This window comes from Rhodamnia argentea, chromosome 3, assembly GCF_020921035.1.
Source record: "Rhodamnia argentea isolate NSW1041297 chromosome 3, ASM2092103v1, whole genome shotgun sequence".
Classification (NCBI taxonomy): domain Eukaryota; kingdom Viridiplantae; phylum Streptophyta; class Magnoliopsida; order Myrtales; family Myrtaceae; genus Rhodamnia; species Rhodamnia argentea.
The window spans coordinates 33058531-33118462 of NC_063152.1; the positions used below are offsets into that span (position 1 = coordinate 33058531).

Below are 59932 nucleotides of genomic sequence, written 5' to 3' on the forward strand. Positions count from 1 at the left end.
AAAAGAGTTTTGCTCGAAGGGCCTGCACTCCGTTGACTTTTCCGAGTTCCTATTTCCCGTACTCTGAGATGCACGAAAGCTCGAAGTCAATGATGAATAAACCCTCCGCTCGTCCGTCAATCAAACGGCCGAGAAAAGTTTTTGTCTTGTCATATCTACGAAACCAGCATTTCGGAGACATCAATGATTGTTTAGAACAACCCTCCGCTTGGATTTGAATTTTGAATCCATGCATTCCAACTCGACAACGGCTCTCTCCTGGTTGGAGGATGAAGAAAGTGCAGTCCTCCTCACCATAATCACTCCAAGGACTTCAATTTTTAAATATTTAATTTTTTTTACTTCTCCTTTTTCTTTCAGCGTCAAACCCACAGATTCTTGATCACTTGTGCCGTTGGGCTTAAGGGACGCATGCATTTGACTGAGCAGCAAATAGCGTGCCAATCCTCATTGCAAAATACGAAGTGATTAGCACATTAAAGATATTAATTATTCAAAGGAGATCGATTTAATCCTAAATTTTTTTAATTGTGCCGGTGTAGCCTTAAACCTTTTGAAGATTAACTTTTCGATTGTGCCAATTTAGACCTGTTCCTTTTGATGATTTGCAATTTTTTTTTATTATCAAAAGAAAGATTCCATTCGTTAATCAAGATAATACTCAAAAGGCACATAGAATGCTTTCGAGCATAACAACTCTCAAATAATTGCAGGAAAAAAAAATCAATCCCTAGAAAGCGAAAAAAAAATAAAGGATATTTATTGTTAGAAGCACACTCTAATACTTCAAGAATAGATCCGCCACAGTAAAAATTCGGCGGTCGATCACTAGATTTGGTGATGAGCATACATCGAAAACTCTCACATTATTTACAAAGGCCTGCGGTGCGTGTCTAAATTCGATGTCCTAATCACTATCGTCGAGCATTAACATCAACATTAGTACGTTGAAAGAACATATATCAAATAGCTTTTATACTATGACCATAAGAAATCGTATCCATCTTTATCCCACCTTCCCATGAGATAATTTTATCCAGGCTATGTCTCCCTTATACCCACTTTATCTAGTCCTGGACAGTAGCAAAACACAGGATAGGATAAATTTTATCATGTCCTAATTTTTATCCCGACCATCAAACGCAACCATAAGGAACTCTTAGATCTATATTTAGATCTAGTTTAGGAGAGTAATAGCCATAAATCTAGACTTAAATCTAAATCGGGAGAAGCAAGGAGCCTAATCTTACAGAGTTTATGGAATCACGTCACAAACTTCCTTATCGGTGGCCGTCGATTGGACCAATAGCCGAATTGGTCTTCACATTCATCCAAAATCAGCTGTAGAAAATTATTCACATTCACAAACGTCTAAAACTAAGTGGGAGAGAAAATGAAAGACAATCAAAGTCAAGAAAAAAGTCTTGAACTCCCTCGGAAGTTCTCTAAATTTTTAACGCTTGAAGTCGCTCGAAATCAAGTAAAAATCTTGAAGATGAGAGACATAGAGGTAAAGAGATCGAAAGGGAGGGGGAGAGGGAGAGAAGGGGGGGGTGGGGGTTGTCGCGACATACAAAAAATAAACGAGTTTATTTTCGGGCTAATGGATTATCGGGTTAATTATTTAACTAACCTAACTCGGACTCTCCCAAGTCCATACCAAATCGCAACTTAAGGTTCAAATAATTAACATGCAATGTGATTTCAATTTGGAGTCGCCACTAATCATTCTCGGTAGGTTGATTAGAAACCTAAATAAAATAGCAGGAGAAAACTATCTTATTTCCGCGAACCGTAGATTTTGAATTCGGGGATTTGGTTACGTCAGATTTCTCTAACGCCCTTTCGGTACCATTTTCATGAAAAATATTTGATTTGGCAATTTTGATGGATTTTACTTGAAATTCAAAGATGCAATTTTTTTGGTTTTTTCTTCTTTTTTATGGGGATGTAAAACATTGAACTTTGTACGATATACACCATGGGTGATTTAGAAAGAAAGAAAACGCAGCCAATCACGAGTATTTACAGAAATAAATTAACATGTAATAATGCTAAAATTTGGAACACGTGGCATGTCTAAAATAAACAAACGAATGTTCACACCAAACGATTACATTTTTGTAGATCGAGATGGAAAGGATTACCTTCTATTACACAAAATCTTACTCACATACACGTTATAGTTCCCTTCAAGATCTCGGAGTTTGGAAGAACGCGGCTGTCGTCGAAAATGGCAAGCAATGGCGTTGTTGGGTTGCGAGGGGCGAAATATGTGTCGGGACTCGTCGAAGATGATGCTCGACTAAAACACTTTTCTTCACTCTCGAATTTTCTCTTCCGATTTTTCTCAAGAACTCTCTTTTTCCTCTCTAAAAATTCCTCTCAAAAACTCTCTCAAAACTCTCTCAATTCTCTTCCACTCTTCCTAAAAAACTCTCTCAATTCTTTTCTACTCTCTCTCTCAATTCTCTTCCACTTCCCCCTCTTCTCCAAACTCTTCTCAAGAGCTCTCTCTTTTATAGGCAAAGTTCTTCATCCTTCATTCTTCACCTTCATTTCTTCACCTTCCATCTTCATCTTCTCTTCTTCATCTTCATTTCTTCACCTTCCATTTTCATCTTCCCTTCTTCATCTTCATTTCTTCACCTTCCATTTTCATCTTCCCTTCATTATCTTCCCTTCATCATCTTCCCTTCTTCATCTTCTTTTCATTATCTTCCCTTCATCATCTTCCCTTCTTCATCTTCTTTTGGTATTTGCAATACAGTCCCTGAAGTTCCAAGTATTTGCAATACGGTCCTTGAAGTTTCAAATCTTCTCGGTGTATTTTTCCATCCCGTGCCTAGTCTAGACGCATGCTAAATTAAGTGTTCTGCTTGCCCGATTATATGCCAATGCAATGTACGCTAAAAATAAATATGTGAGATGATTTTTTATTTAGAACTAAAATTAGTTCTAATTTTTATGCAAAAAATAGATTAGTCAAAATTTAGGCGTCAACATTTGCCCCTCTTTGAGTGGAGGCTCGTAGAGGTTCCGCTCAAAGACAAAATTGAATCCTAAATTTTGACAGTGCAAATTATGGATGAACTTTTTGGCGGGAGTTTTAATCCCATTTTTCATGTAATGAAGTGATGCATGATATGCAAGATCGTAAATAACATGTGTCATAATTTCCCTTTTTCATGTTAGAGAAATCGCACATGGATCGCATACAAGAATACCTGTTTTACCAAATTTCTCGTAAGCTAATGGTTCTCTTAATTTCCAAGCTTCTTTTTGCGGATGCAAGGATTTTAAGGTATTTGGCCTATCTCGTTATCGGAGACTTCTCCCTAATGCAAGACAGGCGCAAGATATGTGTGTCGTTTGAGATCACAAGAGCTACGTCGTTGTGAGTCGAAAGAAGTGGGATCAAGTTCACAAGAGCTACGTCGTTGTGAGTTGATTAAATGTCGAAATCGCCGGTGCATATGTCTTCACGATTCGATAAAGGGGAACCAAAATCATAAGAGCTACGTCGTTATGATTTGGTTTGGATAAAAAATATGGGTGCTTATGTCTTCATGATTTGATAAAGGAGCCGAAAATCATAAGAGCTATGTCATTATGAGCCGACTAAAGGTCAAGATCACCGGTGCATACGTCTTCGTGATTCGATACTGAAATCATAAGAGCTACGTCGTTATGATTTGAAGAGATGTCAAGATCGCCGGTGCATATGTCTTCACGTCCCGAGATTGAAACCATAAGAGCTACGTCGTTATGATTTGATAAGATGTCAAGATCGCCGGTGCATATGTCTTCACGTCCCGAGATTGAAACCATAAGAGCTACGTCGTTATGATTTGATAAGATGTCAAGATCGCCGGTGCATATGTCTACACGACTTGACGTAAGAGGCATATTGCCCGAATTGAACAATATTTGATAGGAGCACCATCGAATGGAATCGATAAGTACAAAAGGGGCATATTGCCTGAATTGAATCATAACAACTATCATGAGAAGAGTTGTTAATTTGAAAAGGGGTTCGAAAACTTACCCGGGTTCTCCAAACGATTAATCAAGGAACGAAGCGATTGTCAGTATCGCACTGGTAGGCATTTGCCAGACAAAACTTGCTCATTCAATAATCCTTGGAAGAATTTCGAGACCTTGGGAGGGAACTCGAACATCGGGAATGTATTACCTATCATAGAATGTCGAGGTAACACACACAAACATATTCAACAATGAGTATAATGCAATCACTCATACTATGGTTCATGCATAACCATTCTGTCAAGTTTGCATTACCAATTTTGTCTAGGGAGGTTCTCACATTACGAATACCTCGAATGTGAGCTGAATGGGGGGACTTCGGTCCGAAAGGGCTTTCTCTCACTCTCGAGAAAAGCTATTTATCCTGTCTGCGGGATTCAAGAGAAATCACTCAATCTTTCCATCATCGCATTCGATAAGGATCCAAGTAATCTCGCAATTGATACGACCGAGTCGATCCGGAGGTCTTGATTAGGACCATAATGAGAGCTAGGTCAAAGGTTTACAAAGGGGACTCCAGTTGAGTCAAGGTCTTGAAATGAATTTCTTCATCATTTGCTCCGGATTTACAAGTCAAGAATCCTGCAAAAATGATAGAGAAATAATCTTGCTCGAACTTCTTCGAGTGATGCTTAAAATCATTTAACTCTACGTTAACTCAAGTGCCCTAATCGAAGAGACTTTGGAGGGTTATAACGTAGGCTAGGATTGGGGACCGAGGAACGAAAAGGCTCGTTTTGGCTCGGAAATTAAATGAGAAGGGGCTTGACGTTGGTGATCATCGCCGACTAGTCACCGATCTTGGTCTTCCGGAAATGTCTTCTAAAGAATACCATCATTGAATGAGGGATGGTAGTTTTCTACTGAAAATTGCACTTTACAAACCGATTTCTTGGGGAGTCTTCTTCACAACAAGTGTCTGTCAAGGATTTGCAAGAGACACAATGCAAACATGTACATGGAATTTACAACTTAACATGCAAAAATGTACATTCAAAATTCAGAAGTACTTTACAAATGAATGTGCATTGGCCTTACTTTTGGTAGGCACTTTGCTTTTCCTATGCTTGAAATTTTCATATGAGATCGGCCTTTGCTTTTCTTACTCCCGACTCTCATTTTTCTTTTTTCTTCTTTTTTTTTCGAGAAAAGATTTCTTTTCCTTTTTCTTTGAGAGCCCTTCGACATCTCTTTATTTTGCTTTTTTTTTTTTTTTTTTTTTTTTTTTTTAGAGCGGGCCCTTCTCCTTTAACTCCGAGTTTGCCTCTCCTTTTTTTTTTTACAATCCCATGACTTTGAACCAGGAATTATAACAAGCATAATGATCATTCGGGAATTCTCTCGTTGACTCGACCATCTCCAATTCTAATCCTTGGGAAAATGCTATCTTTGTCTTTGGAATGAGCAAATGATCACCAACGGGGTTTAAGAAATGAATTTGCGAGGCTCAAGTGGGCTATGCAAAGAATGAAGTGTATAGGATAGAGAAGTGAATGCTCTTCATCATCCTAAGGCACTTGAATTAAAATTCGAGTATAAATGCAAAGAAACACCCGCATGATTAATGTTAGTCCGAGCAAGAAAATTTCTAACCATTTACCTCGTGTTCTTTGTTAGAATTAACTCGTCCTGGACCCCCGATGTAGGGTGGTTCTTGACGGGGTAAAGAAATGAAACCACCGCTCAAAAGGGGTAATCAATGGATAACCCGTAGTGTTTAGGATAGAGAAATGAACGCCTCCGTCACTTCAGGTTATCGTACCTTTTGCGAGAAAACCTTTTACCTTGTGAAATGCGGAACTTAGCCACCGTTCAACTCTCCCGAAAAAATGGGACGTGTTTGGAAAAAGATTGCCTTTCATCATCCTGTCCCGCCCCATTCCATACATTCGATGTATCTTATGTAGTTCATGTTCCTTATTCAGAGTTGGTAAATTAAACATGAGAAATGGTCATGCGCAAACTATGCAATATATGAGTGTTTTTGAGCATATAAAATGCAGCAACTTTTTATCTTGGTGGACAGAATTCGCAAGCACATAAGAAATTTCTTAGGGGCGTGGATCGGGAGTTGCCCTTGCTCATGCAAATGAGTTGCAAAACTTCATTATCTGGTTCGAGACATGAGATTGTCAAAGGCTCCAAGAATTTTTCATTTCATTAATTTTAGGGAGAATGGATACTTCCCTATTTGGAAAGGCAGTGATCCCTGTAAAAATCAAAAGGGAAAGCATCAATGTACGTTCTCATGTCCTAAACGAGTTGAAACGATACCGCTTTACCCTTATATGCATTTCTTGCGAACTTTGAATTGAAAAGATCGGCTCATCTGGATCGAATTGTATATCCGGGATGTTATCCCTCCAGGTTTGTAACCATCCGGGCTGAGCTTCAATTGGCATTGAACCGGAGAAACCGTCCATGAATGAGAACAATTCAAACCCCGCAGCATCGAATACGCCCATCCTTCTTCATGATCGGGACTATATTGGCAACCAATCGGAATATTCTGTGGTCTCAAGGAATCCGACGTCAAGCGGTTTCATGACTTCCTCTTTGATCTTTTGGACCAATTCTAGTCCGGCCCTCCTTGACTTTTGCACCACCGGCTTAGCCGAAAGATCCGTCAAGGGCTTGATCTCCTCATGTCGTTCGAAATCCCGATGAATTTCCTCATAATCTGGATTGGACTCATCTAGGTCGTATACTTCTAAATCCATTAGGTTTTCCTCCTCATGTATCCCCCTCTTTTGCTGGCCATTCCAATGATCGACTAATTTTGTCTTGGATCATACACCAACGATCGTTGTTTGAGGATCCATAATCACTTGCTTCGGATCACAACTCGGGAGGTCCTTCGACTCCGAACCGGCCGATCAAGGTGGTGAGCTCATCATCAAAGTAATCTTCTGATTGATACTCGAATTGGGTAGTGTTACTTGCTAACACTAGCGACGGATTTTCCACTTTGTTTTCACCGTGAGCGATCTGACTCCTTGAGCTTGAGCTTCCGCCGTTGCTCGGAAACTTGTATGGATGATCAACCTGTCCGCCGCTAGAACCACCAGCTGAAGGTTGGTATGGCCTGTATTCTTGATTGGGAAGTGGCCGGGTACCTTTTGCTCGGTAGGTTTTCCCGGTATTGATCTTCCAGTCAACTTTGGTCCGGTCGCCTTAAGTGCAAATGGCAACCTCTCATGCCAATTGCGATAATTTTCAGCCGTCTTCGCTAAGATTTTCTTGATGTTCTTATTGGCGGCTTCTCTTGCTCCATTCATCTGATGACGATATAGGGAAGAGTTCGGATGCTTGATCTTGAATTCCTTAAACAATTCGTCCATTAGCTTGTTGTTTAAGTTCGAGCCATTGTCGGTGATTATGGCTTCGGGTGAACCGTATCGAGCAATGATATCCCGGCGGATAAATTTCACGATATTTCGTGCAGTAACCGCTAAATAGGATGCGGCTTCGATCCATTTGGAGAAATAGTCAATCGCCACCAAGATGAATCGATGGCCATTGGATGCTTTAGGGTTGATAGGGCCGATAACATCAATGCCCCACATAGAAAACGGCCATGGTTCGGATAATCGATGCAACTCGTTCGGAGGGACATTAATCTTGTCACCATGAATCTGACATTTGTGACAACTCCGGACATGCTGAACGGGGTTGGAAGTCCCATCATACTTCTCGAAGTCGGGCATCTTGAACTTCTTCGGCACCGTGACCTTTTAGATAGGTCAATCTGGGGTATGTTGTGAGTCCCCTCAACCTTTCGGATCCTCTGTTCCATTTGGGCCAACAGCTTGTCCGCATCACCATTCAATCCCGGGGTCACGGGATCGGCTTGAGGGATTGGGACTACGGGCGGCGTGCCCGAGCTCACACCCGTGAAGATCACATCTTCTAGCGACATTGTCTGATAGGGAGCGGTTTCTAGGGCTTTACCGGAGTTGTCCATAGGAGGAATTAGAGCGGGAATGGTTAGCGGCGGGCTGGCGGTGGATGATTGAAGTTTGGCGGTGAAGGCGGCCATCATTTCTTCCATCTTTCGGGACATCATCCCTTCAAAGCGCTCAGTCAAGGAGCCAAGTTTCTCGTCTAGGGCAGCATTAACGGCGGCGTTAATGTCGGTCATCCTCTTTGCGACCGATCAAGTAATATGTGGAGGATCCGTGATAAATTACCTGTACACGATAACAAATCCAAAATTAGTACAGGGAGCAAGAATAGCGAGCCGGCCCATGGCATCCCTCTAGACTCAAATGAACAAAGTGATTATGACCAAAGGTTTGAAACATGTAATTTTCAGTTTGTCCGCTTTTACGAAAAAATTCGTATTAATTCGTACGTTGATCAAAACATGTCCAAATTTTACGAGCTTGTAGTTGAGAAGATGATGAACAACTTTTATGTTGGCCAATCGGACTAGAAATGCGCGGATCAAATCAGTTTAATGTGTCTTTCCAAAAAAATAGCATTCAGAAAACTGTTATAACCGCAGGTAGTTGAAAAAACGAAGGACCATCTTAAATTATGAATTTAATTCTGAAATTTTGCAAGATATTAGTTGAAACATAGGTCTACAACTTTTGTGTTTGGCACTTACTCAAAGCTTGATTGTAGAATTTAGTAAAAATCGCACAACAGGAATAAGCCAAATCAGAATTGAAAACAACCGATGAAATTGTAAAAGCTGCGGAAGCAAAGTGCGAAATTGGAAATAAGACAATGAAACTTCTAAACAACCAACCTAAACCATGGACCGGCCCAAAATAAAAATGAGATAACAGGATACAAGAGACAAGAAATTACCTCTCATACGAAGAAAATGCCAATCACAAAGACATGCGCATGAATTGTGAGTTTAAATCTTATTCTATCTATCCAAAATGCTTTTGCAAAGTGAAATGATGAACGAAACGACATGTCGCAGCCTCGCGAACAATCATCATGACTAGTCGCAACCTCGCGTACAATAGTCATGACTAGTCGGGTCCAATCACTTCGGCTTGGTTCGGTCGACAAGGGCAATTCTCATGCATCGTAGACTCACGTGTATGAGAACGACCCTTGAGCCATTTTTTGGAAAAATTTTCGAGATCCGGATGGGATAACCTTTAGCGAAACCTTACCGCCAAGGTTAAAGAACCATCTAAATACCATCTTAAAACTATTAGTGTGACCCAGGTCCGGTCACGGGTTGTGTGCGATATAGTGCAAATGCGATAAATCATGCACAACAATTAAAGACAAACACCGCTTCAATGATTCAAAAGTTAAATCACAATTCCAATTTACCAAGCTCGCAAAACAAAGGGTTAGCCGATCACTCCTCCCCTTATAACTCCCAATCTGCAAAAACATTTAACACCTAAGAATGAGAATTCAACCAAAGTTTGCCAAATCAAGTGATTCCTTTTTCATGAAATTATCCGGCCTAAGTCCTCTTTGAATCCCCAGATGAGTCGCCAAGTTGTCGCGACCTAAAAAAAATAAACGAGTTTATTTTCGGGCTAATGGATTATCGGGTTAATTATTTAACTAACCTAACTCGGACTCTCCCAAGTCCATACCAAATCGCAACTTAAGGTTCAAATAATTAACATGCAATGTGATTTCAATTTGGAGTCGCCACTAATCATTCTCGGTAGGTTGATTAGAAACCTAAATAAAATAGCAGGAGAAAACTATCTTATTTCCGCGAACCGGAGATTTTGAATTCGGGGATTTGGTTACGTCAGATTTCTCTAACGCCCTTTCGGTACCATTTTCATGAAAAATATTTGATTTGGCAATTTTGATGGATTTTACTTGAAATTCAAAGATGCAATTTTTTGGTTTTTTCTTCTTTTTATGGGGATGTAAAACATTGAACTTTGTACGATATACACCATGGGTGATTTAGAAAGAAAGAAAACGCAGCCAATCACGAGTATTTACAGAAATAAATTAACATGTAATAATGCTAAAATTTGGAACACGTGGCATGTCTAAAATAAACAAACGAATGTTCACACCAAACGATTACATTTTTGTAGATCGAGATGGAAAGGATTACCTTCTATTACACAAAATCTTACTCACATACACGTTATAGTTCCCTTCAAGATCTCGGAGCTGGAAGAACGCGGCTGTCGTCGAAAATGGCAAGCAATGGCGTTGTTGGGTTGCGAGGGGCGAAATATGTGTCGGGACTCGTCGAAGATGATGCTCGACTAAAACACTTTTCTTCACTCTCGAATTTTCTCTTCTGATTTTTCTCAAGAACTCTCTTTTTCCTCTCTAAAAATTCCTCTCAAAAACTCTCTCAAAACTCTCTCAATTCTCTTCCACTCTTCCTAAAAAACTCTCTCAATTCTTTTCTACTCTCTCTCTCAATTCTCTTCCACTTCCCCCTCTTCTCCAAACTCTTCTCAAGAGCTCTCTCTTTTATAGGCAAAGTTCTTCATCCTTCATTCTTCACCTTCATTTCTTCACCTTCCATCTTCATCTTCTCTTCTTCATCTTCATTTCTTCACCTTCCATTTTCATCTTCCCTTCTTCATCTTCATTTCTTCACCTTCCATTTTCATCTTCCCTTCATTATCTTCCCTTCATCATCTTCCCTTCTTCATCTTCTTTTCATTATCTTCCCTTCATCATCTTCCCTTCTTCATCTTCTTTTGGTATTTGCAATACAGGTCCCGAAGTTCCAAGTATTTGCAATACGATCCTTGAAGTTTCAAATCTTCTCGGTGTATTTTTCCATCCCGTGCCTAGTCTAGACGCATGCTAAATTAAGTGTTCTGCTTGCCCGATTATATGCCAATGCAATGTACGCTAAAAATAAATATGTGAGATGATTTTTTATTTAGAACTAAAATTAGTTCTAATTTTTATGCAAAAAATAGATTAGTCAAAATTTAGGCGTCAACGGGGGTGGGGTTGGGAGAGACCTCTCTCTCCCTCGGGATTTGTTGGCGGCGTTGGAAACCCTAAAGGGTGAAGGAGGAGGAGAGGGAGAGAGAGAGAGAAAAATTTGAGGGTTCGATGATTTATCAATTTAATCCTTAACCTTCTAATGATTTGTCAATGCAATGCTTCCAAAAAATTATCCGAATAATAAATTTATGACTAAATTAACAAATCATCAAAAGGTTTATCATTAAAATTGGCAAATCGTCATAAGATTTAGGACTAAATTGGCATAATTAAAAGTTATATTAATGAATTGGCTGCCATATTATAAATTTATGACTTTCACCACAAGATATTCGCCATTCGTCGATCTTTAGTAGTTCTTCCTCTTGTTGTTTCTTTTCTTTGTTTTTTTTTTTTGGAAATTCACATCAAATGATATAGAAATCATCCACTGCGCTTACCACATCAATCTCCTTATTTGGTTAGTCACCATCTCGGTGATTAGAAAGAAAATGACGTTCTTGTAGATGAAAAAAAAAAACAAAAAGGAACGGAGGTGTGGATGCGTAAAGCTAGCGATTTTCTATTCGAAGAGCTCGCGGTGCCGCGGCACATTGGAAAATGTCAAAATGCTAATCCCGTCCTCTGCTTTTCAGCCGTTGTTCAATATTGTCACATCTTCATCCACACGTGTGTGTACGTGTGGATGCATATATATATATATATATATTGGGAGAATTTCATTTTGCCCCCCACTTAACTTTTGAGTATATGATGCCAGTACCACTTTCTCAATTGAGTTACTCAAGCACGATCGCTTCACCTAATCGAGAAAGTGCACTAGTTAAGATTTACATCATGCCAAAGACATATCATTTGGTGAAATGCTCCGCCTCTCTCTCTTCAAACCTAATGCTCATTTCAATCAATGCTATCGAATTTTTCGTCATCAGATTCGAACTCGTACGAGATATCGACAGTCTCATCCACTTTAGCAGAATAATTAAATTAGAAGGAAAAAAAAAAGGAGCGATTCATTTCGATTGAGCGTAAAAAGTTCGGGGACGGAAAGGCTAAAAAATTCAACAACTATAGTATTTGCATCAAGCGTCGGATTACGGATTTTTTTTTTTTTTTTTTTTGTGGTCAGATTGGATTGCGGAGTCTACAAAGATGAGGTGTAGCGCGAGACTTTGGGTTTACTTTACTTCCCATATGAAAGACTAGACTTGACCCTGTTAGCCGTTCCTTGTCTCTTGCTCTCCCCGTTTCTCCGTCCACTCCCAACTCCAATTTAATACTTCAAAAGCAACGCAGCTTCTCATCTACACTTTCAAACTCAAAACGAACGCTCTCTCTCTCTCTCTCTCTTCTCTTTCTCTCTCTAGTGCGTCCTCGATCTCGCCGGCGGAGTGGGTTTTCGTTCGTCAGTCGGCGGTGAGCTGTGGGATCCAGGTTGATCTGACGCTGACGCCATTGCCGCCGCCGCCGCCCGCCGGGTCCGATTCAGCGAGCGTCAGGTGAGAAGATGGATAACTTGATCTCGCTCGTGAACAAGATACAGAGAGCTTGCACGGCTCTCGGCGACCACGGCGACACCAGCGCCCTGCCCACCCTCTGGGACTCTCTCCCCTCCATCGCCGTCGTCGGTGGCCAGGTCTCCTCCAGATCCCCCCCCCTCTCTCTCTCTCTGTGTGGAAACGACCGCTTGTTTTTGAAGAATCTATGTCACCACTGTTGGGTGACGAGCTTCATTTTAACTCATGGTTCACCGATTGAGCTGCCTCTCCCTTTCACTGGTGATTTCGTTGCTTGCGGTTTGGCGATCTGCGATGTTTCCTCGCCCTTGTTTGTCGTGCGAATTGCTCGCTCCTGTTTCGGGACTTCTGTCGAGTCATCCCCCTTTTTTAAAAAAAAAAAAATTATGCGAACACTCTTTCCTATGGAGCTCAATTTTAGCTCGAATTGATGTGTGAGCTGGTTTCTCCGTCTTTCTATGGGCGACTTGTCACCCGAGTTTAATGATGTGCGATATTTTCTCGTCCGTGCATCTCGTGTGTTTTGGGTCGCTGCTGTGTGGTAGCTTCTGTCAAGTGCTGGCTAGGACGTCAGTAATGACGTACGATGAAGTAGGAGCTTCACTCAAGATTTCTTCTTGTCTGGAGTAGGAGCTATACTATACCTGATGCGTTTTTCCCCTCTGATGCACTTTGCGATGTCACACAGAGTTCAGGAAAGTCGTCGGTGCTGGAGAGCGTTGTTGGCAAGGACTTCTTACCTCGTGGCTCTGGTAAGGCTCCCTAACTTCTTCTTACCTTTGGTTTTTACTTCTTCGTAAGTCCAGAATTTGGAAATGTTATGAGTGAACAATTTTTGCAGGTATTGTTACTAGACGTCCTCTTGTCTTGCAGCTTCACAAGCTTGAAGAAGGAAGCAGAGAATATGCGGAATTCCTTCACCTTCCACGAAAGAGATTCACTGACTTTGGTGTGTTCTTCGTGATAATTTTGTAACTTAAATATTGTTGATTAACCATATGTGTGGGGTTGGAGTTGCCTGCTTATGCAGACTGACTTCATTTCTCATGCACTGCCTTTGACTCACTAGTCTATGGGGATATTAGAATCTACACAATGCCAGTTTCCCAGAGTGTTATTATACACAGCATCATTCTTCTGATTGCACAAGTCTGTGAGCTCACACTGGCTTATTATTTCTGGCTGTCTGCACGAGTTGTCTCATAATCATGAATTATGTATACAAATCGAGACATGTAGAAATGAATTGAGTACTTCCATATATTTTGGCCCAATGTTGGTACTTCTACTAATGTTTCCACACAAACATGCCCACGGCGTACTGACACAAAACATGAGATTTGATTGGGTGGAGGAATTTTTCTCTAAGATGCTTACACGCTGATGTCAATTGAAATTATGCAGGTGCTGTGAGAAAGGAGATCGCAGATGAAACTGATCGAGAGACTGGTAAAACAAAGCAAATTTCAAGTGTTCCAATCCATCTTAGTATATATTCACCTAATGGTATGTCTTTTCTTGGCCGAACACCTAATTACAATTTGTGTTGTTATTTTTCTGTTGACATATTGTTGTAATAATCTTTGACAACTTGTTTTACTCAATTCTTGTTGTTTTATAGCCTTTCTTCTCATGATCTTTTTGTTGTGCTTATTGTATAATTTATCTTTGGCAGTTGTCAACTTGACTTTGATTGATCTTCCTGGGCTCACAAAGGTTGCTGTTGGTAAGTCACCTCTTATCTCGCCACTGGAAATTTCTTCTCCTTTTGTTGATTGAACTGAGGTTTCTCTATAACTTGATGGTATCTAGAGTTGAAAGTTTGAAATCTGTAAGAAGACAACAAGTTCATTCAGTCATTGCAGTTCCTGTGCTGAGTTCATCCGTGAACAGATAGTAGAAACCATCCATCCTTTTTTGTTCCGCTGCATGTACTTTCAATGCATTTATGCCAACATGAATAGCTTACACTGTTTTTATCATAAACTGACTGTGCTCTTCAAATGGATGTTTTTTGAAAATAAGAGGGCCAACCGGACAGCATTGTACAAGAAATTGAGAACATGGTCCGCTCATACATCGAGAAGGTATTGTGCATCATACCTCATCCGTTGTTTATTTTGGATTGTAATTTTTCAATTACTAAAAGATTTAGCAGGTTAACTCAACACAAGATTTTCATTCAGCAACTGGTTATTGAGCTTATAAGCTGGGTGATTGCTTGGAAGACACTTCTGGCTATCAACTATAAGAACTGTTTTTGGGTCCATGAGGAAGAAAAAAAGAATTTTTTTTTATTTTGATGTCATTTATTGTGCATAACCTCTTATGAATAGCATTAGGGCGAATTTTTTTGTTTGAAGGTTTTATGTAGCCTGCTGCAGCTCTTGTTTTCTTTCATTAGGAGGGGCATCCAAATGCTTAGATTTTGCAGCACCTGTTAAGTGTTCACTTTGGTTTAGTGTTCAAAGGGTCCTTTGGTATTTGAAAGAAATACTTTGGCCCCTTAAGTCTCATAATGTTGAGATTCCTGCTTTATTCAAGTTATAGGCATACCTATAATTTTTGCTCTTAAGTGAAGAATTTGTTCCCTCGATTCCAATGACTGTAAATTTATGTCATTGTCTCCTAAGATAGGCACACACTTTCGTACTCATGATGACTACCTTTTGGAACTATCCAAGGTGACAATAAAGAACTTACTAGTTCTTGAATCTTTATGCAGCCTAATTGTTTAATTCTTGCAATTTCACCTGCAAATCAAGATCTTGCTACATCTGATGCAATTAAGATCTCTCGTGAAGTAGATCCTACAGGTAACATTTCTATTTTTGTTCTTTCCACAGTGCAACTTTCCTACTCTCCATGGTTGAATTTTCGTATTTGTCTCTGGTCCTTGGACTTGTTAAGAAAATATCATGGGTGCTTTCCAGAATCTGTCTTCCTTTTAGATCTCCTAAAATGTAACTCTTGCAGAGATGTGCAAATGTGAAATCCCGTCTTTGCATCATTCTATCTACATCTCCATGCATTTTTTATTTCTAGTAACTAAGTTGCTGCGATTATTTATTTTTAGGGGAGAGGACATATGGAGTCTTGACAAAGATCGATCTAATGGATAAGGGAACAGACGCTGTTGATGTAAGTTTTTTGTTTTTTTGGTCAAACTGTTGATGTAAGTTTAAGAGTATCTTTTCTGCAGAAAGATAATGATTTCTATTTACTCTGCATGTGGTTTATTTTGGGTTTTCTGCTTATAGTTTTCACTTTTCATCGCATCAACAAAATGCTGATCTGAGTGCGGTCAGGAGTCAGGACTAGGTAGAGCCTGATGAATTTGCATGGACGTCTTGTCGTTGAAACATTCATAACTGTCCTCGTGCTTTCACATCTCTATTATGTTGACTAATATTTTAGGTGCTCTTATTGCAATTATGAGCACCCCATTTTGATGCATTCTCGCTACTGAGGCTGATATTCTTTGGCTTAATAGATATTGGAAGGGAAAGCATATCGGCTTAAGTTCCCTTGGATTGGGGTAGTAAATCGATCCCAAGCTGATATTAACAAGAATGTCGACATGATTGCTGCTCGCCGCAGAGAGCGTGAATATTTCTCTAGTACTCCTGAATACAAGCATCTTGCGCACAGAATGGGTTCAGAGCATTTAGCAAAGATGCTTTCGAAGGTTGGAAAATCGTGATGATTTCTTTGTGCAACCAGTTATTCAACTTCATCCGGTAATGCTATCATGTTCATTGCAGCAATTGGAGAACGTAATCAAGGCCAAAATACCAGGCATCCAGTCCCTTATTAACAAAACAATTCTTGAGCTTGAGACTGAGTTGAGTCGTCTGGGCAAGCCTATAGCTGCAGATGCAGGAGTATGTGTCTTATTTTTTTTTCCCATGCTATGTCAGTTTCATTCTACTGTTTTTTTTCTTTTTAAATGAAGACCAACCATGCCATTTTGCTACCTCTACACTTTCGTTTTGGGGGTTGGAATTCTCACTCCTCAAGCAGGAGTACCAATAGCATGACTGCATCCCTTAAGTTCATATGCTGCAAGAAGAATTATTGATCATATCTTACTAAAATGCAGGGAAAGTTGTATTCAATCATGGAGATATGTCGTCTTTTTGATCAAATTTACAAGGAGCATCTAGATGGCGTGTATGTATACAAGTTCATTCTTCTTGTCCAAACCACCTCCTTATTATACATATATGTTATGAAGGCAGTAAGAGTTGATATTATTTTCGAGTGCAGGCGTCCAGGAGGTGACAAGATTTATAATGTTTTCGATAATCAGCTTCCTGCTGCTCTTAAGAGGCTGCAATTTGACAAACAACTTTCCATGGAAAATATTAAGAAGCTCATTACAGAAGCTGATGGATACCAACCTCATTTAATAGCTCCTGAACAAGGATATCGCCGTCTGATCGAATCTTCTTTAATAACTATTAGAGGTCCTGCTGAGGCTGCTGTTGATGCGGTATGCTTTTAACACACAGAAGATTACATAAAGTATCTGACATGGAAATGCATACAGTACTCTTGGTTGGTTTGTTTTGTGATTAAAATGTTAAAAAGGTCGATCAAATCAGTTTCCTTTCAGTGTAAATCTTGGCGTGGTTCGTTAGAATTGTTTGTACATGCTTTATGATGGGGAATCAGAAAATTGGTAAGAATTGTGGGAGTATCAGGAATTCCACATGATTCTGTGGTTGTTCAATGGCAGACCTACCTTATTTCAGTGTGCCTGTTTCCTTCTAACACCACAATCATATGTCTGTCGCCATATTAAACAGTTTCACTTTTTGGGCTTCTGAGTAATTCACTATTTATTTTCAAGTTTCATAAGACAAACAGGAAGCTTGGGATAAGAACACCACAAGTGTCATAACTTTGTGAGTACCATAACTTTCAATTGATCACTTGAGTGCCGTAACTTTTTAAAAAATTTCATCCCAGTGCCGGAAATCCTACGTGGCATAGCACTTGGGTGTACGTTTTTTAAAACTTCAGTGATTAATCGAAAAGTTATATGGCAATCAAGTGATAGAAGAAACAGTTATGATACTCAAGTGAATACCATACGAAAATTATGGCACTGGTGACATCCTTTTTCCATGATGCTTTATTATGTTATTTGCCTATGATAATCTGTGATATGGATATGCTCATGGGTGTGTATTAGTGTTTGCTATGAGTACTGAATATCTTTTCCTTTGGCCAAACTACAAAAACTGAATATGTCTTTGCTTCACTTCAGGTTCATGCTCTACTGAAGGACCTAGTGCACAAGGCTATTAGTGAAACACTGGTACATTTTCTACTGAACTATATCTCTTTTAAGTTTCTAGTGCACAAAGCTTATGTAAAGAGCTGCTGCCCCTTTCTGTAGTCTTGACCCAATAAGACAAATACAGCATGTTCTTGCACATGGGCATTCTGTTGTTGAATGTCCTATTTTGAAGAATTGAAACACCATATAATATAACTAAAGCCAGAATTACAGGGGCTAGAGAATACTTAACAATTTTCCATTTTGGATGAATCTATAACTCCAGTGTCACATTTTGGACTTGTTAATGTTTTCGGGACTTGGGAGGTGTTATAGGACGTCTGAGGATAAAGAGAATTTGCTAGAATTGAGAGCGACAAAGCCTTAACAAATTTTGATACATTCCTGTAATATTAAGAGATAGAGATAGTGTTCCACTTTATGAAAACTGGATTTCAATGGACTTAATTACTTTATCAGGTATTCCTTCTGAAAGGTCCACAATTAGCGCAGAATCTGCCACTGTTTTATATATTCTTAATGGAGACAATCATAATTCAAGTTGGACCTTGAACATCTCCGGGTTGTAATTTGTTAGTAGTATGTTCTTTGAGGTTCTTTCTTTGGAGTTTCCTATGGATGAGATGCAACTAGGAGCATTATGACTGAATTGTTTTGAGGTTAAAACCTTTACGTTTCAAGCTTAAGACCAAAAAAGACGAGAAAATTCGGCGTAGGAAGCAACTTCTTGAGCACTGCTTTTGAAATTGGATGGTGTTTGCTTTCCTGATTAGATCCCATGGTTGGTTTAACAAGTTCTGGTTCCTACTTATTGGTCTCTATGCACTGAATTTAATTTGCATCTCGAGCATCATGTTGTTTTAGAAGATTGAATGATAACTTCATTTTCAATTCTTTCTTTTTCAAAACGTTCGTTTCATTTCTATTGCAATTTCTGTTTGATAAGTATGCATTGCATAAACCACTTATTTTAAAACCAGAGTAACCACGTGCATATACAGGCAGTCTGGCTAACAATTGGTATATATTCCTCAACTTCAGGAGCTAAAGCAGTATCCTGGTCTCAGAGTGGAAGTCACTAACGCTGCTTGTGAATCACTCGAGAGAATGAGGGAAGAGAGCAAGAAAGCGACACTTAAGCTGGTCGACATGGAATGTGGTTACCTGACAGTTGACTATTTCCGGAAGCTCCCTCAAGATGTCGAGAAGGGCGGCAACCCATCACATTCACTATTCGACAGATACAACGAGTCGTATCTCAGGCGGATAGGTGAGATGTGGAATCCTTATTTGTCACATCATTCTCATGGAGAAACTATTATGATTGGTCTTAAATAATACGTTACCCAATAAACTGATTGTTGAAGTTCCTTTTCGCGAAATGTAAAACAGGATCGACGGTTCTGTCCTACGTCAATATGGTCTGCGCCAGCCTGCGCCACTCCATTCCTAAATCCATCGTGCATGGCCAAGTGAGGGAGGCCAAACGAAGCCTTCTTGATCGTTTCTTCACTGAACTTGGTTCAATGGAGGTGAGAATGGGACGATTTCTCCTTGTGTGTTTTTTCATCGAATCACATTAGTATACTGAATCTAAAATTCTTTCTGCAGCAAAAGCGTCTATCATCGTTATTGAATGAGGATCCGGCAGTCATGGAGCGACGTACTGCCCTTTCACAGAGACTTGAGTTGTACAGGAGCGCTCAAACCGAAATCGACACAGTTGCTTGGTCTAAGTAAAATCCAGTGTTGTTCACTTCTAAAGCTTCTCTTTTCGCTCAAGTAATTTAGTATGGGATCTGTTCTGCTTGTCGTCGCGGCCAGTCACATTGATGGGGATATTGGTGAAGCATGAGCACCCGGTTGATGCGGCAGTGTCTGGTGCTGAAGACAATCTTTTTTCCACACTGAATGACGATATACATGTATCAGTTTCCTTCCGTCTGTAATGCGTGCAATGATACGTCAATCTGTATCGTACGAAAGACTGAATTGTTCGATTATTCTAAGGTCATTAGTAGGTGAAGCAATTGCAATTGGATTTGTAATGATCCCATCCAGCGCGCGCCTTTACATAAACCAGAAATAACCAGCCGATTTTAACCTAATCCCAATCTAGAAATGACACTTTGTAAACTCAAGTTGAGTTTGCTTTCTTAACAAGAAAAGCGGCAAAATCGTCCTGATAATTTGTACTGGACAAAAGATCAATTAAAGAATGAGATGATGATGCAAATATTCATAAATTTTAGCTCAATATGTAATGTGATCTTTGAATTTTTAATTTGTTCAAGATAATTTCTAGTGTTTTGGTGCATGTTTGATATAGTTTTGAAATTATATGAAAATGTTCAAATGTTGTCATTCCATTAATTTAAATTCAAGGATAACATTGAATATTGTTATATAATGCAAGAACTAAATTGAACATATGTCAAAAGTCCGGAGACGACATTGCACATTGAGCTAAAGTTTAGGAGTTATATTAAAAAAATTAAAAGTTCGGAGATCACAACATATATCGGGCCAAAATTCGGGGGTCATTGATTTTTCATGATTTGATAATGCAAAAACAAGCAATCAATACGGAATAATTTCATGGGACAAAATTGTCTTATTCGAAGTTTAACAAAATGCCTTCGCACTAATTTTAGATTTTTTTTTTTTTTTATACTAATTTTAGATTTTAAACATCGGGGAAAGGTGGGGTTTCAAAGCTCGTTTCAGGAGCAAGTTATACAACACGTTCTGTTTCTGCTCCTTTTTTGCCGTTGCGTTCAGCGACATGCCAACAAGGCATGTCAAACGACGGCGTTTCTGAGATTCTTGCCTGTCGCTCCCTCGTAGGTGAAACGTCCCTTCAAGAAAGATTTCTTTTTCTGACCAAAAAAAGTTCAAAAAAAAAAAAAGTGAGGAAGACTTTCGTTTGACGAAGACTTGGCGAAGACCAAAGTTTGTCGAGATGAATAAATCAGAGTTCTGGATCTGCCCCGTGACTCTTTCTCGCGCCTCATCAGATCCGTTCTCTCCGTGATGTTTTAAGGTGTGCTTCTTGTTTCTGATTTGGGTTACATTTGCGTCCGTGAAACCTTTCTTTTTGTGTACGTGTTGGGGTTGTGATTTTGTCTTGGCGACATTGAAGTTCCGATTCCTGATGATCATTTTTGAGGTCAAAAAGTGAAAGGAATCAACTTTGTCAAAATGCCATGGGCGTGATGTTTCATGTGTGGACGCTATGTAATTGTAGTGGACGAGGTTCGGTTAGTCCATTTGCTTTTGTGTGGTTTTGCATATGTCACTGCAGGTTGAGGAATTTCTTTCTCTCTCTTTCTCTATCTGTGGCTGATAGTGGAGTAGCTGTGCGGAACCTCGTTAGTCTTTTAGGGGGTTTTCATTGAATTATTGTTAATAGGTCAGGTTTTGCGTATGTTTATGCCCTTTTGAGATGAGCCAGTGAGTAAGCTGCAACAGAGGTCAAACATTCGGTAATTCTGCTCAAATTCATATCAGTTTTCAATGCACCCGCGATGGCATCCACAGTATGTGTTTCTGCGTTCCTGTCTGAGTGCGTATGTACCTTTTTCAGGTCTGTCTATGCGTGTTTTCCGGTGCACGTTGTGCTTGTTTAATGTGGAAACAATAAGAAGCACACTTTGGGTTGAATTTGAAAGTCAAAAAGTTTGTATAAGTCTACAAAGAAATGTGCATTACTTTCGTTGGGAAAAGATATGGCATGCTAGATTTGTTTTGAATTTGGATGTCATCACACTTTGTTTATCCTATTCTGCCTTTTTCATTGGGATCTCTTTCTATCTGCTTGGCTATCACTATATGACAAGGTGCAAAAGACGAGACCAATGTTCAAAACCACATTTCAAATGTCTAAAAATGGGAATATGTCGGGACACATGGTCATTGCTATATACAAAAATCCAGTTTGACCTGCGACCCAGCAATCCACCTGGGAAAAGTGTGCAGATATGTCTAATAAAAAATCTGTATCAACTTAATCGAAGTTAGAAAATCTCAAGTTAAATCGGTCCACCTCTTATGGCCCGTGTCTCCATTTAATTGAATTCTGTCTATTGTTATATTGTTGTGTGCATTTTGACTGTGAGATTGCTTGGAATGAATTGGATGTCATCATGAACAAGCCAGTGCAAGTTCTCTCCTTGGAGTATTTTGAATTTTCTTCGTGAAGAGTCATAGCTTGGGGATGGTGTTGATCTTTTATATTATCAAACTTCCTGTTTTACTCCTTTCCCTGTTTTGTAATCTGTTCAAGCCTTTTGTTACGACTGAAAAGTTGCACAAAAATATTCTTCCTCGGTGTCTTTTCAGATTTTTGTTGCATAATAATCTGCTTGATCTTTTTGGGATAAGTGGAAGTTGATAGGATGTAGATTAAGGCATAACCTGAAGAGGGAAGATTATTCAGAATCATTGGGCCGGCTCAACTCCCTGCCGAACTGCTTTGTATGTACTCTTTTAGAGGCTGGATCTACTGTTCTGGACAGGTTGACCTTTAAGCTCATACTTCTACAGTCCAAATAGTTAGCGTTTTGGCAGATTTCTTTTCTCCCTGAACTTTACATGACTATTGAAGGAAAATGTCCCTGATGCATAATGATTGGATGGAACTTAAAACTTCGTGAGGCAGCTTAAAATAGTTGTATGTGTTAAAGATGCACAGATGATCCTTATAGTACATAGATTTAGTTACGGTGAAGGAAGTCAAGTACAAATATGGACGTGCAGTTATGCACACACTAACCATTGTCATTTGCTAACTGCCATGCGATTGTTCAATTCTGAGCAGCTTTCAGGGATAAAAAGAAGGAGTCTTAAATGAACTTGTGGTATTATGGCCTCTAAGAGGGAAATTTTTGACCTTTCAGGGCCCTTATACCTCACCTGCATTGACTGGTAAGACCTTCAGATTATCTTTTGTCATTGAACAAAACACCTAAGTCATACGTTTTGTGTTTCCATCATGTCTTGTCAAAATTCCTAGAGGGTTTCCTTCACCTTTGTCTCAATTATTTGGTGATGGATAATTTTTGTGTCGTACCCGAATTTTGAACATGCAAAAGTAAGCACTGTTCTAGCTGTTCAACTTTTCCATAACTTAACATGGATTAGCGAGGTTAATAGTACGAGAAAAAACCGACTAAGAATGTGCATCTGTGGTGTAACTTCCATCTACATTTGTATTTAATGCTTTCTTAACTGACGAAATTCCCTAATGTGCCACGGGTGCTCATCTCCCCTTGGAATTCATTTAAGCTGGGGACGCATATCTCCGGTTACTTCATCATAGAGTTTTGCAGATACTAAGCCAAAAAGGAGGAATTTTGCTAGATAGGTGACATTTATATGTCATAGGCTGTTATTGCTAAGTGTTGATTTGCCTGCACATGAGCCACATATTGTAACTTTGTCCTGCGCGGTTGCCATGTAACACTCTATTGGTTCATGGACACATCCAATTCATAGTTTTTGGACAGAAGCAGCATGTGCGGGGTGCCAACTCTCGTTCTGCACCAAGTTCAGACTGCATGAGAAGCCTTTTTGAAAATATGACATTTAAAACTTCTCTCAAATCAATGTTTAGCTCTCGAGTTTCTTTTTCTTTTCTCATGAAACGATGATATGAGTATTTAGAATAGTATAGCTACAGATTTTCTTATCAGGATACATATTGATGAAAATAACATTCTTTGGACTACTAATATAGGAATAATGCACATCATCAGAGGTCGGTTGCTGCTTGTTTGGTCCAAGGTGTCTATATCTTAGAGCGGGACCGCCAGGCGAAACGTGAAGGACCCCAGGCTCTTGCTCCTCCTTGGTGGGGGTTTTTCAATTTTCAATTGCTGCGCGTACTCGTAGACAACAAAGACTCTTCTATCTTCGGTGCCATCTTTGAGTATAAGCCTCCATCACCCTCAGGTGGTTGCTCAGCAGATGGACCACATTTCGTGGTCGCCTTCCGAGGCACCGTGACCAAGAAAGAATCGATCTCTCAAGATATTATGCTGGATCTTCACTTGATCCAGCATGGGCTCCACTCGACGCCTCGCTTTGAGACTGCCATGCAAGCGGTCCGAAACATGGTTGCAACTGCCGGCGATTCTAGGGTCTGGTTAGCTGGTCACTCCCTGGGGTCTGCCATTGCTATGCTAGCCGGAAAGAACATGGCCAAAACGGGATCGTTTCTCGAGTCTTTCCTCTTCAACCCGCCTTTTGTGTCTGCCCCGATTGAGAAGATCAAGAACAAGACAGTGAAGCACGCTATTCGCTTCGCCACCAGCATGGTCACGGCCGGACTCACGTTAGCCATTAAGGCTCCGCAACTCAGGGATCAATCCGCCGAATCTTTTGCAGCTTTGGCTGCTTGGGTCCCTCAACTGTATGTCCACGCGGCTGACCCTGTCTGCTCGGAATACATTGGCTATTTTGAGCACCGAAATAAGATGCAAGAGATCGGAGCAGGAGCTGTCGAGAAGTTAGCTACTCAGCATTCTTTGGGATCGCTGTTCATGAGCGCGTTGGGGAAGCAGGCAGAGCCTTTGCACCTAATCCCGTCGGCAAATCTAATGATCAATTTAAATCCGTTGCCGGAGTTCAAGAGGGCACATGGTGTTCATCAATGGTGGGGACATGACCTGAACCTGCAGTCCAAAGTTTACATGTACAGTTAGTATTGGTGGTATTGGTGGACTATTTAATGTTGTGCGTGCATTTTTATCTACTGGTGTGACAGAACTTCCGCAAAGCCTTCAATAGGCAGTTGTTTGCTGTCCCTGTGCCGAGTTTTGTGTCTGCTGATCACTGTAATTTGGACCTGTAGAGATGCTAGATTGAGTTCTATGGCACATCTTCTTTTTGGTGTCGAAACTGGAAAGAGTACTGCATTTCATATGGGGTTTCCTCAAACTTTGGCTCCTGCACTCAGGACACAGTTTAGTCCACCAATAATGGAAATACGTCAAACTGCTCAAGTGATCCCTAAAGAGTACATCAACAATCCAAAATATACCGTCAGTGTGGAAGTGGCAGGTCGGTTTTTCGTTATAGAGAGTCCTCTTGTCATTTTTCAATTTGGAGATTGAAGCAGTGTTTTCTACCTCTTTGTGGTTGTGAATACACAAAGTCTTCATCTTCTTTATGGAATTGTCGTGGTGCTAAAACCACCATTTTACAGCATAAGTCCCATCTAATTTAGAACTTTAAGACTGGTTGGGTGACCATGGTTGCTTTTTTCACCAGATGGAAAGCCCTTTTCTTCACTTTCTTCCAATGCAAATCAAGTGATTAACAACTCTAATAGAAAACAGTTTTGTTAAAACAGCACAAAAACGACAGCATCTAATTCAGGAACTTTCCATTTGGTGAGAAAGCTTGAGGCCGTCGTCAAGGGCCGGGGAGCAAGCATTTAGGTTTCATGCCCAAAGATAGAGTTTTTAGTTCAACCGCCGCTATCTAGTCATATTTTAAAAATGATTTTCGATTTCTTAAAAAAGAAATCATTTTTCTGAATTTAAACATAAAATCATGTTGACTAGGAAAGCATTTTCCGTTGACTCGTTTTCCTAAGTGATCTAAACGCCGAAAAATGAGAAAAATATTTCCTGCGAGGCGAGTGTTGCCTATTTGAGTCCTTATTTCTCTTCATTTGATTTTTAATATATTCCACTTTTGAAATGTCAAGAGGTCGATAATTTATAAATTATGTTAAAGAAAGAAGATGAAAAAGGGTACGGTAGTTTTTCCGGTCAATTTTTAAGCTTTAGCATCACTTTTCCTCTACAATTTTGACAATGAAAAGTACTAAAATTTATAAAGCTGTCCAAAAATATATCATATTCTGCGTGCCGATTTTTATATATTGTGAAACAATTTATGTTAATCATTGTTCATTAAGTAAATACTATGAAATTCATACGTTAAATATTTTTTTTTAACTGAAGCATAAGTCCTAAATGTGAAAATAACTCTTTTTTTTTTTCTGTATTTTGCATTTATTACGGCTACAATATCGAGAAAGGAAAATAAAAGGAAAAATGAAAAAGGAGTTTCTCTTTCCTTCGTTTTGGCCCCTTTTTGAGGCGAGGAAATTCGGTTCGCGTTGAGCCGTCTTCTCCTTCGGACCCTTCTCTCTTCCACTGCCATCTCCACTTCCGGCGATCATTTGATGCGATTCTCTGAAGTTCGGCCTCGCATTCTTCCCCAGTTCCAAGCTTTTCTCTTCGAATTCTGATCAGCTTTGGAGCATTGTTGGAGCTGAATTCCTTGAATTTTCTCCGCTCCAATCTCGTTTCCGATTCGAATCGTCGTCTCAACTTCGTGCGCGAGCCTTCAAGACATTGATTTTGTCTACCCCCATGTCGTTGTTTGACGATATGGAGCTGGGTTTGGCCACGCCAGCTATGTCGGACGAAGAGATTCTAGAAGCTGACCTCATTACTGTAAGTTTTATTGCTTCGTGTGATGGTCTTATTTGGTTCTGGTGAGTGAATGTTTACCAAGAAGAATCAGTTGAGTCGAGAAAATGGTCTCTTCTGGGCTGCTTCACGGTGTGGTCTGGTGGTGGCAATGAATATCTCTTTTGGAATGTGAAATGGCGATGATACGCGAGTCGATTCTTGCGAAGAATGAATGCTGCTTTTCTTATAGGAATTAACTCCTCGAGAATTTTTCATCACCATGGTTTTTTTTTGGAAATTTATTTCTGGACGAAATTTGGGAATTGGAATGACCTTGGGAGTGTTGTCCGGTAGAGAGTGTAAGGTCGAGGAGACTATAAGGAGTAATGGCTCCTTCTTTTAAATGTGAAGTTGATTATTTCATTGATTTGTGGAACTTAACAAAGGACCTTGTCAACGAATTTAAGGTTTCATATATCTGATTCTACTTGTGTTTATATCATCCTTGTCAAATATATGAACTTTACGGAATCTTTCCTTCGTGCTCAACATATGATCGTATAGGTAAAGAATTGAGGTTAGCCTTGTGATGCTTTGATTTTTCTGTAACTGAGTAGTTTTATAATTTTTTGTACACGCAGGACACTGCTAATTTTGAGGGTGAGAGATGTGGTCTATGCATGGATCTTATCATCGACAGAGGGGTCTTAGACTGCTGCCAGCACTGGTAACACTTCTTCACAATGCGCTTTAGCGTCTTAATAAACCTGCTTTTTTAAAAGGAAGGAACAAACATGGTAGAATGATTAGAACTGTTGCTATTCTGCTGAGGCATTGCCATTAAAGCCATCTTGCTTATTAAGTTTTTATGTGACATATACTATTTGACACATATATGTGGACATAGGAATGAGCTTACTTTTAAGCATCTTCAATCTTTTAGTTTTAGTTATGTTCTTCAATGCAATACTGTTTTGAGTTTAACATGATGAATCTGTTGGATTTTCAGGTTCTGCTTTACATGTATTGATAATTGGGCTACCATCACCAATCTTTGTCCACTTTGTCAAAGTGAATTTCAGTTGATCACTTGTGTTCCTGTGAGTGACACTGAAGCCTCAAACTATAGCCTTTTCTTTTTTCCAATTTATGCTACACTGTCTGTGTGTGTGATTATGCGTAATATAAGATTAAATACTGGCTTTAATTGAACCTGAAGGTATATGATACTGTTGGAAGCAACAAATTTGAAGAGGAGCAAGGCTCAAGGTACTTTAATATGTCTCTTGTCACTGTAATGTTCCATATGATCTCAGTTTTTCATTTCATCATTCGCCATTCTGTTACTAGAGAAAGATATTTTTTTGGAATTACTGATGATTAGAGTGTCAATAAAATTGAGAGTGTTGAAATTCGAGTAAATCCTTTGGGATCTTTTCTCAATCAAAGATTATGCAGCAACAACTAATGTTCTATTTTTCTTGTCTCTTCCTATTTTAATAATGCAGGGAAGACGATTGGTGCGTTGAAGGAAAGAATAATACTCTGTCTTTTCCATCATACTACATTGATGAAAATGTAATTATCCTTTATGTGAAATAATTTCATGATTTCGGCCCTACATTTCTTCCTTTTTAGGCTTCTAAATGTTAATCAACCTGCTGAAGAAGACAATTACACCTCCAAGGTCGACTCATGTATGTTACAAATAGAGTGGCAGAACTTAAAACGGGGTTGGCTTAGTCTTGGTACATCCATACTGGTCCAGGGGTCTTGGAAATGTGTCCTACCTTCCTCTTCCCCCTTGGGTAGTTGAATGATTCTGATCATACCTGAAATTTGACATTTTGCATTAGCACAATCACAATATGAAGATGTTAGAGTCGAGATCGTTTAAATAGTCACTAGATGGAATTTCACGTCTCAACTTTGTCTTTGGTTTGCGTTTTTATCTTCTCATAATGCGTCCTTATGAAAATGGCATTTTTCTAGGCAGTTGTCTGCTTGGATGGAGATGACTGCAAAGTTCGCAGTGGATCAGCAAGTGCTGAGGGTGATTCTTATCTCGATACATCGATTGCTTGCGATTCGTGTGACATATGGTAAAGGAAATAAACATTGCCAGTTTGATTTGTATTGTAAATACAAATTGGTATATTCATAACATTATACAGATTAATAGGGAGGTCTCCATTCTCTTTATAACAGAATTAATATACATTAGATCCAATTTGACTTTTGCTGAGGGTGTCTTAATTTTGACAATGATGTATGCTTTGCTATTCATAGTGCATGCTTAACTAACTGAAGAGAGAGAATCAGATTAGAAGCTGTTGTGGTATGAGGCGTAGTAAAATTTCTAAAGTATGAAACATCTTACAGCAAATACTTGTCTTCTAGAAACTGACGTGCATGTTTGATCAATTTTGGATTTTTCCCCTTGTTATTTTGTTTCTTCATTTGTTTTCTTAGAGCACAATTTTCCTTTGATTTATTAATTTGTCCGTTACTAACTGTATCTTCGACTTGCATCGAAATAGGTATCATGCTTCCTGTGTAGGATTTGATCCCGAGGGCACATCAGAGAATACATGGTTATGCCCCAGGTTTGTGCAAGAGTTGTTTTCCTCATCGATCATAGTGCATTTGCCACTTTGCTTCATCTTCAGTGATGGTTTTGGTTCCAAGGCACAATTTAATAGAATGTTGCCAGGAGTTCATCTTATATTTGCATTTTTTTGTTCGTTTGCAAAGTAATGGAAAGTTGTACAGGCTAAATGAATTACCCAAGCAGAGTACTTTGGTAAGAACTGTAAGTTTCATGTCCTGTTTATGAAATTTTATTGACTTTGTACACTCTTGGAAATTTGTTGGGCTGAGAAGCATGGGTTGGCGAACGGTCCAACCCTTGATGTTAAAAGAGCATTCTTAGAATAAATAGTTAGCTGACCAAATTTCCATATAAACCTTATTTTCCTTCCACCTCTTTTATTTTCTATTTCATTGGGGTTTATCTGCAGATGCGTGGCTCATCAAATGCAGAATGATCTTAGTTTAGCTTCATTACAAGAGTCTGGCAACATTTGGTGCCCCGGAAATGTGGGTCGTGACTATATGGTAGACGATGCCTTGTGTGGGAAAGTGTCTGTAGCTGTTGCTGATGCTGGAGAGACAGCTATAGTTGTTTCCATGGTTCAGAGAGATCTGCAGATTGAAATGCCAAATGAGAATCCATTGAATGTTGAAGTTGATGAGGCCATAAGAAGGGAAAGCATGGCATTAGTTGCTGATGCCAATATCAGAAAGGTGGAAACTGAAACAGTGGAAAATAGAGCTACTGATCCCGAACCAGCGACACAAAATGTGGTCCTGTCCTTATCACAGGATACCTGCTCTGTTATACCACCCGCTTCCTGTGCTTTCAGTGAATTGAAGCCTAACAATGATGAGAATGCAGCTAATGAACTGAGTACTAGTGGCTGTCAAGATGTTATTGGCAAGTTGTTTAGCAAATCCAACCTTGGAATGAAGACATCTGAATGTATAGTTTCGGTTTTCACCTTGTTCTTTCTATTGGCTCTTTCTCACCCAGTAATTTCAAGAGTAGAAGTACAATCGATGTCTTCTCTCTCTCCCTCTGTAGGGCAAAACACTGATGGGACAAAGATTGAAACAGATGATGCAACTAATAATCAAACTGGTCAAGATTTTTCCCAGACGACTGTTATGGAAGATTCTACCTTAGATGGTACGGAAAGTTTGTCTCCTTTAGGGCTTTTGAGGATTGTTTTTAGAGTTTCTCATTATTGATTTGTTTTCAGCAAATAATACTGCACCTGATGCTGAAAAAGTTCCTGCAATACAGACTTGTGCAAAGAGAAAGCATACGAGTTCCCGGTAATTTCCCACAATATCTGTATTGTTCTAGGTGGCACTTGGGGCTCATTTTCTTATGATGCTTATTTTTCGATCCTGTTCAGTGTCCATGTACTCTCTCTCGTTCTCTCTCTCTCTCTCTCTCTCTCATGGTTAAATTCGCCATTCTGCTGTCCATTATTTGTAGTGTGTCGCCTTCCTTTCACTAACACGGCTACTTGCTGACAAATTATTTGCGATATGTAATGGGAAAAGAACTTTTCTTGGTATAGGGAGTGCCTGCCTTTAAGAGGACAAACAGTCCGATCAGTTTATCTTTATTCAAAATGTCATTTCAGATTTTTCCCTTGTGGTATTATTGTCACTCGCCAGTTAGAAAGTTCTAGGAATGCATAATCGGGTACTTTGTTTATTAGTTGCATGTCAGTTATCGATATCATTACTTAAGAGACCATCATTGTGGCATGAAAAATGGAGATTCTAACTTCAAGTTACTTTTCTGTAATTTTTGGGCACTATCTTCTTAGTGTTGCCATGCATGTGATTGGTGATACTGCAGTACCCAAAGCAGAGATAAAGACTGAAGTTGTCCCAAAGAAAAGGAGGTTGGAAGAGAATGTTGAAGTTGATTGCTTCGAGGACCAGACTGACACATTAGTTTCTGATGATACCAAAAAAAGCACCATCCTTGCGGATGTAGCGGATAAATTCAGTAACAATCAAGAAACACCTCCAGATATAATGAATATAGTTAAGGGAACGGGACGAAAGTCCTCTGCCACTGATAAAACTTCAGCAAGAGGAGAAAATGCAGGTGGTTTGCGGATCAAGAAGATCATGAGGACAGCTGGTAAGGACGAGGAAAAATCAATCTTGGTCCAGAAACTAAGAAAAGAAATAAGAGAAGCTGTTCAAAATAAATCCTCAAAAGATCTTGAGGAAAATCTTGTTGATGCTAAACTTCTTGCTGCCTTTAGAGCCGTGATTGCCGGCCCTAGAGTTGAACCTGTTGAAAAATTAACACCTTTGGCTGTCAAGGCAAAGAAGTCACTGTTGCAGAAGGGAAAAGTACGCGAAAGTTTGACAAAGAAAATATATGGATCATCTAATGGGAGAAGAAAACGTGCATGGGACCGTGATTGTGAGGTCGAATTTTGGAAGTATCGTTGCATGAGAGCAACTAAGCCTGAGAAGATTGAGACCCTGAAGTCAGTCCTTGGTCTCCTTAGAGGGAATTCAACAAATTTGGAGATCATGCAGGAGCCTGATCAGCCCTCTTCAGATTCTATCCTTTCTAGGTTGTATTTAGCAGATACTTCTGTGTTACCTCGAAAGGATGACATAAAGCCTCTCTCTTATCTTGAAGTCGATTCTGAGCAGAAAAAGGAGCAAATTATCCCTGGGGGGAGGAGTGTGGATCATGGTATTAAAGGGCCAAGCTCAAAACACAATGCTCCAGTTTCCAAAGTACCTGCTAGACGCCCAGAAGGATCATCAGTTTCCCATTTGAATAGTTCAAATTGTGGTAAAGGGAAGGACATGGTTAGTAAATCAGATGATTTGAAGAGGGATAAAAGAAAGTGGGCCCTGGAGATTCTTGCTAGGAAAACTGCTTCTGCTGGTACAGGTGCTACTTCTGATGAACATGAAGACAACGCCATTCTTAAAGGAAATTTCCCACTGTTGGTGCGTACAATCTTCTAGAGATTACTTTAAGTCGTGCTGTCTTTGCATAGATGCAACTGATTATGGAGTCATCTCTTTGTATTGAGCAGGCTCAACTACCAAAAGACATGAGACCAGTCTTGGCTTCTACTCGCCATAACAAAGTTCCTAAATCAGTAAGACAGGTATGCCCTGCCTAGTGCTGTGTCTTCATAGACAGACTAGACATAAACATATGGATGATTCTGTTTTTGTTAGTTTTCTTCTGTGAAACATATGGATAAGAAGAGGAAGGGTTTGGATTTGGAGATTTTTTCTTACCTTCGTCCCTAGACCAAACCACAGCGCCACTGACCTTTTGTCCTAACTCAAGGTTCTGCCACCGTATGTGATTCAGACATTCCGAGACCAAAGTGTTGAAGCTCTCTATTTAAGGATGGACAGAATAAGAGTTTCATGTTGGATGGTTACATCCTATTTTGGGTGTCCCCTATATAGAGATAATCTCTCACATGTTCTGTCGTATTGACGAGATCAAGTTGTGTGATCAATGGTGAGAATTTGAGCTCAACCTCCTTCATGATTATGTAAACCACTGAAGGAATAGAGCCAGAAAAGAAATCTATATTTGACTGTTTCTGAATATGCTATCTTCTTAAAATATAAAATTCCACGATTACTAATTGGTCGTTTTAATTTTTTCTTTAATATGATAAGAGTAACATTCAATTTTCGATGAATTTACAACATCTATGGAGAAAGACTTGCTCGAGAGATGCATTCGTTCATCGCCAAACGTTCAAAGTGATTGATTGCTTTCTTAATATAGTCATGAAGGTTGTGTTATTTGTACTCTTTTAATCATGATTCTGGAGGTTGCCCAGCTTTTGAATCTCATAAATGGTTACTCTACAGAAACAGTTGTATCGTTTGACCGAGCACTTCTTGAGAAATGCAAATTTGCAAACATTATGTAGAACTGCAGAGACGGAGTTGGCTGTTGCAGATGCCATCAATATTGAAAGGGAAGTCGCAGATCGGTCAAACAGTAAGCTTGTGTATATAAATCTATGTTCTCAGGAGATAATGCACTGTGCAGAAAATAGCAAGTCCTCTGGAGCAATTGAACCCACTTCCCTGTCTCCTTTAGCTGTTCCTACTGAAAAACCAGAGCAAGGCACGGAAGAATACTCCGACCCAGAGGTTGAAGTAGCATTAAGAGCTGCTGGTCTTCTATCGGATTCTCCTCCAAATACTCCAAGTCTTACTATTGGAGTCCTGGGTGAGGAAAAGGTTCCCTCTGCAGAAGCTGGAGAAGAAGTGCATGATAATATTACCCAAGCGGGTTGTGATTCTGAGACAGACATTTATGGCGAGTTTGAGAATAACCTGGGGGATAAAGATGATTTTGGCAATGGTCCAGTGAAAGTCCCTGAGCAACCAGAAGAAGAAGAAGGTTTATCTAAGACGGAAGGGGTTTTTTTGTCTTCAAATTCTGAAAATTTGGATCATGCTCTCGATTCCAAACCTTCTGAGGTTTCCTTGTCTGAATGTTGTGAATGTGCGAGCATCAGAACATCTCCTGAGGAGGATGTGGGCAATGAACCTAGTGATTCTCATAAATTTTCATGTGGTCATGTCGGGGAGCTGCCTTCAGTACGAGAATGTGAAGAATTATATGGTCCAGATAAAGAACCCTTAATGAACAAACTTTCTGTAGGAGTAGGAGGGACAGAGTGTGACCTGACGGATAAAGAATCTCGAAATGGAATAGGAATTCCTGGAGATGTTAAGACTTGCGAGCCCAGCCGGGAGGTAGAACAATCAGCTGGAGTCTTCACGCATCACAAGTCTTCTGGTGGAAAAAAATCTAGTAGTAAGCAAGAGGACAGGGAGAATCGTGACAGAGAGCGGTCTGATGATACCGAATCCATAAAGAGAAAGGTTGGTACCTAATGTGATTCATTCTTATACTTCTTGCATGAAATAATGTTCAAGGTTTCCATCCAACGCTTAAGGATTTGGGAACAACCGCAATACTAATGTATGGAAACCATCCCATTATAATGAGGTTCACTTACAACATAAAAAAGCGACAGTGTTTTAGGTTAGCCGTCCCTATTTCTTCAGAAGACTGTGTCACGTCACAATTGACTTTCTTTTCTCGTTTGTCGTAGCATGACATAAAAACAGATAAAAATCTATGACTCCAGAAAAGTTTTTCAGTTCGCAAGAAATCAATCTGATGTTACTTTTAGAATGTCCAAGCTTCCAATTTTCCTCTTTTTATGTGGGAATTTCTCGTTCAAAATTCAGTCATTTGGATTTCGCACAGGTGGAAGCATACATCAAGGAACACATAAGGCCACTATGCAAGAGCGGTGTGATCTCAGTTGAACAGTATCGTTGGGCGGTTGCAAAATCTGTAGAGAAGGTTATGAAATACCATCACAAAGCTAAAAATGCCAACTTCCTCATCAAAGAAGGCGAGAAAGTGAAGAGACTTGCGGAGCAATATGTTGAGGCATCTCAACAGAGGGGAAAAACCGACCCATTGTAGTAACCGCCTTCATCTTCCTTGTCTTTTTACAAAGTCAATTTCACTCAGATAACCCAACTTAGAAATTTTTTTCACGACCATTCTCTCTATCTTAGCATGGTTCTCGTCCAGGGCATTGTACATATAGACAACTGGATGATGTGTCAGAAGAGTCAAATCCTTATCAGTGAAGGCAGTTCTTCCATTGTTGGAGGTCGGGCTGAAAATGAGGATGACCAAATCTTACGCCTATGAAACTGACTTTATATCATGCGCCTAGACCAGATTTTACCTATGTACTTTTTGCCCCAAAAGGGTAAGTCGCTAGGCGCTAAAGTAAAGCCGTTGCTGGCGAGACAATAGCAACTGTCAATGGAAGCCATTTATAACTTGAAGGTGACAGATTTGCTGGTTTGTAATTCTTGCGCGGTTAGGTATTATAGTAAGTTTCCCAAGGTATGAAAAAGGAAAAAGGATCTCTTTAACAATGATGAACGGTTAAGGATTGTGCAAACCAACGCTGGTGAAACTTGTTAGTAATATTTAGGCTTCGAGAAAAATGAGTGATTTGAAAATAATTTTCTAAACATGATCAAATGTATCACTTGAAATAATTAATTAGTAAATAATATTTTTATTATGGATAATAATTTATGTCTAAATATTTGCGTAAATGATGAAATTATTTTTCTTTCATTCATTTTTATGGGAGATATAAGTAATTATTTTGTGAAAATATTTTTTAAATTATTCATTTTTGCGAAATAAACAAAGGCTTAATGCGAGTGTCTTGTTCTTAGGATACTTGTTAAGCGTATAATCATTTCAGAATTGTTCGACTTTTTAAGCATCAATTATGGATTAATTTTAATATTCACTATTTGATATATGTTGCCAATAACTTTTATATTTGATCTCTTTATTAATTAATTTTAATTATTAATCTTATTCATTTTAATTAATAAATTATTATGAAGATTTTAGTTTGGCAAACTTGAAATCGAAGTCACTCCTATACGCGGAATCTGATTCCTTAATGATTCCCATTACTTTTGAGAATTGAATTCGCCGTGAAAGAGAATTCTTCTAAAAACTCTCATTCGTTGCCCCCACTGCCACCATGCGCCGGCAGTACAAGTCGCCGGACTCTACCACCGGTCGCAACGGTCATTGCTAACAAACTCCTTCGCCAGGTGCCGGACTTTGTTGCCAATAGTTAGACGATGTCGTCGATGGTCAATCACTATATCCCAATCATCGGCTTTCGCCGTCAACCACTCATCACTAGTTGTTCTTCGTTGCCGTTGATGAGAAGAATCTTCTCGTGAAAGACCAAAAATTTCCTTAATCCATATAATCGACAAGGAATCTCTTTCAAAATAATATTACTTGGAATGAGAATCCATTCAAGAATTTCTAGTAACAAAAACAGGCCTGGTAGAATGGCATTCCACCTCTTTCTTATGCACCAAACATGAGATTTCACATTCCTTCAAACCAAACATTCAATAAGTTGTTTCCGCGAGAACTGGAAACAAAATAGACACGAGAGTCACATGGCGAAAAGAACAAACTGACCAGATGCCAAAACTCAACCAATGGAAAGATGCACATAATTTTCAAACCAAAACCCCAAAAATTGCTCGTCATTCTACCTCCTATTCCTGAGGAATTCCAAGAGATTGTCGTTGCTTTCCATCTGTATGAACAGAAGGAACAGAGATCCCACATGCAAAATTACTCTCCTCGCCCAATGAGCCACGATAATGTCCAGCCACATCGAGCGCGATAGCGACGAGACCCGACTCGAAAGTGGCGAATGCGGGTGCAATGGCGGAAGGAAGAGGCTGCGCGAGCTCTTCTTGACGTCTTTGATCTTCTGGGTCTGGTGCTTCGTCTTCTTTTCCCGCTCGAAACCCGGGCTGAGCCATGGAAGCGAAGGTGAAGAATTTGCCCGCTTTCTGAAATAAAGTTCGCTTCTTTCTCTTAGCTGCGCTTTCTGTTGAGTTGCATCTAACTCGTGTGCGAGCCTCCGAGGTAGTTGCTTGAGTTTGATCGGTTTTGGGCGTGTGCCATTTGATGGGAACGAGTCAAGATCAGTTCTTTCCAATTTTAATTAGAATTGTGCAAAAAAGAAGCTTCCATTTTCCATTTATCTAGTTTTTCCTTGAATTTTACGTTTTGACAATACATTCAGATTTCCATTTGTGATGCCCGTTTTGTCCTCAAGATTTGGTCTGCTCTTTCCTGCTGATGCTCAGTCGTGAAAGTTACCAGTGAATTGGAGGAGGCCCATTGTTTCTGGGGCAGGATGAAAAATCATAAGAACATTGCAGTGTCCATGAATTCATGATAATCTACTGTCTCTTTTCAGACCAAGTGCTAAATGCTGTTGTTTGATCGTATCTGTCCTGCAGTTAGCTAAATTTGAAGCTTGCCCTTTTCAGGTGTTCGCAAGGACAATAAGCTTCACAAGCATGCATATATAGTCGGCGCTGGTAACGATAACAGAGCAAATCAGTTGAGTTCAGAACCCAGAAAGTGTACAGCTTGCGACAGGTCACATGTGCCTCGAGAACTTAGAGATTTTGAGCAGCCTCTTCCAAAGATCAATGTAAATGAAGAAGTCCTTGGGCACTTATTTGGTTGTGCTGCTCCGGTGTGTAGAATACAATCAGAAGAAGGAAGAAAAGCACGTCAACCAGAACCGCCAAATTTGAGAGGTAATCGGCCTTCTTATCTCAATTTTGATGATTTTCGAAACTCAAGAAGGCAGGAAAAAGTGCTGGGAATACCTACTTGGCTCGTCAACATTACACACCGGCTCGAACCGGATGGAACTGAGTATAACTATGCGTCTGCATCAAAGGGAGCGAAGGTTCTTGCTCATAACAAAGAAGCGAAAGGAGCAACCAACATACTCGGAAAAGACCATGACAAGTACTTGAGAAACCCTTGTTCTATCGCAGAGAAGTTTGTCGTGATTGAGCTTGCAGAGGAAACTCTGGTCGATGCAGTCAAAATCGCAAACTTTGAGCACTACTCTTCCAATTTTAAGGAATTCGAGTTGTCTGGAAGTTTGAGTTACCCTACGCAAACATGGTCCCCACTGGGCAAGTTCGTCGCCAAGAACGTGAAGCATATTCAAACCTTCAAGCTGCCCGAGCCAAAATGGTTGAGGTACTTGAAGTTGAATTTGCTTAGTCATTACGGATCAAAGTTCTATTGCACGCTAAGTGTCATGGAGGTGTTTGGAATCGATGCAATAGAGCGGATGCTCGAAGATCTCTTTGTGCCTTCTAGTGAACCTTCTCAAGGTGATCTTGCAAAGCCTAATGCTTCGGCAACACACCTGCCAAGACATGAGTCAGTTGCTGTGGAACTTAAGAGTGATGATAGAAGTCAAAATGCAGTTGAGACAGCCACTACGACAACCGAAGCTGTTGATCACGCACAAAATGCAAAAGCTCATGAGGCAACTGATCCTGACATTACAAGAAAGGTTCCTGATCCCATTGAGGAAGTGAGGCAAATGTTAAATGGCAGAATTCCCGGTGACACTGTCCTTAAAATCCTGATGCAGAAAGTTCGGGCTCTTGAACAGAACTTGTCGGTGTTGGAGGAGTATATCAAAGAATTGAACCGACGGCAAGGGGACATGTTCCCCGAACACGAGAAACAGGTATCTACGATGTTGGTCCTCGTGGAGAAAAGAAAATTAGAGATTCGAGACCTCATGGAGTGGAAGGAACTTATGGTATAGCTTATCTGCTCCTTAGCTACTCTTTGTCTGTCAATCACCTTATTTGTCTAACACTAGGTTCCTTCAGGAAAAAGGATATAGGGATCTTGTGTTATGGAAGTCTGTTGCCTCGTCGCAAGTGGATTTGCTCGGTCAAGAAAACACCCTGTTGAGGTTAGACTTTCTTGTGAATTTTGCTTGAGTTTCCTCTTTGGCTTGCTTTGTTTTTAGCAGTAAGTGAAACTTATACCACGTTGAGGATAAAAAACTGAACCGACTCTTTTTCAGGATTTTCAGCAGTAAGCGAAACTTATACCACGTTGAGGATAAAAAACTGAACCGACTCTTTTTCAGGACTAACATGTGTATGGACTGATTGGAGCCATCTACTGTTGCTAGTCCATTTGCCTTTTCACTTCTTCCTAGTACTTGCAGAGACACTGTCATCTAATCATGCTAGATCATCACCCTTATCTCCTTGAATATTGTCACCATGTTTTTCAGAGTCTCCAGAATGCTATCCATCAAAGTCCTCTCCTCACTTCATTAATCCTTTCGCTGATGGCATTACAGATCGGACATTGAGAAGGTCGCGAGAGATCAGGCCAGTCTGAAAAACAAGGAGCTTGCCGTGATGGCAGTGAGTTTTTTCTTCTTCTGCTGCGCGCTTCTCAAGCTAATTTCAACACGGCCCTCCCTAACTTTTCGAGCCTCTCAACCCGACAGAGCTGTCCACACAAGTCGAGGGTGGCTTCTGATATTACTTAGCAGCAGCATGACAATGTGCATACCCTTATTCTATAGCTAGTCCCTGACTTCTTCTGTAGCTCTGGATAGGAAAAATTTTGCCCTATGTAATCACAAGCCTTCATTCTCAGGAATCGGTTCTGTTGGGAAACTTCTGCTATTCCTTTTGCTTTCGTGTTGATGAGATTCTGAATGGAAAAATTATCAAAGAAATTCTAAAACTATTACAATTGTGGCAATTTAGTCATTGCATTTGTATCGATTCGGACCATTTGGACACTTGGCACCGACATACACATTTTTAACACTATTTTAATATCCTTTCGATTTTCTCAAATTTTTAATTATTTGGTGTGGTCGAGCCTTGCCATGGCTGGGCGGGAGCGAGTTTCACCAAGGTCGGCAACCAGCTGGTGAAGAAGATGGAGACAAAAAGAAAGAGAGGACAAAAAAGAAAAAACCAAAAAATTATATTAAAATATTGTTAAAAAAAATATATGTCCACGTTAGCAACCGGCTGGGCAGATGGATTGAATTGGCACAAATGCAAAAAGTTTCGACTGAATTGCCCAAAAAAAAAAGTTTAAGATTAAATTGGCACAATTGCAATAATATTAGGACTTTTTTGGTAATTCTCCTAATTCTGAACCCCTAAGAACGGCGCCATCAATAATTAATGCTGTCATACATTGGAAGCTTAAAGCAATTGATTTGATGATGGATTTACAAGAGACAAGGTTTGTGAAGATAGGCTCAAATTATGGATATTAGTAGCATAATATATAGAAACTTTTATGAAAATCAGAAAAAGAAAACCTGTAAATTGATCAGGGAAATCAATATTAAAGGAAAGTCTAAAATCTGGAACTCTATAAACCCGAAACCCTCAGCGCGTCGGCAGGACATTCGTACCACCGGCGCACGACTTCTTGATCGGTGACACAAGACGTTAGTAGCTAAAGGTGCATCGATTTAATTTTTTACCGCGAAACTACATACAACGTGAGAGATTATCACGTGCTTTTGTTCGATTTTTAGGCTGATTTTTTTCCTTCATATTTTCGTAAAATTTTGGCGGATTTAGTCCCGCTCAACCTCGTACCACTTATGAATCAACTTGATAACATCAAATTGCTAAGTGTTGCTCGGTTTATTCCAGAACAAGTCTGTTGGGTGTTTCGCTCCTTGAGTCGAGGGTTAATTTTCTTATTTTTATGTTTTGGTTTGGGATTGCCGATCCTTTGTGTTGAAAAATAAAAAGATAAGGTGTAATAGAATTCGCGATCGCTTGGAAGTTGGAGCGGTTGTTCTAAGCTATCTTACTTTAGACCAGGCTAAGGTAGTACTTCCATTAACTTCCATTAATGGAAATTTTCGATTTGATCTTTTGCATTAATCTCGATATTATTACATTTCAATTCCTTCCTCAATATTGGAGGGTCAGCATGAGTTTATCTATGCGGTCATGCACTCTTCAAATATGAATCCATTTTCCGAAAAGATCCTAGTTTTCGTGCTTTGATTGGTCTCCAAAATCCTTTCGATAATCTATGTTATGTTGAAGGGATATCTATATGTTCCGATCGATTGTATAAGGCCCGCGATAGCAAAGGAATCGGGAAAAACATATAGAAATATCGAGAAAATTATGTATCTTTTTAGGGGAATCCATTGAACGGCGAGTTAAATGTCCAATAGGATTCCTTAAGAGGCGAGCAATGTCGTCGTTGTTAGGAGGCACGTGTGAGTTATATTATAGAAATCTTACATGGAAGAATTAATATGGTGTATATCAATTAATATATCCTAACCGATCCATAATTCACTAGTTTAAGGTTTTGAGCGAATGTGAATATGAGTCTAACTGGATATATTGACGGGTTCGGACATGAGACTCCCAACGAGGCCGATTTGATCGGACTTTCTTTTGGGACCAATAAAGATAAAACCTTGTGTTTTTTCCCTCTACCCTGCTAAATTATTTTATTGGCCGCCTTTTTCACACTAGAATTGATATTGAGTGATTGATGTCCTCAAACAAAAAAAAGAAAATGCAATCACAGAAATTACTGTCCTCGTTCATGGTATTTACAGTTGGACCAGGCACGCGTCCGAGGTTCCTCTTTCCAAACAGTTACGACTCGACGGGACTCTCTAATGTCGCCGATCTCTCTCTCTCTCTTCCGCTCTCCTTCCTCTGTGACGTCGCCGGCGAACTCCGGTCATCCACCGCTTGAATCTCTCTAGACTGCTCAACCCAAGCCCTCGTCGGAGCAAGGAAACCCTCCTCCTTTCTCTACAAAGATCTCTCGCGACGCGGCGCTCCTCATTTGGAGCCGGGCCTATCTCCGTCTAGGGTTTTTTTACATGTTCTCTGCAGCTTTCATGTCTTATGAATGGAGATACAGCCTAGCTTCACCACCGATTACCTCGCATCCGGTCCTCACTTCGTAGCCGCGGTCGCCACCGCTCTCTGCCTCCTCCTCGGCTGCCTCCTCCTCACTGTCGTCTCCTCGAAATCGAAGAAGCCCTCCAAGCAGTCGGTGAGCTTGAAGCCCTGCGACTGCGCGTGCACCTGCGGCTCGAGCGTGCCGAATTCGGATTCCGCCCCGATGGCTGTTGGAGCGACGTACGTGAACGGAGGTGGCGCAGCAGAGGTGGCTGCCGCGGCGGAGAGGCAGAGCGGGGCTTCAATGATGGAACAGCTCGTGCCAGAGATTACGACGCATGCACTGAGTTACCTCGATTACCCGAGCTTGTGCCGGCTTTCGATGACTAATTCCTTAATGCGGAAGGCGGCTAATGATGACAATGCCTGGAAAGCGCTCTATCATAAGGTGAGGTTTGGTTCGTCTTCGCCGATGTTTTGTAGAATTTAGTGCTGGAAATTGGATTTATGTGCGTTCGCTGTTGGATTGTTCTTTATGGCATGCCGTTGCTTGGGTTTCTGAGTGCGGTTGCCCTAATAATGTAAGCTGAGAAGAGTTGTCAAATGGAGCTAAAGTATGAAATTTGACAAGAATTTGTACTATTCCGTAGGAGTTGAAACTTGCCATGGTTGATCCAAGAATTTGTGGTTTTGTACCCTTTGTTTGCTCAATAATACTGTGCAGCATATGCTATAAACTGAGCTATGATAGTCTAGCTCTCACTACGGCATTCTTTGGTTTCTGCTGCGCTTGGGGAGGAAAGGGTTTCTTTCCATCATCAGGAGTTTTCTATGGTTTGTTAGACATTATGAAATTAAGAAACTTCGTAAGGAAATTTATGACACGAGAAGTACCTAAAATTAGGAGAATTAGTGATTTAGGAGGAAAATTATCATTCCTAAAGCTATCCAATATGGCATAATAGTTTAGTTTAGTTTTGCTTCCACTACGACAGATTTTGGTTTCCTCTGTGACTTGGGGAGGAAGGGCTTCTTTCCATCATTAGGAGTTTTATATGGTTTGGTAGTCGTTACTAAGAAAAATTCCTAAGGAAATTTATGGCACTAGAGAAGTACATAAAGCTAGGAGAATTAGTGATTTAGGAGGAAAATCATCATTCACAAAAAATAGGCATGAGATATGGTATAATAGTTTAGTTTTGCTCCCACTACAGCGGTATTTGGTTTCGTCCTTGACTTGGGGAGGAATGGCTTCTTTCCATCATGGACAGTTTACTATGATTGGGTAGCGTTTCTATGAAATTAAGAAACTTCCTGAGGAAATTCACTACGCTAGAGAAGTATGTAAAGTTAGGAGAATTAGTGATATAGGAGGAGAATCATTCACGAGAGATAGCTATTGCATCACCTGAAATTAAGAAACTTCCTGAGGAAATTCATGACACTAGAGGAGTATGTTAAGTTAGGAGAATTAGCATTCACGAGAGATATCTATGAAGTCACCTCATCATAGAAAATGCTGAAGTTATCCGTTCGTTTTATACTGGCGGTAAGCCTGTACATTATAACTCATGTTGAAACATTCAAGTGTATCCATGCGCATCTCTTTTTTTTTAATTGTTTTCCACGCACGTCGTATCAGGTTGTGCGAATAGTGAGGATTTTGCATCCACTTGGTCTCTCCATCTTTCTCCGCCACAGCTCTGCAAGTCTCAGAAGGCCTTAATCTATTAGTATGACAGGTTGTTTTGTTGGTTTTGGTTTGGGGGTTTGGGTGTGGGGGTTGGGGGGGCATCCTTTTTTTTCCTCTTCTATGCTACCTAATTGAATTCTACCATGTACCTCCTAATGTAAATATTGGTGCATTACCATTCCAATGTTTTCTTGGGAGTAGATAGACAAGTCCTTTATTGATATTGCACTAGCTATGTGCCGTCGGGTGTATAATTGGTTTCGCCGACCTTTCATGTCATTCATATGCTCATATTCTTGTTAATCTTGACAAAGTGAAGGAAAGTGGTCGATAGAGTTTTGCTCCGTTGGTATGTTTGTGATCAAGTTCGACATGAAAGCAGCATTGACGATGGCCTCACACATTCCTATTGGTTCAATTTGTTGCAATAGAACTTGCATATATTTTTTTTCTCTTGCTGTACAGATACCTCTATTTCTTGCTCGAACTTTAACTGCTTAGGTTTTCAGATTAGGGTTTAACTTAAGCGATATGATGTGTTCCATACTCGATTATGTGCAAAGGTTTCAGGAGTGGCAAGTTTTCGGAGTGTATATTTTCTTCCTGTGTTCTCGATGTTAATCTCTATTTTTGTTTACCAAAGTGAAACTTCCGCAGAATGATTTTTTTCTTCTTTATTCAAATGTTAATGCCTTTTCTTTAGTTCAGGATTTTACGTTGGAACAAAATAGCGTGACACCAGTCAATGGGTGGAAAGCCTACTATGCGGCTACAAGGGCTATTGTGAATATTAATTCAAAATTCTTTAACGTCATTAGAGAAAGGGCCCTTCAATCAATGAGCCGCCTTTGGCACAATGCGGATTATGTCAAGTGTGTTCATGCTTCTGGGGAAATCTTTTCTGGGTATGAATTCCTGTCTCTGTCTTCAGAATTCCAACAAGTGTTGAGATTTTGTCTTGTGCTTGGATTGTGGAGTCTTAGAGCTGGCATCTACTCTGTTGATATGAAGGTTGGGTGTCTGTCTTTACCGGTCAATATAGCCCAATAAAGTCATGTTGGCTGATGATGGATATTTGATGACGTAGAAATAGAGCAATAATTGTGAAGTATCTTATATAGTATGTCCAGTCGGCAACTGTTTGAAATGTTCGTACATTATCTAAAGAAATGATTGGAAGTCGCCTCTAAAGAAACACATACTTTTGCTCTGTTATCTTTTTAGTTGATGTTGAAAACTTCTTATTAGTCCTCATGGATGGTGTCACTGGTAAAAGAGACGTGAGGAGCGGACATGCGTGCTTGTTGTTAATTTTGTTGTTTTCTTTTCCCTGCGTATGTGATTTTTTTGTTAAGTTTATTCGCTGTGTCAGTCCCAGTCTTTCCATTTGGAGAAGGCATTTCATCATTCACTTACCTTGGTCTGATAGCTTGATCTTTCGCTAGCTTTCCTTAGTCTGCTTCTCATGACTGCTTAGGCTCCTACCTGATCGACCGCACTACATGGTTGTGCTGTGCACCTCCATCTGAGTCATAACATCAGTGTAGCCTCTGTGTTTTGATCTTAATGATGTCCTCTCTTATCTCGTGTCTTTTCTTGAAAGTGATTATGCATCTTGATTTCCCTTCGATCTTCTATATGAGTTTCTAGTGTTTTACCAAAGTCAAGCCTAGGTTGCATCTCCTTTCTAGCAGGGGTGGTAAAACCATAGTTCACAGAATTGGAAGTGGCTGACACTTGTTTACAGGTATAATGCTGTGATACAAAGTTGGCAGCTTGCATTTAACTGGGAGCAAGGTGTTGACTTCCAGGTCCGCGACGTTCGTGTCCGAGTGCTGACAGACATGGCTTGGGTCACCATGAAAACTTTTGTTGACATGGATACCGGGCCTTTTAACGTGACTAATGTCTTTGAATTTCATAATGGACAGTGGTACATGGTACACCATCATAGCTCGGTGATGCTCATTGATGGAGACGTGGATCAACAAAACATTCATGGATAAATGGATGAGCAGGCAGTTGCCGAGAATGAAGATCATAGTCTCGGTCGCTGGAGAAATAGTGGTAACTAGTCTGTAGGGAGGAAAGGATTTGAAAAAGTGGTTCAATTATCTGTGATTTTGTCGAGGGGTACTCTATAATTTTTTCCCCCCAACCTTTCTAAGGGTGAGTCTGGTACATGAAGGCTGTCTTGCTTTACCATCCATATCACAGTGTTTCTTCTTGTTCTGTTCTGTATAGTCTTGCTCAACCTATGAAAGTACATACACGATAGCAATGAGATTCAATTTGAGGGATGAACATACCGGTCGAGTTTGGCATGAATCGAACGAGGGCTATTAGAAATGCCAGATATGGGTGGAAAGTACGTGGTGGATCGTGATATCAATGGTGTTTTGGAGTTGCATGGAACTGGATGTCCTGTATGTCTTATATATTCAGTGTCTCCAGCTCTAGTTTGATTTTTCTGATGCCGGTAGCTCTATCGTTACGCTTCCGATGGCATCGGATGTACCTACTTGCCTTACGTAGGTCTTAAACATTTTGTCTTAAGTTGATGTCGATTCTACATGAGTCATGACATTTGCTCGTGTGAATCATGGCATTGTCTGGATTGGAAAGTGATTCTTATATTTATAAATCCCACGAAGCAAAAAAGAGGAATGCGAAGGGTATGTGAAAATCAGTCTGACTTAGCATGATCGTTATTGAAGTCCAAAAGGCATACCACTATGTTTTGAAATAAAGCGACATATGCCAAGTGCTTTCCCTAATTTGCAATAGAATGAGCACCCTAATTTAAGGGTGTGCAAGCGGACTGGGTTTACCCGAAATTCGGATTGGCTCACCGGAAAAATAGTGTCGGGAATCGGTTCTCGCTTAAACCGGTCCGGAGAATCGATTCCAATTTTTGGGAACCGATTGAAACCGGTACGATTTCTGGTTTTAGATAAAGACCCACCCGGATAGATTTTAGAATCGATTTTTATTTTTTATTTTTTTAAAGGAAACCTAGTGGCTAGTCCAGCGTCGCTTGCCCTTTAATTGCCTCACGGCCCTTACCTCCTCTCAATCCTCTGTTTCTTCTCATCTCGTTGTATTGTTTATTATATTTTGGATTGTTGCTTTTGGTGGATTGTAATTTTTATTGCTTATTTCATCGATACTCATATTATTTTGATATATAAAGGAAAACAGGTTTTTGAGTAGACTCTAGAACTGGACCGAAAAACAGGGTCGATTCCAAAACATATTCCAATACAAATAGGGTTGGTTCTCGATTTTAAAAACTGGAAACCGTTTATAACATAGTTGATTTCAAGGTCTAGGTCCGGATCCGGCCCACCCCGCCCATGCTCTCCTCTACGCTAATTTAGCTAAAAAAAAGTATACCAAATTCGCTTAGCCTAAATCTCCATATAATCCCTCTCTTGATTTTCCTTTGTTTTGAATTTGGATTACGCCTTAACTGGGTCTTATGTCGAATGGCAACCATTTAGGCTTAATTTCAGTTGGGGATTGAGCTGCGGAGTTCTCATGGGGGTCGGCAAAGTTCAAGTTTACACCAATTTCTACAAAGATAATATAGCATCTTAAGATGTTCTTATTTTCCCATTTAGACTTTTTAAGATTAACCTAAGCTTTTCAATAATTAAAATGTTTTTTGATCTTATTGAAGAATTATAATGTTATTTTATGATTCTCTCCCTTTTTTTTTTTTTCGGTAGTGTTTCTCAGCACAATTCTCTCTCTCTCTCTCCATTTATTGGCTCAGAAATTCCTTTTCTGGATTTGAGATCTGCAAAAATTGACAAGCTTTCCTCAAACACACACTACGCAGTCATAGGAACATCATCATTTTTTTTGTTTTTCACGGTTATGTATAACTAGCACCAAAATTTCCTAACTTGGGAAGCGACTCTACTCAACCTCGTACCTTGAAATTTTGACAAAGCACTCTCCCTTTCCATCTCCCCCTTTTGTCGGCAGCTTTAGATTTTCAGGGTTCCGAAGTGCAGAACAGCCATGGACTCGGACGTCGAGCGGAGGATCGGGACGGCGGTGCGCGAGGTTCTGGAAGAGTCGGACATGAACGAGACCACCGAGTACAAGGTGCGGAAGCAGGCGTCGGAGAGGCTCGGCATGGACCTCTCTCAACCCAAGTACAAGGCCATTGTCAGGCAGGTCGTCCAGTCCTTCCTCGAGGAGCAGAAAGCGAAGGAGGATCAGCGAGCGAACGCGGTAGCGGAGGAAGTGGAAGCGGAAGAGGAGGAAGACGAGGAGGAGGAGACAGGGAAGAAGCCAAGCGGCGAAGCGGAGTATACTGAGGACGGTGACCTTATCATCTGCAAGGTGAATTAGTGGTTCTTCCTTTCCTCTGATTCTGCTTATCGTTGTTTCTTTCACTTGTTTTTTTGCAATTGCTTTCGTTGAGTTTTCTCTGTTTTGTTGCTGCAAAAGTGCGTGAGAGCAGAGAAGGGAGGTTCAAAAGAGGTGATTTTTTTGAGGAATTTGAGATATGTTCTGTGTGGAGGGATATGAATTGCAGAATTTGAGAATAATTCTGGCTATCTAGGGTTTTATATGATCCACTGTATAGTAGAAAATGCAAATCATCAAAGTATCCAGATGGCTTGTCTAAGTATGCATGTCTCCACTTGTAAGTTTAAACTATTGGATTCTATCTTATCCAAACGAACTGCCAGGTTGTGTCCCAGTATATTTCGCACGTGCGGCTTCTGTCTAATCCGGCTTCCACGTGATTGGGGCATTAAATATCGCACGTTCGAGATTTATATGTTCTTTATTTATGTGATCTCATTCCACCAATAAGAAGCTTATTCGCCGTCCTCACGAAAATGCTTGTGTAATTCATCATGGTATATCTTCATTTAATGTTTTTAACGACAATGGAGTCAGGTGTCAATGGTCGCTAATTGTGGCTAAACGAATGATATCCCCGACTTGAGAAGAAAAAACGAATCTTTGGAAAGTTATTAGGAGTTATAGCATGAATTTCGTTCTGACTTTAATGGGGAAAACTGTGATATGATAGGTGTTTTGCTTAAAGGTCGGTGACTTGTTTTGCTTTGATCATTGCTGTTATTCTTTGGTTCTTTTGATGCAGTTATCAGAAAAGAGAAAGGTGACAATGCAAGAGTTTAGAGGCAAACCCCTTGTCTCAATTAGGGAGTATTTCAAGAAAGGCGGCAAGGAATTCCCTACTTCAAAAGGTAAATTCTTGCTCATAGCTATTTGCCGCCTTCAGCTCCGCATCTTAGAGATTGCCTCTTTTATGCTTGTATCTACTTTGCCCTTTTTTCACAAGCATTGCAAGGTAAGTAGTTTTATCGCCTACTCGGGGGAAAAGACTAAAGTTGATCTTTGACTTCTCAATATGGCTGCATCAGAAGGGATCATCAGTAAAACTTAGTAACCTGTTGGATTTCAAATCAAGTCGGTTCATTAGTTGTCAGCACGGCGCTATCTGAAAAGGAATAAGAATTAAACCACAGAAAAGATGTTCAATTGCCTCCATAATCTTAATAATACAAATGTAAGACAACTACTTATGCAGCTAGGAGTGTAAGGAAGTAGGTCTATTGGACGATTAGCTCACTGGTAAATGCGGAACCTTCCATCTCTGCTCTAGAGTGTTTTTGAATCAAATCGACTTGGAAGAAAGGATGAGGACAGGTGACACCCAAACCCTCTGAATTGGATTGCTGCTTCTTAATTGTAACTATTGCAGTGTACTACTTCGCTTCAAATTGTTGATAGCCTACGTTATTAAGGGTGTTAACCAGATCTCTGCTATCGTGTGGGTTTTTGACATTACAATTCACCTTCATGACGTGGGGTTGAGATGTGGGGTGATGACACTGAAGCTTCAATATCTTGTCATCATTATTTGCTCCTTACATCTGGTTTCAGGATCAAGCTATTTTCAATGTATTAGTATTGGTCTCGCATCATGTTTTAGTGACAAGCCTTGGTCATTCTCCCTTCTATCACATGTACCATGGAGATTGCTTTGATAGAGCCTTGCATATCATGTTACGCAGGAGAGTAAAGCTTAGGCAATTATGAAGTTTGAAGTTTGATTCCATGGTAACCAGTATCACATATGGAAAAAAGATGTGCCTGTGGCTTATTATTTGCTTTGTAGAATCAAGCAGCAAAAGAGATTTCTCATGACACTACTAAGTGCAACCTTCACTCCACAGATGAAGTTTCCAAGCCCCTAGAATTTGAGAAACTGCCCAAAGCTGTTGAGTGATTATGGCTTTTCTATTTCCTGTCTAATAAAAGATTTAAACTTCATGGCTTTATAGCTCCTACATTAGAGACATGGGTTCAAAGAGATGGTAACAGTATGCGAAAAGAGGAGCCTTGATCCAAATGATTCGATCTGCTTAATTTATATGGTTGGATTATTCTGAGTTGCTTTTTCTGCCATTAGCTTACTAGTTCGAGTCCTCATACAAGCTTGCAAGTTTGCAACAAAAGAACTGTCCTGCTTGTAGTTTCCTTTCTATGCATGGTATTAAACTTACAATAATTATTTTATCGCATTTCAGGGATAAGCTTGACAGAGGAACAATGGTCTATCTTGAGAAAGAATTTACCTGCTATCGAGAAAGCTGTCAAGAAGATGGAGTCGAGCACCATGTGAGAGTTGATTTCCTTTGAATACATTGGCACCATGCTAAAACTTCTTCCTTTTGAACTTTCTGAGTTGTGTGATCTAAACCAAGATCCAGCTCTGCAATGCGGAGTTTGTTTGTTTTCTTGATGTCAAATTTCGCATCAACTCAATACATGTGGTGCTGTCTCATATTTTTCACCAAGTGAAACCATGTTTCATCACAATAATACAGCATAAGACTCATTTATCAGCTTGGCAACCCCCGAGGTTATATGAGAATTCAGGATCTACTAACATCCCTTTCAATTAAGTGATCTGTGATTCAGGTTTCACCTAATCATATTAAGAGTTCTCGTGTGCTCGCCACCGCCAGTCGATTTTGGTTAATGTTTCTGGCTGCTCTGAATTTATACTGTCAAATCTTCTGAAAACTTCGCATCATTTTGAAGCTAGGATTCTGTGAATGTATTTCTGGCCAGAAGCCCCCACAATCTGATTGATGAGTCATCTATGTGGTGAGATACATCGATCATGATCAGAGATTATGTTGCTCCATTATCTTTCTTAGTTTACAATATTGCATATGGTGCACATAATTTTGGAACAATACATGGTCGAAAGAGAGACATGCAGCCAGAGTCTAGATAACTCGAGTACAATTTTGCCACCCAAATTGGAATGGTAAGTCAAGCTAAAGATCAGTATATACACGCATGATAATCAGACATATCATGCCGTTTCACATGAATCCTTAAAAGTCACTCACTGGTGACTACACCTTCCCTAATCCTTCCCCCTAGAGCGGGCTCTCAAACAAAAACCATTTGCTTGCTTTCACTTCCCATCATCAAACCCAACTTTGAACACATTAGAAAGAGCTGGCCTCCAGCCGGCCCCCCATGAACCCTTCGCTCTCTTCGGCGGGAGCGAAGCTGAACTCGCAGCCATCCTCATCTGCTCTATGAGGGCCTCCACATTGACCTGCTGAGACAGTATCTCCTCCAGCTGCTTCGTATCCATCACCAGCTTCACCTTCCACATCCCATTCCCGTCCCGCGGCAGCACCTCCATCGCCGGGCCCAGCCCCCCAGCAAAGTTCTCTACGAGATCCGACCCGGTGCTCAGAGATCTCCTCTCCGAGCCAGCAGGGCTGACGTCCTCTTTTGCCTGTAATCCACATACAACCGCCTTGTCTCCTTCTTGCCCTTGCTCCTCCTCCCGGAGCGGAAGGAGATAATACAATTGGCCCCCGGTGAGACGCTCGTCACAGGGCAATCGAGATGACGCGTGACCCCGCCTGAAGACACCATATCCGGGGTAGTGATCGAGCACGTCCTGGACTATCTTGGGGCCCTGGAACTCGACGACCTCCCCGGCATCGGTGAGCACCCGGAAATTGCCACTCTGCTTGGGAAGGCTCTTTTCAGCATCCCCTTTGAGCGAGCAATTCCCCATTATAGCCCAAAAAAAGTTGCAAGCCTTTGACAACTTTTCTGCACAAAGAGATTAAAAGTCAGTGACTCTGTATTTAAGCTGAGGAATCCGGAAAGCAGGGCAGGTAGAGAGAGTTAATTGGGTTTCGGGACAGGAGGAGACACCCCAAGTCCTTGACCTTTTTTGAAAACAAATTGGAGGCGCCATGTGATTGAAGACCGTTGTGTCCCATCCTTGCGCTGATTCCGGGGACAAAAGAATAAGAGAAAAGAGGTGGAACTTTGTGAATTGAATAACGAGAGGGACTAAATTGAACAAATCTTTGTTCTGAATGTACCCAAAATAGAAAATTCAAATGTTTCCGAGATTTCGCTCCAATACAAAGATCCGTGGCTTGGGGAGTTGCGTTCTTCACGTGTAGCTAAGTTTCTCATTATTGGTTTCGTTCGGTTTCAGTACATTTTTTAAATTTTGGAAGAGCTGTCAGTTGTTGAAAGTGTCAGTTAGACGCTGGCTCGGGTTCAGGGCATCAATTTCACAACGACTAGTTTGCAGGACCTATTCATTCATACAGAACATTAATGGAGCAAAAAAAGAACAGCAGAATACAAGTGGGGAGGGTTTTTGGTTTTGGATCGTGTAGCATGCTCGGCTACTTCTAATCTACAAAGGCGACCGAATTCATAGGAGGAGGACTCGCTTCTGTGATCCCCAGGTGGGTACTGGCCGAGCAGTGAAAAACAGTCGAGATCTTGCATCTGCTTAAAGGGTGAGACCGCGGATTTGAATTTTTATTCTGCATAATCACTCGGAATCCGACGAAAAAGGAAATGATTCCTTGTAGAACCTAGAGGTGAGCAAAAGGAATCGCACGGAGTAGAAACAGCCTAGACCGAACCGAATTGGCCGACTCTGGGTGGTTCTCGAGGTCACCGATCCAGTTCCCGGTTCCATAAACTTGGAATCGGTGAATTTCGATCGGTTCCAGAATTTAGGAGTGGAATTGCCTGCCCTAACTAGACTGATTTTTTTTTTCCTTACAAATCTGAAAAAACCCTACTCTCATTTTGAAAAAAAAAAAAACACCTAATTGCCACCATCCTTCACGCACAGCACACTCACACTCACACTCGCTCGCTCGCTTGGTTGACCTTCACAAAATCTCTTTATTTGTCAATCCGTCCCTACTTCCCAATCTCTTTGGCTAAGCAAATCATTAGTTGACTTTCTGTTTGTTAAGGGGTAAAATGCAATTTGACGAGAGAACATAAAGCCAAATCAAAAAAGAAAACATAACATGCCACGGTCTCATTGGACCACCAGGGAATCAAGGAGGACCGTTCGATCCGGTCCAGTCCAGTTCTCGGTGTCAGAAATTGGGAACCAGCTCCTCTGGTCTGGTTGCCATTTATTGGGTGAGAACCGGGTTGCCCTGGAACCGATCACCCTTAGTAGATCCCTATGCTTTGTCTGGGAGCAAGAGGTGATGAAAATTGAGGGGAAATTTCAAACAATAGCCCAAAGTTAGGTCATTTACTTAAAAAAAAAAAGGCCTGAAGTGGACTTTCTTTTAAATAAAAGCTTGTATTGGCCAAGTCAATCTCAAATAAGGGCCTAAGGTCGTCCATCAGCCAAACGTTGTTGCCTGACATTTCCGGGGATTAGAACATGGGCAATTTTGTCCAAAACTTATAATTGGTTTTAGAAACATTCCCAAATTGAATTTATTAGATCCTTCCTTTTCAAATTTTTCATGTTTTAATTTTGCCATGGGTGTACTAGTTTGGGGTTTGCAGTGACCTAAAAATTAATTTGAAATAAATTTATCACGTGTTTTTTAGGGTTTTTCGTTGTACTAATCCTAAAATTTTTTTAAGTCTGGCCATTCTATCGTCCTTTTATTTTCTTTGCTCTCATTTCAGGGAAAATTTGAACGAAAAAACAGCCTACCTTTTCCACGAACTTCTATTTTCTCCTAATTAGCATTGGAAAATATAATTTTGAAATCCCAGCTTTTAGGTCATTGTCGACTTTTAGAAAATGGTCATATTGACGAGTATCTCAAGAGCACTAGTGAAGACTACTGAAATAGAAATGATGCGTATGAAAAAGACCTTGAAAATTGAGCGCGAATATATTTCGACAAAGTCATGTGCTTCGAATAGAGATAATTGTGTTCTCAAAGCACAATTAAATATGATTTAACTAGTCCGTAAAGACACTTTTTAACAATTCCCTCTTAGGTAAAAAAATAAAATAAAGAGTTCTCAGAAATGTAATCCAGCTTTCAAACCTCGTTTTACTTCCATCTTGCTACATGCACGAAACATTGGGAAATTTCCAAATTAAGATTCATTTCTATTAAACCAAAAATAAAAGACAATGATGAAGCTTTATTCTATTAGGTGTGTATCGCGGTGAGAATCTTTTCTTAGCTTCAATCTTCCTCTTCATCTTAAAATGGTTTATTCTTAGCAACAGAAAAATTACCAAAAAAGTTATAAACCTATTGTAATTGTATCAATTTAGTCCTCCCCTTTTTTTCTCGATTCAATCCTAAACTTTTTTTTTTTAATCCAGCCAATTTTGGCCGAACGACGTTGGCGTGAACGCTAGCTAGCATCAGCCGTCCGACGACATAATATTTTACTATTTTATTTTTTTTGCATTTTTCTAATTTTACTTTTTCCTTTTTCTTTCTTTTTTTTTCCTTCAAAATATTAAAATATTATGTCGTCAGGTAGCTGGATAAACTGAAATGGCAAAATTGCAAAAGATTTAAAATTAAATTGGCAAAAAAAAATAAAATAAAAAATTAGAACTAAATTGTCACAATTGCAATAAATTTAGATGTTTTTTGGAAATTTTTCCTATTATCTACACATCCAAGGTTATCATCCTACATATTAAGACCACGTTGAAAACCACTCATAGTAAATTTTTAACCTTCATTGATGTCAAATCCATCGTCATTATGATAATTCCATTTCTAATTACGTACAATTCATATAAATTATTCTCTGTCTCTGCAGCACTCATTTTCGGACGCCATATATTGACATTTAACTATCTGATTTTTTCGTACCGGGAAGCCATGTTTACACTTTACAACTGTATCCGGTCAATTTCTTCATCCCTTTTTCCAAAAGATGTGTCCAACAACATGATCTAAAAACTTAAGCTACTGCTGCTTCTGTGGTTAACTTGTTCTGCTAAGATAGAGAGTGATGGGGTGGACATTGATTGGATAACCAATGACTTAAAGTTTTGCAACTAAAAATTGCATTAAACTTGGGCGTCTGAGTTGCTCTCATCGACCAACCACTAGGCCATTCAACATCAGCATGTGAAGAGTGGAAGAAAAGAACAAAGTGGAGTGAAGGGGGTTCTTTCATCTTTGCAACAACTCTCGACAAAGTCATTGATTAACACAAATTCTTTCAAAAAACAAAGGGAAATCTTATCTCCGCATGGTCTTGTCTTTTGCCAGATTCAATGCTTCGAATCCCTCCCTACTCAATACGGCACTACGACAACAGGAGTGATCCCGTGACTCCATGACCTAGATTTTGTAAATTTGGTATTATTAACCGTTAGGATGGGCGTGAGAAATGTGTTAGAGAAATTTCATATCGGAGAATTAATGTAATGTGAAACAATTAATATATCCTTGTTCGCCCAAAACCTATTGACTTAAGCTTTTAAGTGAAAATGGGTCCAATTGGATATGTTGAGTGGCTCAGACTTGGGCTCCTTCTTGACAATCACATTGGGGAATTGTTGTAGCGTTGAGCAATTAATACATCTCAATTAACCCATAACTCATTGATTTAACTTGGTCTAACTGGATATACTGGCCCTGCACTCATTGGCTTAAGCTTTTGAGTGAAGGTAAATATAACTGGATGTGTTAACGGGTTCGGATTTTGGCTCTCTAGGAGATCACCCCAAGCGAGGTGTTGGGCTTCTGCTGCATGCTTCCAACACTAACGAATATTTTCTAAGCACTTTTTAGCTATGTTTATGAAAACAAAAATCGACTTTAAAGGACTGAATTTTGTACATTACGAAGATAGTCGGTCCCATTGGAAGTTACAAGACCCTCATTATTTGTTGCTTAACGAGTGCTTCGAGGGCACTCTGTATCGGAACCCTTATAAATCATCTCAAAAATGCCCTAAAAATAGCCTTGTCGACGAGTGTAAATCATCTTTCTTTTCTCTCTATCTCTCTTTTATAAGATGAAAGAGGGAGATTTAACCCTCATCTTCAGCGAGTTGAGGTATAGGAATGCACATATCAACTAGGAGCATTACACAGCAAAAGATTAAGAAAAGAATCGCGGGTTTCGGTTGGTTCACCCTTTACCTACCTAAAATAAGTATTCCCATCGTACCAACAGTAATTATCGTGTTGTCTCTTACTTGTTGAGGCATCTTTACGAGGACACTAGACAAACCAATCTCACATTCACTAATCGCTATAGTACATAGCAGTTCATAACATCCAGTTAACTCATAACTTGTTAGCTCAACTTTTCGAATGAAAGCGATCCAAGTCAATAAAGTAAGAATGCGTTGCACTTTCTTAGTGATCGCCTGAAAATGCCGTATCGGGCTTACCTGCGTTTAGGCCGCGCGGTGGAGATGACATGTAAAGGGGCGTGCGGAAACATCAAAAGGTTGGGTGAAAATCGTTGTGATGGGTAGGGTTGCGCATTTGAAGCCAGAGTCAAGTTGCGCAGGTGGAAGAGATGGGTTGAAGCTTTGATGGGTGCAGGGCAACTACACCCCTAATCACTTGGGCTTCAAGCTTTCGGAACTCGCCATTACTGATGGCCTACCCACTTTCCTGCTGATATAATAACAACGATGATGATGATGACGACGATTATGATTGATGTGCTCAATAATTGAGAGAGAGAGAGAGAATGTTGCTGATTCGACTGTCTTTTCAACCATTTTGCACCAAACTCCCACCACTTCCGGTGATTGCATAGGATGTCCCGGACCGGCGACAACCTCAATCATGTAAAACTCCTGTAATAATCTGCTCCACAAGGCCACACTTTTTATGCTTTGAGTAAATACTGATGGTAAACGGACTTATTACTTCACAAACATTTGTATTCCAAAATCCCAGATCATTTGAAAATCAATTCAACGAGTAAGCTTTATATCTCCAGCACTGTTGTTTATGTTCTGGGATGGAGAATTCCCAAGAAAGTTCTGAATGCAATCGGTCATGGATGCTCGATGTAGAACTCGAGCTTCGCAAGAATTCACTCCGATCCCGACAGAACACCAAGCGAGATCGAGCAGAGTAGAACTCGAGCTTAACAATTAGCTCCTCGTCTCTTAGTTCAGCTTATAACTTCATAGCTAACTCAAAGCTAGATGACCGACCAATGTTTCACAGCTCGGGCATTCATATCCCGTCGAGAAAGACGAGCAGTTTTCATTTTGAACCTTCATAAGACTGTTTCTGCGAATTCTGTGCTTGTATCCTATTATATCATCATCCAACTGAGGGAACGGAAGAACGAGCAAAATAAGTAACAACCCGCCCTTACAAAAATTTACATCCCATAGACAAGACAGCTTTTTTTATACTTCTGTAAAATTTTCCTAACATGACAAGGTATCAAATCCTTCTTCTCGTCTCCATAGATCCAAACCGTATCCGTTTCCTACTTTCTTTGCAATAAGCTGTGTTATCTCCAAGCCTCGAAGTACTTGTTCGCAGGTGTGCTTTCAAGTTTCTTGGTCCCAGAATATATCCAAGAGAGAGAGTGCCTGCAATGAACAACTGCCATTAGAATTCAAGCTCGGACATTAAGTGAACTGCCTGCCTAGATGCATCAAACATTCGATCCCCAAATTCACATAATTATAGGCATGTATAAGATTTGCAAATTCCAGGTGCATGAAGATCATCATCTGTACAAATTCTGCATACAACCCATCAAAGAGAATGCGGGGTTCAATACCTCAGGCACATTCAGTTCTAGACGGAACTTGGGCCCGTCGTAGTGGTGAAGGATCGGGCGGAACGAGTCCTCCTCCAACGGGGCACAAACTTTCCTCGTGATCACTCGAACCTGCCCAGACAAAGAATCATTCCAGTAAGCCCCCTATCCATGTCCTAACCACCATACGACACTAGGATTTATAGCACCGGCTAGCGCTATCAAAGGCAATACCTGAGCCGGGAAGCGCGATTCGCCGGGGCACTTCTTGTCCTCCCAGGCCGCTGGGTCTATGTTAGCCCCTCCGAAACTAGCAGCCTGCACACATTGAATTCCCTCATAAGCAACCTCAGAATTCATTCAATCCAAACCAAAGATGCTTCTTTTCTAGAACCTGATCCTCATTTTGCTTGCTAATTAAGAGAAATGGTATGCTTACTAAGTGTGGTTTACAAAATCAATAATCAAAATGACGACCAACCTCAAAAATGCCATGGAGTTGGTGGGTGGAGTAGTTGTACAGAAACAGAGGAAGCCCTGGCGTTATCTGCCTCACTGAATCTCGGTACCGCGGAGGCAAGCCTGCCAAAACATCATAAGACAAGATTAAAAAAAGAACGTAAGACACTACAAAACATCAATAATCCAAACTCAAAACAATTGTTACAATTCGCGATTAACTAAATCACCAGTAAAGTTGACTGAAGAAGTTGCTGAACCATCTGATTGAGATTTACAGTGTCTTAAAGACGAGATTAATCTCATCAAAAAGTAAAATTTAGGACATACCAAAGAGCTGTCTCTGGAGATTCTCTTGCATGGTGTCATTGTTGCAGACGAAGATGTACCCGCCCACGGCTTCGTTCCTCGGAAGCGACTCCGACGGAGGGAGCGTCTTGAACCTCTTGTCGCTCTTGCCCTCTTTACCTTCGAAGCCGTTAGTGTTGTCGTTCCCGTTCTTCCTGTATCCGCCCCCGCTCTTCTTCCCCTGTTTGCCCCCGTGCTCGCCGCCATCGATCTTGGCCTTTCCTCCCTTCAGGTTCACGAAGTTGCCGATGAACGGATAGCCAAGCGGCTGCTCCCCGTAGATCGCCGCCTTGTTGTACCCGCCGTTGATGGGGACGTTGACCTGCGACCCTCCGACCTTCCACCCGTCGTCGAACCGGTTCAGATCGTTCAGATTCGCGCTCGCGCCGGACCCCCCAAGCTTCCACCCGAAGTTGAACCCGTTGAAGTCGCCCGAGACGACGTCGTCGGGCAGGCCGAGCAGTTCGTCGAGCGGGCTCGGGCTCTTGGCGACGGGGGTCGCCGCGTTCCAACCCTCGTTGACAGGATTTCTGAGGAGACTGTTGTTGGTGTTGGTGCCGATGTTGGCATCGCTGTTGTTGTTGTTGGTGCGGGTGGGGGTGGGGGCGGGGGCGACTTTGCCCCCGACTCGGGTGTCGAACCTGCGACGCTCCTCGGGGAGCCTGGAGGCGGCGAAGTCGTTGTTGCCCCAGATGGGGTCGTTGAGGGAGAGGTTGGCGAGGCGGAGCTGGTCGCTGAACTGCCAGAACGACTGCTGATTGCTCTCCATCTTCCGATGGGAACCCGACAGCGCTCTCGAGCGAAGAAGTCTCGACTGACGGTGCGTGAAGATTGTCGAAAAACAGAGTGAGCGAAGTGAGCGAGAGAGAGAAATGAGATGGTGGAAAAAGCAGAGCGTTCAGATTTATATAACGGTGTGGGGGAGAGGAAATTTCGAAGAAGGTGAAGAAAGAAGCAGAGGAGGAAGGATAAGGCTTGCGTGTCGAATTGTCAAAGATTTATGGAAAGTGATTTGGCGATTATTAACCGCGTTCAGATTACTTCCATTTCTTTTACCCCCAAATTTTCCTTCGGCGTTAAGGATAAGGAACATGATTGAATATCAACAGAGAATCGTATATATTTCGAGAATTTCTCTACTTTTTCCAGCGTTTTTTTTTTGTTTTTGTTTTTTATTTCAATATATATATTTCGAGAGGATTTTTTCCGACGGTTAGCATATGAGACTTACAATAACGAGCTCATTAAATTTAAATTTTTCGCAAAATAATTATGTTTCAATCCGAGCAATTCCGTAACGATTTAAAGGATTAATTCGTCTTTTCCTATTTACCAGGCTCAAGTCCGGACAAAGTCTCACTCACCAAGAATTCATGCGAGTAGGGAGGTAGGGGTGACTTGGGGGAATTTATGAAGCTGAGTGTGTCTCGCGGTCCCGGGTTTCCATCACGAGTGTCGGTTTCTAGAAGGTCTAGCAGTAGCAGTAGCACTAGCAGGTTCCACTCTTCTTTTCGAGAGTTCACATTTGGTCTGGTGTTCCCACTACTTTTTCGTTAAGGATAACGACGAAAATAATTTTAAAATTTTAATCCAATATGTAATGTAATTTTTGAATTTTTAATTTGATCAATATGATCTATGAACTTTAGCTCAATGTGTAATATGATTATTGAACTTTTGGACCGCAATGCAATATTGATTAAAGTTCGGGGATCATATTTTTGATCAAATTAAAATTTTATGGACTACATTACATATTGAATCAAAATGATTCAAAAATCATTCGTGTTATTTTGTATTTTCCTTCTATCATAAGATTCCCAACCCCACTTTTCTCTCTTCCTTCTCCACAATCTTTTTAAACAATATACACGTCATCTTGGTTGCATTGTCATTTTCTCCTCATTGATCTCTAACATACATACCTCAATTAACTTAAAAACTAGGGGTTAAAGTCTCGATCTTGACCGCACACCGCCCTACGGAGGCTCCGATGTAACATGTCTGCCTCACCTTAGCACACGACGCGCATTTGATGCGGTGTGGAAATTTTTTGTTCCCAAGGAAAATGTCAGTTGGACCACACGTGTGGGATGACGTCACGCGTCACGATTCCTTGCTTGGGGTTGACTACTGCTACGCGGCTCTCTCTCTCTCTCTCTCTCTCTACAGAGTCGAACCCGACGGAAGAA

The 59932-nt window shown here is 40.4% G+C and overlaps 6 protein-coding genes across 13 annotated transcripts; 5 read left to right on the forward strand and 1 right to left on the reverse strand.

Moving 5' to 3' along the window:
• Window positions 1–12203: 12203 nt before the first annotated feature.
• On the forward strand, window positions 12204–19825 carry LOC115748006 (dynamin-related protein 5A). Of its 2 annotated transcripts, XM_030684361.2 has the most exons (16): window positions 12205–12610; window positions 13180–13243; window positions 13333–13440; window positions 13896–13997; window positions 14167–14217; window positions 14517–14578; window positions 15217–15307; window positions 15568–15632; window positions 15985–16179; window positions 16256–16375; window positions 16594–16664; window positions 16761–16986; window positions 17767–17817; window positions 18841–19069; window positions 19192–19331; window positions 19411–19825. In XM_030684361.2, exons 1-16 carry the CDS (start codon window positions 12482–12484, stop codon window positions 19537–19539), a joined length of 1833 nt encoding a protein of 610 aa, XP_030540221.1. In that variant the 5' UTR covers window positions 12205–12481; the 3' UTR covers window positions 19540–19825. The 2 variants fall into 2 exon arrangements, with proteins under 2 accessions (XP_030540220.1, XP_030540221.1); XM_030684360.2 differs by having other exon boundaries at window positions 12204–12610; window positions 16594–16986.
• Window positions 19826–20694: 869 nt separating this feature from the next.
• On the forward strand, window positions 20695–34579 carry LOC115748008 (uncharacterized protein At4g10930). Of its 4 annotated transcripts, none has more exons than XM_030684364.2 (14): window positions 25875–26270; window positions 26864–26955; window positions 27238–27328; window positions 27448–27497; window positions 27737–27806; window positions 28221–28330; window positions 28769–28834; window positions 29249–29769; window positions 29872–29976; window positions 30050–30125; window positions 30632–31790; window positions 31880–31954; window positions 32685–33713; window positions 34105–34579. In XM_030684364.2, exons 1-14 carry the CDS (start codon window positions 26187–26189, stop codon window positions 34327–34329), a joined length of 3753 nt encoding a protein of 1250 aa, XP_030540224.2. In that variant the 5' UTR covers window positions 25875–26186; the 3' UTR covers window positions 34330–34579. The 4 variants fall into 4 exon arrangements, with proteins under 4 accessions (XP_030540227.2, XP_030540224.2, XP_030540225.2 ...); XM_030684365.2 differs by having other exon boundaries at window positions 30635–31790; XM_030684366.2 differs by having other exon boundaries at window positions 26870–26955.
• A 1218-nt stretch (window positions 34580–35797) lies between these two features.
• On the forward strand, window positions 35798–41060 carry LOC115748007 (SUN domain-containing protein 5). 3 transcript variants are annotated; one of them, XM_048275929.1, is made up of 5 exons: window positions 35798–36249; window positions 36756–38065; window positions 38139–38224; window positions 38624–38690; window positions 38777–39003. In XM_048275929.1, the coding sequence occupies exons 1-5, from the start codon at window positions 36075–36077 to the stop codon at window positions 38816–38818; spliced, it is 1680 nt and encodes a 559-aa protein (XP_048131886.1). In that variant the 5' UTR covers window positions 35798–36074; the 3' UTR covers window positions 38819–39003. The 3 variants fall into 3 exon arrangements, with proteins under 3 accessions (XP_048131886.1, XP_030540222.1, XP_030540223.1); XM_030684363.2 differs by lacking the exon at window positions 38777–39003 and adding an exon at window positions 40892–41060 and having other exon boundaries at window positions 35923–36249; XM_030684362.2 differs by having other exon boundaries at window positions 35800–36249; window positions 38624–39003.
• On the forward strand, window positions 41052–45183 carry LOC115748011 (F-box protein SKIP8). Its single transcript, XM_030684372.2, has 3 exons — window positions 41052–41634; window positions 43588–43784; window positions 44627–45183. The coding sequence occupies exons 1-3, from the start codon at window positions 41194–41196 to the stop codon at window positions 44883–44885; spliced, it is 897 nt and encodes a 298-aa protein (XP_030540232.1). The 5' UTR covers window positions 41052–41193; the 3' UTR covers window positions 44886–45183.
• Window positions 45184–46785: 1602 nt separating this feature from the next.
• On the forward strand, window positions 46786–49781 carry LOC115748012 (RNA polymerase II transcriptional coactivator KELP). Its single transcript, XM_030684374.2, has 3 exons — window positions 46786–47235; window positions 48011–48116; window positions 49464–49781. Exons 1-3 carry the CDS (start codon window positions 46909–46911, stop codon window positions 49556–49558), a joined length of 528 nt encoding a protein of 175 aa, XP_030540234.1. The 5' UTR covers window positions 46786–46908; the 3' UTR covers window positions 49559–49781.
• A 6669-nt stretch (window positions 49782–56450) lies between these two features.
• LOC115748057 (DCD domain-containing protein NRP-B-like) lies at window positions 56451–58614 on the reverse strand. Of its 2 annotated transcripts, none has more exons than XM_030684429.2 (5): window positions 57723–58614; window positions 57415–57515; window positions 57168–57251; window positions 56903–57065; window positions 56451–56799 (listed from the first exon to the last, which is right to left on the reverse strand). In XM_030684429.2, the coding sequence occupies exons 1-5, from the start codon at window positions 58507–58509 to the stop codon at window positions 56780–56782; spliced, it is 1155 nt and encodes a 384-aa protein (XP_030540289.1). In that variant the 5' UTR covers window positions 58510–58614; the 3' UTR covers window positions 56451–56779. The 2 variants fall into 2 exon arrangements, with proteins under 2 accessions (XP_030540289.1, XP_030540290.1); XM_030684430.2 differs by having other exon boundaries at window positions 56451–56760; window positions 56955–57065; window positions 57723–58613.
• Between the last annotated feature and the right edge of the window lie 1318 nt (window positions 58615–59932).

Coding starts and splice junctions, on each gene's coding strand:
- LOC115748006 (XM_030684360.2), top strand. CDS start 12,482: ATGGATAACTTGATCTCGCTCGTGAACAAGATACAGAGAGCTTGCACG. Junction 13,998..14,166: donor TAGTATATATTCACCTAATG/GTATGTCTTTTC, acceptor TATCTTTGGCAG/TTGTCAACTTGACTTTGATT. Junction 16,376..16,593: donor CTATAGCTGCAGATGCAGGA/GTATGTGTCTTA, acceptor ACTAAAATGCAG/GGAAAGTTGTATTCAATCAT.
- LOC115748008 (XM_030684364.2), top strand. CDS start 26,187: ATGTCGTTGTTTGACGATATGGAGCTGGGTTTGGCCACGCCAGCTATG. Junction 26,956..27,237: donor TTAGACTGCTGCCAGCACTG/GTAACACTTCTT, acceptor TTGGATTTTCAG/GTTCTGCTTTACATGTATTG. Junction 29,977..30,049: donor GGAAGATTCTACCTTAGATG/GTACGGAAAGTT, acceptor ATTTGTTTTCAG/CAAATAATACTGCACCTGAT.
- LOC115748007 (XM_030684362.2), top strand. CDS start 36,075: ATGTCCAGCCACATCGAGCGCGATAGCGACGAGACCCGACTCGAAAGT. Junction 38,066..38,138: donor TGGAGTGGAAGGAACTTATG/GTATAGCTTATC, acceptor AGGTTCCTTCAG/GAAAAAGGATATAGGGATCT. Junction 38,225..38,623: donor CAAGAAAACACCCTGTTGAG/GTTAGACTTTCT, acceptor ATGGCATTACAG/ATCGGACATTGAGAAGGTCG.
- LOC115748011 (XM_030684372.2), top strand. CDS start 41,194: ATGGAGATACAGCCTAGCTTCACCACCGATTACCTCGCATCCGGTCCT. Junction 41,635..43,587: donor GGAAAGCGCTCTATCATAAG/GTGAGGTTTGGT, acceptor TCTTTAGTTCAG/GATTTTACGTTGGAACAAAA. Junction 43,785..44,626: donor TCTGGGGAAATCTTTTCTGG/GTATGAATTCCT, acceptor ACTTGTTTACAG/GTATAATGCTGTGATACAAA.
- LOC115748012 (XM_030684374.2), top strand. CDS start 46,909: ATGGACTCGGACGTCGAGCGGAGGATCGGGACGGCGGTGCGCGAGGTT. Junction 47,236..48,010: donor GTGACCTTATCATCTGCAAG/GTGAATTAGTGG, acceptor CTTTTGATGCAG/TTATCAGAAAAGAGAAAGGT. Junction 48,117..49,463: donor GGAATTCCCTACTTCAAAAG/GTAAATTCTTGC, acceptor ATCGCATTTCAG/GGATAAGCTTGACAGAGGAA.
- LOC115748057 (XM_030684429.2), bottom strand. CDS start 58,509: ATGGAGAGCAATCAGCAGTCGTTCTGGCAGTTCAGCGACCAGCTCCGC. Junction 57,252..57,414: donor AACTCCATGGCATTTTTGAG/GTTGGTCGTCAT, acceptor CAATGTGTGCAG/GCTGCTAGTTTCGGAGGGGC. Junction 57,066..57,167: donor AATCGCGCTTCCCGGCTCAG/GTATTGCCTTTG, acceptor TTGTCTGGGCAG/GTTCGAGTGATCACGAGGAA.